Source organism: Triturus cristatus, chromosome 3_2 (assembly GCF_964204655.1).
Source record: "Triturus cristatus chromosome 3_2, aTriCri1.1, whole genome shotgun sequence".
Lineage (NCBI taxonomy): Eukaryota > Metazoa > Chordata > Amphibia > Caudata > Salamandridae > Triturus > Triturus cristatus.
Window position 1 is genome coordinate 159,870,945 of NC_140584.1, and position 72,089 is coordinate 159,943,033.

Consider the following 72,089-nt stretch of genomic DNA (forward strand, 5'->3'; position numbering starts at 1 on the left):
TCTCTATTACGACTCGCGGCCCCCGCTACGCGGGAGCCGCTCGAGGATTGTTACCTTGCTGCGGGACTCTGCGGGACTCTGGGGCTCGTTTCCCACACCGGACATCGTCACTGTGAAGGACGCCATGCTGCCTGCTCACATCTGCCATAGGGGAGTGTTTGCCATCTGCCACCAACGCACTCGGGACTGCGAGGACCAGGGAGCTGTGCGCGCTGCACATTGGCTGCACCTGGTCCTCTTACCGACACCTCCCCTATCTCCGCCCCCTTTCTCTCCCTTATTACCATACCATCGCTCACACGCGCTAGCGGGACGCGTGTGGGATGAAAGCCGGGGCTAAGACCGGGCAAAGAGCGGGCCGTTTGAGGCCGTTCGAGGACAGGAGAGGCAGGGGCAGGGCTTACCCTCTTACGCCCTTATCGCGACTGTATCAATGGCGACTGTGAGTGAAACTCGGAGTAAAACAACTCAGGCTGCTGCTAAGCCCACAGGTACTTTGGACTTATATTTCGCAAAGGCTGGTTCCCTATTGATCGACGACATAACTACCCTAGAGAAGCGCATTTCCCTAGAAATTGATTGGATCAGAAGATCATCTCTAGGCCCCCTCAAACATGCTACCTCCCCGCCACAATTGACAGAACATCTTGACCATGCTACGGGGGGACCGCCTGGACTGCTTGGTTCCTCGACATCACTGAACCCAAGCCATACAATTTCATCTATCACAGACTGTGATATTTCTACCCCAGTTGATTTTATCACACTATTCCTCCCGCCCCCAAGGCTTTCCACTGCCCTCAATACACGCAAACCAGATATAGCCCCTGAGACACCTACGAACATTAGTACTATCCCTATTTTAGATTCCAACCAGGGGAATTGTGAGGGAGCAATATCCAAGAGGAAGGGAAGGGCTCAAACTGTAGGAGGGCGCAGGCCGAAGAATCTAAAGCATGCTCCTAAGGGAAAAACAAACTCTCCGACAGCGGGACGAAGGGGAGTGGCTGCACCCCTAACTCAGACCAATAGACCTGTGAGTCCAAAAATTGCTATACGGGAGGAGGGCTCCTCATTTGCTGATATAAAATCTCTCATGAGCGAATTGCTCACCCCCCTAATAGATCGCCTTGCAAAATTGGAATCATCTATAAAAAATCTTCACCATGGAATGGCTCAGTTAGGGGACATACTCAAATCAACCAAAACATCCACAAAGACCATAGACATACCACTACCTAGGGATAGTCCCGGTCCACAACAGCTCCCCAATTCACATCTGCCCAGACTGATTCCTTCTCCAAAACCTGGGCCTATGATCCCTCCATGGAATATTATTCCCAGCCCCCGTGACACTCCACTTCCTTCTCCATCACGGGTGCAGGAACATGATAGCAGACATAGACCAGTTAATTTACCGCCTGAGTCAGCCCCATATACAGTCATCTTAAGGGGTATCCCGGAATTAAAACCATCTATCAGCGAACCAGTGGTGGCCTTAAAAAATAAAGTCATACACTGGCTCTCCAAAAACAGGCCTCTACCCGAGGGTACCAACAGCGAGGTTCTCATGGTTAGGAGACTCCCGTGGCTGGGTAACACCAAAAAAACTATTACGGGAGACTGTGTATTGATTAATTTTATGGATCCCCGAACAGTTTCTCACATATGTAGCTGGCCATATCCAACTTCGGGATCTCTTATCCAATCGCTTCCACTCTCCTTCTTCTATCCTCCCACAATAACTGCACAAGTTGAGGATGGATGGGACCTAGTACCTAGGAGAAATAGGACAAGGGCTCCATTAGCGGACAGGGAATGCTGGTCGACAGGGTGCCCTAGACATGACCAAGTCCCCACCCTTAATCGTTTCTCTATTTTAGATATGGTGGATTGACCGTTTATGTCTATGGGCGGTGGCGCTTTGAATATAATCAAGAATAGACAACCAGTACCTCCCAAGGAGAAGGAACATCCTCCCCGCACTAAAGTTACTGAAGAGGGTAGTTCAGAGGTGGCCCTTCCACTTAGGAGTACCCCACCACTGAGGGCTACTCAGGAAATTGACTACGGCTCAACCTCCCTCCGGAGGTCGGAGTCGGAAGTGGTTTTATCCCCAAGTATACCCTCTACGGCACCAACTTCCTCCCCCCTTAAAATTCTATCTTGGAATATTGCGGGCCTTTCTAATAAACTTAACAACCCGTCTTGGTGTTCTTTTATTGAGCAGAAAGACATTTGTCTCTTACAAGAGACGTGGGCTAGAGAAAACATCGCTTACAAGGGCTTTGCAACCTTTTCCAAGCACGCAACATGGGGGGGTAGAGGGCGCCCTTCAGGCAGCCTCACAATATGGGTGGCCACCGACTTAGGCTGCAGGGCGGATATATTTCCCACTAATTCAGCAGATATTCTTGCTGTGCTGTTGGAGTGGTCAAATGCCACTAGCCTGTTGCTGATCAACATCTACTCACGGCCTACTAATATCAGCCAGGAGTCATCTACTATAACGGAGCTCGCTCTGGTTCTAAATGACATACCAGAGGGTACCGCCTATCTCATAGGAGGGGATTTCAACTGCCACTACGAGCCCCTCCCTGGCTTTATGGAAGGGCTGGCCACGGAGGAGGATCTCCTTTGGCATATACCTCCCACTCAGGCTCCGGCTCCAAGGACATGGTCCCCCCTGGTTCTGCAAATTAATTCCCTTTCGCTGAAATACGGCCTTCGTGCCTGCAATGGCAGGTCCAAGTCTGATATTATGGCAAGATGTACCTTTAATAGAACGGGCAGCGAGTCCAGACTGGACTATGTCTTGGTTCCTGTGTTTTCTTGGCCCCTCGTCATAGACTTTTGCGTCACATTTAGGAATGATAGCGATCATAACGCCCTCGAACTAAATTATAGTCACCCTGGCTCCCCAGCCAGGGGAATTCAAAGGGGTGAAACTGAGGAATGCCGGGTACTTGAGACTAATAGACGCAGAATAAAGTGGGAGCACATATCTTCCCATCCGGATAAGATACATAATTTATATGCTCAAGCACTGCCCCTATTCGAGAAACTTCAGGTGCTAGCAGAGAAAGATACTAGCGAGGTTATTCATTCCGATTTGGGACAGCTACATGCCGACCTCCTTAAAATAGTTTCTGAATGTTTAACGAAACCAATAACTAGGACCAATAGAAAAACTTCTGGTCCATCCTGGTATAACGGCGCTTGCCGTAAGGCGAAAGCCGACCTTCTGGGTGCAATAAAGGAAGGTAGCTGTGCCGTGGACATCAGGGCCAGACGAAGTGTTTACAAGTCCTTGACCTCAAATGCCAAAAGTGAATGGGAACATGACAAATGGATTAAACTCACTAATTTCCTGGCCCGTGCAGACTCGCGCAAATTTTGGCGCTGTGTCAACACTGGTTCCGAGGAATTGACACCTGCCTCAGAACCTAATATTTCAGCTAAGGTATGGCAGGACCATTTCCAGTCTCTTTATAAACTACCTGAGGATGTTGGGGAAAATTCTAACTATCCCCATTGCCCCCTTGAGACCGGTGAACCATTCACTTTTAAGGAGGTACGAGTCGCTCTGACCGGTCTTGCTACAGGAAAGGCACCTGGCTTGGATGGTCTCCCGGGCGACTTGTTTAAGCAGGAGCCAGACGTTTGGACGCCCTACCTCGCGACCCTCTATAATGCCATCTTAGCGGGCATGGCTATTCCGGATACTTGGCTGGGGGCGGAGATTGTCCCAATTTTTAAAAAGGGTTCGCCTCTGCTCCCAGCCAATTATAGACCCATTAGCCTAATAGATGTACCGCAGAAGATTTTTGGCAGACTCATTTTAAATCGCCTCCAGGATTGGATCGAAGAAATGGCGATTATGAGTCCCTACCAAGCAGGATTCCAACGAGGTATCTCCACCACCGACCAAATCTTCCGTTTAAACCTTTTATACTGGAAGACGGTGCTGATTGAGGGCGGCAGTCTTTATACAGTCTTTGTGGACCTCCGTGCCGCCTTCGATCTGGTACCCAGAGATAAGTTATGGTCGGTGCTAACAAAGATGGGGGTCCCCGTGGATATTCTCTCAATTCTGAGAAGGTTGCACCAGGGGAATTATGCCAAAGTAAGATGTGGATGGGAGGGTACACTGTCCGATGCTTTCCCTGTCGATAGGGGGGTCAGGCAGGGATGTGTCCTCGCCCCGACTCTTTTTTGTCTTTTCGTCAACGGGGTCGTAGATCATCTTTGTACCCTGAATGATATAGATGCCCCTAAGTTGGACGGCAGCAGGGTTCCTGCAATTATGTTTGCGGATGACACCCTGCTGCTTTCCAAATCCCCTATGGGACTCCAACGGGTTTTGGATGGCTTTGTAGGATTCTGTGAGGAACGTGGGTTGGAGATCAATGCCGCTAAAAACAAATTTATGATCTTCAACCCCCCCCCCGACCACACGAGCGTCGCCCAGTATAGGGTCCTCCAGGTTGGAGAGGGTCTTTACCTTTGAATATCTGGGTATAGTTATTAACGAGCGCATGACCTGGGAGTCACACAAATTAAGGGCAAATATGAAATTGACCCAGTTGGTGGGAGGCATCGCCAGGATGACAAAAGGCCTCACATACAGGCCCCTAGGCCCACGCATACAAATATATAAGGTCCAGGCCCGGGGGGCCATTATCTATGGTGCAGAAATCTGGGGACATACGTCTGCACAGAAGCTCCAGGTAACGGAGAATACTTTTCTCAGGCAGCTGACAGCGTTACCTGCCAGTACACCTCTTTTGCCACTTAGATTAGATCTGGGCTTAAGACCGCTCTCAGAGGAGTTGGGCTTAAGACCCCTAACCCTTTGGTGTAAAATATGGTCTTCCCCACAACTTTCCAAATACAGAGCAGAGCTGCAAGAGATTTTGCGCCTTCGTAACAACATACAAATACCATGGCCAACTTACATAAAGCATACTTGTGAGATACTGGGTAGACTTGACTTGTGGCATGATCCTGAGGTTGCTTGTTCCAGGGATTCACGCAAACTCATCACGAAGGCTTTTCGTGAGCATCATTAACAAGATGCCATAAGGAATGCGAGGGAGGGCTCCCACACTGCCCACTTCCTGGCTCTTAAAGACTTCTACCACCTAGAGTCAACTTACAATGATATGGGTCCCACACTCACAAGAAAGCTTTATATGCAATGGCGCTATAACACTCTCCCGCTGAGGGCATATACTGCACTTTGGTCACACTCAGCACACACGGCTCTATGCCCCTTTTGCAAGCAGACACAAGAGACAGACTTGTATGTTTTATTCTTTTGCCCGGTGTACAGCAGAGCAAGGAAGTACTGGCTCTCTCCACTACTCAGAAACATGGGTTTTAAACAATACTCCCCCGCTTTTAGAATACTTAAGTCTGATATCTCGCCCCCAATTGCCTTTGCGGTTGCCAAATTTTTAACGTCTATGTGGTTCACACGTTTACGTCTTCTTAAAACCATATCAAGTAATGATGTTGTATTGAGTTAAAGCTTTTATCACAATTGTGCAATGTTTTTATACTGTAATGTCTTTATTGTATTATGACGCACTCTTTTATGGTCTCAATGACCGAAATAAAGATATTTGATGATGATGAATATGTATATCCAGGCTCAATCTGAAAACATTAAAATATGTTTCTTTCCATTAAGTGTTCATATTTCCATAACAACAGATACGAGGCAAAACCTTGACTTATGGCACTCAAGTTTATTGTCCACCCTTACCAGAGAATAAGAGCCGAAACATACTCACAGTTTTCTACCATTAGATGGTTTGTGAGCCCTGCTTCACATTATTAGAGAACATATGCGAGCTTATTATTGCTTTTTCATACGTTTACAGGCCCAATCAAAACATTTCCCTAACCTCTCCGTACGCTGGTCTACCCCACCTTTCAGTTTATAGACGTTTTTGCACTCATACCATCAGTCGAAAAAACCCATTTTTAATCGATCCTGAAAAAATTAGAAGCAGTACAAAAATTCTAATCGTTCTGAAATGTACAACTGAAATTAACATTTTGGTTTCTGAAGATCACAGCAGTATAAAGTCAGCAGTAAAGGAATTAGTGATATGGAACTCTGCCAATGTCTAGAGCAATGCAGTCTCATAAAAGGAGATTGTGCCGCTTTCACTGAAGTGTTTTTTTCCAATAAAACAAAATTATTGTTCTATTTCGTCCTTCTACTTGCTTTTTCGTGCTTCAAATTTTTTAAGCCACTGTTCCAAGCTACATTTCAATCTCAGTTTGACTCTTCTCGATACACGTCTGTAGAAAATAAACGGTGATTCAGTTGAGAAAACAAAGAAACCAAAATTAACAATTAAATAGCAGAAAATTGTTTGAAAACTGCATTTGTTAAATCAGACAATTTTCAAAAACATTGGTGCAGATTTACAAGCCCCTTGCACCACTTTTGCGGCAGCTGCGACGGAATTACAACGTGACGCATCTGGGGAGATGCGTCACATTGTAAAGCCCTGCACCACATGAAACCTGCGTCAGGTTTCATGTGGGCGTTCCAGCGCAGGGTGGGCGTTCCGTCGCAGGAACACTTCAGAAAACTGCCTGAGTGAAATCTACAAGATTTCACTCAGTCACTTTTCCGACGCCGCTGCGTCAAAACCTTATGCCTGCTTGAAGCAGGCGTAAAGCTTGACGCACCATGTTGCAGATTGGCTTGGTTGCAACTGTGCTGGAGTTGCGTCGCGCCCGTGGCATGATTCCAGCACTGCGCCAACCTTACGCCGGCAGATGCAACGCACATCTGCATTTCCTTGCACCATGGCATGCCGTATTGTAAATGCGGCGTATCTGTGGTGGCGCAAGGATTGTAATGCATGTCGCAAGTTTCCTGGCGCATCCCTGCTGATTTGCAGGGAACGCCAGGAATTGTAAATTTGCCCCATTATTCATAAGCATTTGAAAATAAGTCTATTTAACCCAGAGAACTCGCAAATGGGCTTTGCCTTATGGATGACCATGAAATCCCACCTGTCATCTACGCTCTCCCTTAAATACACATCCCTAACCACTGGGAATTTCTTGGCACATTATTGGAATTACACCATATGTTGTGTGAGCCAAGCTCTTACATTGACGAAATACAGAGAAGCGTTCTTCCTGGCAATAAATATCCTAGAATTTAAAGTATTCTTAAAATAATATATCAGTCTTTACCTAAAAAAAACGCTTAAGAAAAGTTCTGAATAAATAGGCCTTACGGGAGAAACATCCTCCTTCAGACTCAGTTTTTCCACAAAATAAGTGAAATACTTGAAGAAGTTCTTACTTTTATTCACTTACTACGCTAAAAGTAAATCTTGCAAATTAACGTTTTGGAGGATATGTTTAGCAATAGAGCTCTTACAGTAAAAAGGGCACCAGTAGCGTACCTGAATTTTTTTTTCCAAAGGTTTAATAAATCAGGTAATTCACCTGACTACACCAGTGAAAGAAAATCTTTACCCACCTTCAGTTTAATGTAATTTTCCTTTAACCGTGTCAGGGTTAATCCAGAAAAATGGGACGTGATTACTTAGATTGTTCCAATGAGTTAAAACATTGTAGGACCATTTAAATACTGACGTTATCAAACATGTAAAAAGGACATGCCTGGGATCAATTAATGATAATAATTATTTGTTTTCCTGTTTCACAAAAACGGTGTCATTCAAAATGGAAATCGGAGGAAAACAATGAAAATAAATAACCTTGTGGGCTTTCCTAAATGAACTATTAACAATATATGTATATCAAGGACAACTGCGCCCGAGGAGTGAGGAACGACAAGGGCACTGATGGATCCGATGGTGGCTCACTGCATGGGGAACTGGCGGTGACGTCTGGAGGGTCTTAATGACTGGTCTGTATGTTACATTTTTAGGGTGCTGGGGACTCTTTACTGACCTCAGGACTGGGTTGTGGTCAGGCCCCTCTCAGTGACTGAGCTGCTCCTGATCCAAGATTCCTAATGCTTATGGGGATGGTCATAACATGTTTAGGTATTGATTGGTGCTTCCGAACGAGTAGTGTTTGACTGTGTGATTACCAGTTGCTTATTTCTCAGTGACGAGTGCCAGGTTGGTTACACGCACACACAAGTTTGAGGGGTGGGCGATAGGCACTCTGCAAGTTTGGGTGGGCGGGAGGTTCTGACATCGCCATGCAGGGAGGCAGGGACGGGGGTTCCGGCTAGCGAGTTCCGGGTGCTTGCTGGGGTGGGGGGGATTGTTTTAATTTGTGTTGTTATTTTTTTCCTGTTTGGACATGACATCTCTGATAGGCTTCAGTTATTGACAATTGTGGGCTCCATGCTCTTAGTATCTCCATCCTTGAAGGTCCACGGAGCTCCGGGCACGTCTCCCTCTGGGGGCCTCCCTGGTTGGTTTCCTCCGTTACTGGACATACTCTTACGAGGGGGAGATGGGTACAACAATTAGACAGGAGATTAAGTTGCTGTTGTGGAATGTCAATGGGCTGGGAGACAAGATCAAGCGAGGTGTGGTTCTCCAATTTTTAAAACGTTGCTCCCCAGATGTCGTTCTCCTACAGGAGACCCACCTACTTGGGAATGCCTGCAAGGTCCTGTCGCAATGGGGTTTCCAGCTGGTGGCCCACTCGGCTTTTGGCTCTGGTTTCCGGGGGCTGGGTATACTGGTCCGGAAGTCGTTCACTATGATGGTCCGCACTGATGTCCTGGGTAGATTTGTGGCTGTCTCTGGGACCTGGGAGGGGCGTAACCTCAATCTCCTCTCCGTTTACATAGCACCAGGATTACACTCTTAGGTCTTCATAGATCTTGGGGACCTCCTTCTGAACTTACCCGATGGCAGGCTGTTGATTGGGGGCGACTAAATAGTTTCGAGAACAGCACATTTATGTTTTATTTAATTGTGTTTGTAAATTGTTTTGAGAACAAGGATGTATTGATATGACACGACACATGTCTTTTTTCAGATTGAAAGAAATAACTAAGAATAAAAAATAGTGATAATAAAAAGGTGAAAATAAATACACCGGTTCAAACTAAAATCAATGGGTTTGGCTATTTAGCAAAGACATTTAGCTTTCAAAATAATGCGAGTCACAAGCACATTCTTTTGTAACAAGTTATAATAAGGCCCTGCTTGTGCCTCGCCCCCTTGGGCCTAACTCCTCTCTTTTTCCTGATCACTGGCTTCAAAGCCACAGCAGAAAGAAATGAGAAAATAAGTCAGAAAATTAGTCCCTGCATTATGCCTCAAAGACAATCTGGACATTGTTTTCCAAAATAAGGAGTGCCCCACATACATCAATTTTTAGGAATATGTGGAACAAAATAGCATTTCTCACAACCGTCAGTTAGATCTCAGATCCCTGAGATGAATTCAGACAACTGCCCCAAGCATATGTGGGCATCTCCATTGGACCTTGGGTGAAGAATATCAAGCAATCCTAATCTTTCCTGACCTCTGAGGCCTATACGATGCCACAGGACACAGAGTGAAGATAGAAGGGATGTGCATGAGGCACTCGATGTCTAAAGTAGAGGAAACCTTCATTTAGATCCAGGTGCACAACGCACATTGGGCTGAAAGGGTCCCCCCACCTCGTCGTGTTCCATAGCCTGGGTTGAAGCTGTGTGGGTGTCTGACCCAGCGAAAGCCTTATCGCAAAGTAGGCGATTGGGATGGGGGTCACAGATGATTCACAACATCGAGAACAAAACATTTTTCAGTATTTAGCGTGAGACCTGTATCCACGAGTAGTCGGCATACTCCATAAGCAGCAGCATTATGTTCTGGTTTTGATGTTCCAAATTCTAGGATGTCATCACATTAATTGACTACGTTGATTACCAATTGTCTGATTTGATAAATTACCTCTTAGAAGATTTCTGCTGCTGACAGCATCCCAAAGTTCAAGAGTTTGTATCAGAAGAATCTGAGATGTATGAAGAATGTTGTGATGTATTGGCACTCTTCTCCCAGCCGCAGTTGATCCCATACTCTGTTTAGATCGAGTTTTGACAAGATCCTGTCACAATTCATCTGTGGGATCAGGTCTTAGGTGTGGGACCTGCATGTCATTCATGCTTGATAACTTTGTTCAGCTTTTGCATGTTGGCGCATATTCTTACATCTCAATTCATGTCTTTCTTTGGGGCGAGTGCTATTGGGGAGACCCATGGAGATGAGCTCCTGGAGGCTACAATGATGTCTAGTTTTAGGAGGTTTCTGAGTTCTCTTTCTATGACTCCTGCAGGTGGAATGCTACTTGTTGCTGCGCTTGCACTACTGGATGAATTCCTTCATTCATGTTTAGTTTGACTCAGATGTTCTTCATTTTTCCCTGTCCACAAAACAGCACTGGGAAGTTCTGTGTCACCAGAAGACCAGTTTGTACAGTATAGTTGGTGGCTTTTAGTCGCATGCCCCTTCTATGGCGAATTTTAGGAGACACTGCCCACGAGTAGTCTTGGAGATCAGTTGGCAGTATCCTTCGGAATTCCTCTATGCACATCACGCTGATTAATGTTCCGCTGTCGAGGATGAATAGTACTGAGTGCGAGTACACTTTTATGTCAGCAACAGGGCATTTCTTTTTTGCCACTTTGGTTTCAGGTAGACAAATGTGCACATCGAGGTTGTTTATGGCTAGTTTTCTTAAGCTTATTGTTAGACCTGGCATCATTGGCATGAGTCTCTCCTCCATTTTGTTCTGTTTGCCTCCTCTGTTTACGATGTTTTTGCTGGATTATTGCTTTGGGCACTGTGCCACTGCTGATCAGTGCCACAGTGCAAGTGCTCCCTATGTTAAATTGTTACATTGATTGGTGTTACCATGATTGGCTTGGTTGACTTACTGTTCAGACCCTAGTCTAGTGCACTGCGTGTGCCAAGGGCGTGTAAGTTAACTGCTGCTGGTGGGCTTGCAGCACTGGTTGTGCCACCCCCAGAAGCAGCGTGTAAAATGTGTCTCAGGCCTGCCACCGCGGCGCCTGCGTGCAGCCCCTGACTGCCATGTCGACTTGGTAAGGAAACCTACTTACCAGTCTCTAAACCTTCACTTTGCCACATTTCAGACACCTCTATGGTAGGCCCTAGGGCAGGGTGCATTGTTGGTAAAAGGTAGGTCATGCCCTGATGTGTGTGGCATGACCTAATAGTGAATTACAGCCATTTTCGTTTTTCACTATTGAAGGGCTACCTGCCTCCAATAGGCCAGACTGGGCAGACTGATTATTAACTCCATTATAATCTATCTGACTCCGGGAGCATGGTAGCATGTCGAGTTTAGTATCCCTGAACTCAGAATTTAATAACACACCCTTTAGGATGGATGGTTTTTAAATTCTATGTTTGAAAATAGCACTTTTAGAAAGTGGCTATTTTCTTGTCCAACTATCTACCGGTCTCTGCTGGTTTGGTGTGTGTGTCAGGGGCTGGGTGGCTCCAGAGGTCTGAGTGAGTCAGTGTGGGGTGAATGGGGCGTTTACACGTCGAGTGAGCGAAGAGTAGCCTGCCCTGCCTGACACAATACTGGCTCCGCCTCCTGCTGGGCGACTGATAGCCCTGCTCCTGCCAGTGACAATACTGGCTCCGCCTCCTGCTGGGCGGCTGAGGACTCTGCCCTGCTCAGTGAATAGGCCAGGTGCCTCTGCCTGGCAACACCCACAACAAACCTGAGATGGTGGGAATCTCCCTGCTTGGACAAAGGGAACAAAGGGAAAAAGGGGTATAAGAGAAGGACCCCTGAACCAAGAACTCAGATCACTTCTGACAAGGAAACCTGTACCAAGGACAAGAAGCCTGCTGATCTAAGGACTTGCCTCCCCTTTCTGCCAGAGTGCTGTTTTGTTGTGGAGGAACCTGAAAGCTGCTTCTTTATTTTTGCCAAGGAACAAGGAGAGAGGAACTTGGTGTGTACTCTCTGAACACTTGCTAGGAAATCTCCAAGGGCTGGAAGAGTGCCAGTCTCCTGCTGAAGTCACAGGGCCAAAGGACTTCACCAATTGCTGAATTGCTGGAAAGTGTTGTTTCCAGTACACAAGGGAAAATCTGCAGTCTCGACGCCAGCAGCAACGCCAGTGAGCAGTGGGTATCGGCCCCGGCTCCAAGTGACCCCGTCTCGTCACCGGTATCGACGCCAGTGAGGAGTGAGTATCGGCTCCACCTCCAAGCGACCCCGTCCCGACGCCGCTGCTGACCGCATCGACTCGACGCTCTTCTCGATGCCGTGAGCGCTGCTCCGGCCCGACATCCCTCGACGCCGCTGCGGATTGACCCGACTCCGAGGCACGATCGACGCCGACCTCGACGCCGACATCTCGACGCCGTGGATCATCCTTTTCTTCGTTTCTCAAGGTACTGTACTTGTGGGGTCTGTTGCGGCTCCAGGCTCGACGTAGCGCTCCTCGCGGTCGACGCCGAACCTTGGGAATCTTGTAGACTCGACGTCGTGTGACTCCTGTGGGGGTTACATTGTTGCCAAAGAACTGTGCTCAGAAGAATACTTTGCTAAAGAACTATTTGCCAAGAAGAAACCTTACTTGAACTATTATTTTTCCTTCCAAAGAGTATTTATTAAGACTGTGGTATATTTTTGTCGTTATTTGGTCTTGTGCTAAGTCTTATATAAAAATACTATTTTTATAATAACTTCTGTGTCGTGTCCATCTGTAGTGTATTCACTCTATTACTGTATGTGGTCATAAATGCTTAACACACTGCCTCTGAGATAAGCCTGTCTGCTCTGCCAAGCTACCAAGGGGGTAGCAGGGGTTATCTGAGTGTGTAATCCCCTTTCCCTGACTAGAGTTGGTAGGTCCCTATTTGTCAGAAGTGTATACCTCTGCCAACTAGAGACCGCCGGTTCTAACATTGGTGGTCAGCGGTGAGGATTTGAACTTTGCATTTATGACTCATGTGCAGTGATTAGTGTACGCTACATAGTGAAAGCAGACCATAACGCAGCCACAGTCTGTTTGGTAGGATATTCTATTTTTGTTCTCCGCTTTCCTGGAGCTTATTTTCTTAAACACTGCCAGTTTTGACCATGGAGAATGCCAGAGCTGCTACACCTGTGGAGATTGTTGTGGGGGAATTTGATAAGGAGAAGATAGATTCCTACGTGCTAAAGGATCTAAAAGGATTTTGCAAGCAGTTTAAAGTTCCTACCACAGGTCTCACAAGGAAAGACGACTTCCTCAAAGCGCTGAAGGCCTGGTTAGAGGCCAGAAATCCCTCTGATCCGGTGGTGGTACCGGAAGAGGAAGAAGAAGAGGAAGAGGAAGAGCCCACAGGTGGGCCAGTGTCATCTCCAGGCAGTAGTGCGTCCTCTAGGAGCCTTTCCCCCGAAGAATTAGAAGACAGGGAGAAGGAGAGGGGGTACAAGTTAGAAATGGCCAAACTTAAATTAGGAGGGCAGTTGGAATTAGAGAATGCGAGAAGCAAGAGAGAAGCTGAAATGGAGAGCAAAAGATTAGATTTTGAGAGAGAGAAATTAGCGTTTGAACGTGAGAAGATGGTGAGGGAGATGGAGCTTAAAACTAAGAGTTTAGAGTTGAATCCCTCTGGTGGCAGCACTCCATCTGTGCCTGCAGAAAGTAGGTTTTATTTTCCTAAAGATGTGATCAAAGATTACAGTAAGAATGAAGATATTAGCCAATGGTTTAAAGCATATGAGTTAGCATTATTGGCCCACCGGGTCCCTAAGAAGGATTGGGGAACGGGGTTGTGGAGCCGCTTTACAAACGAGGGGAGAGATACCTTGTTGAGCCTTCCTGCTGAGGATAGGATGTCTTATACTCATATGAAAGATGCTTTAATACTGAGATATGGCTTAACTCCAGAAAAGTACAGACAAACCTTTAGAGAATGTAAGAAGTTGCCTGGTACTACGTGGGTTGAATATGTGTCTTTTTTCTGCAGAACCATGGATGGTTGGATAAAGGGTAGCAAGGTTGATAGTTATGATGCTCTTTATGATATGTTTGCTTGGGAGCACTTGTCTAATAACTGTTTTCCAGAGCTACGCCAGCACCTTGTTGATAGCAAGCTATCTAACCCTAGAAAACTTGCTGAGGAGGCGGACCGCTGGGTCAGTACCAGGGTCCACAAGGGTCCAGTGGGAGACTCAGCCAAAGGTGGGCAGGGTCCCCAGCAGAAGAGTGGGGGGGACAGGGGTAAACAGAGGGAGTTTCAGAAAGGGCCCCAAAGTAGTCCCCAAGGGAACCAAGGGAAGGGTTCCCAGCCTCCCCCTGTAAAGAAGCCAGAGGCCCCGACAGGTAAACCTGTTCACAGGGGCCCCATGACCTGCTATGCCTGTAAGCAGGTGGGACACCGTTATTATGATCCCCAGTGTCCCATGAAGGATTCGAATGCACCGCCGCGTGCACCCCCTCGTCAGGTAGCGAGTGTAGCCCTGGGAGGGGAGGAGATGGGTGCCCCCGGTGGGTGGGGTCCCGCAGAAATGTCCCTGGTCTCTTTAGGAGACGTGGAAATGGTCCCTCCAACCCCTCTGCCTAGTAACACTAAGAAATATAGGCAGTGGGTGACCATTAATGGCCATAGGGTGGAAGCTCTCAGAGACACCGGAGCGAGTGTGACAGCTGTCAAGTGTCACTTGGTGTCCAGAGAGCAGGTGGTCCCTCATGCATTCTACCCCGTTGTAGCTGCTGACAACTCACAGAGTCAGTGTGAGGTAGCTCAAGTTCCCTTTGAGTGGGGGGGAGTCTCAGGTACTCTTCAGGTTGCTGTGAGGCCCGCCATGCCTGTTGATTGTCTCTTGGGCAATGATTTGGAGGACTCCCCTTGGGCTAAGGTGGAGAGAAAAGCGCATCTGGAAATGTTGGGTCTGCCTGAGTGGGTGTGTGCGACCACCCGGTCCATGTCAGTCAGTAAGGGTGTTGATGGGGGCCCGGAGCCTGAAAGTATGGCCCTGGTCCCAACCGTGAAGAGAAGAGGCAGGGGGCGCGGGAAACCGTCCCCCATCGTTCCCGCGGTCCAGGAGGGAGCAGACCCTGGGGGGGATGCCCTGGAACCGACAGGAGAACAAGTGGCCGAACTGGGAGACCTGCCCGAGCTGACCCATTGGCAGCAGGATGGTGGTCCCTCCAGGGAGGAATTTTGTGCTGAACAGAAAGTGTGCCCTTCTCTTGTGGGTATGAGGCAGCAGGCCTCAGCCCAAACGACAGGTGATCAGTCAGGATCACATTGGGTCTACTGGGAGAACGACCTCCTGTATAGCGAGCCTAAGGCTGCTGAACCTGGGTCAGCCCGTGTGCTGGTGGTACCCCAGCGCTTCAGAGCCTTCCTACTGGGGTTGGCTCATGACGTTCCGTTAGCTAGACATCTGGGGCAGGACAAGACCTATGACAGGCTTGTCACCCATTTTTATTGGCCTCAGATGAGAAGGGATTCAGATATCCATTGTAGGACCTGTCAGACTTGCCAGGCAAGTGGGAAAAGTGGGCGGAAGCAGAAGGCTCCCCTCCAACCTTTTCCCGTCGTCAGTACCCCCTTTGAGCGAGTGGGAATTGACATTGTGGGGCCACTGGACCCCAAGACAGCCATGGGCAACAGGTTTATCCTGGTCTTGGTGGACCATGCCACCCGGTACCCGGAAGCCATCCCTCTCCGCACAGTGACGGCCCCCGTGGTGGGACGGGCACTGATGGGTGTTTTCTCCCGCATGGGGTTCCCCAGAGAGGTGGTGTCAGACCGGGGCACCAACTTCATTTCGAATTATATGAAGTCTCTGTGGAAGGAGTGTGGGGTAACCTACAAGTTTACCACTCCTTACCACCCTCAAGGTAATGGGCTGGTTGAGAGATTCAACCGGACCCTAAAAGGCATGATCATGGGTCTTGAAGAACCAATGAGGCGTAAATGGGACGTCCTCTTGCCATGCCTGCTGTTTGCTTACCGTGAGGTGCCACAGAAGTCTCTAGGGTTCAGCCCCTTTGAGCTTTTGTATGGTCACCCGGTAAGAGGACCTTTGAGTCTGGTCAAAGAAGGCTGGGAGCAATCTCCCAGGAAACCTCCCCAGGATGTATATAGTTACATGCTGGCCTTTAGGAACCAGACTCGGCGCTTCAGAGATCTTGCTCAGGCAAATCTGGAGGCCAGCCAGGAAGAGATGAAGCGGTGGTACGATCAGAATGCCACTCTGGTTGAGCTTCAACCTGGTCAGAAAGTTTGGGTCATGGCCCCTGTGGAACCTTGTGCGCTCAAGGACAGGTGGACTGGACCGTTTGAGGTTGTGGAGAAAAAGAGCGATGTCACCTACTTGGTGGACTTGAAGTCTCCCAGGAACCCCTTAAGGGTCCTGCATGTCAACCGGTTAAAGCCCCACTTAGAAAGGTCCGAAGTGGGCATGCTCCTTGCCACAGATGCTGGGATGGAGGAGGAGAGTGAGCCTCTTCCTGACCTCCTGTGTGCAAAAGAAAAAGATGGGTCAGTGGATGGTGTTGTCCTCTCTGACACACTGACCCCTGAGCAGCAGCAAGATTGTCGCCATCTGTTGGTACAATTCCCTGATCTGTTCTCCTTAATCCCTGGTGTCACTCAGTGGTGTGTCCATGATGTGGACACTGGGGACAGCACTCCTGTGAGGCACAAGGCCTACAGGGTGACTGAAAAGGTCAGAGCATATATCAAGGAGGAGGTCTCCAAGATGTTTGCCTTAGGGGTGGTTGAGTCCTCTAGCAGTCCTTGGGCCAGCCCAGTGGTCTTGGTCCCAAAGGCTGCAGCGCCTGGTGCTTCACCAGAACTTCGGTTCTGTGTGGATTACCGAGGACTCAATTCGGTCACCAAGACTGACGCGCACCCCATCCCCAGAGCTGATGAGCTCATCGATCGGTTGGGGGCTGCCCGGTACCTTAGTACGTTTGATCTAACGTCTGGGTACTGGCAGATCGCCTTGACTGATGGGGCAAAAGAGAGGTCTGCATTCTCCACACCAGATGGGCACTACCAGTTCCGTGTGATGCCCTTTGGGATGAAGAATGCCCCTGCCACATTCCAGAGGTTGGTTAACCAGGTATTGGCCGGGCTGGAAGATTTCAGCGCCGCCTACCTGGACGATATAGCAGTGTTCAGCGCCAGCTGGGAGGAACACTTGCGCCACCTCCAGGAAGTGTTGTTGGCCCTGCGCAGAGCAGGCCTCACAATCAAGGCTAGTAAGTGCCAGATTGGGCAGGGTTCAGTGGTGTACTTGGGGCACCAAGTAGGGAGTGGCAAGGTGGCCCCCCTGCAACCCAAGATAGAAACCATCCTGGCTTGGGAACCGCCCAAAACCCAGACTCAGGTGAGAGCCTTCTTGGGTCTCACGGGTTACTACAGGAGGTTTGTCAAGGGGTATGGCAACATTGTGCACCCCTTGACCTCGCTGACTTCCCGGAAGCAGCCGAGACTTGTGATCTGGACTGACGCCTGTCAGAAAGCCTTTGACACCCTGAAAACTGCAATGTGCACAGCACCGGTCCTCCAGGCACCCGACTTTTCAAAAGAATTCATTGTCCAGACGGACGCTTCAGAGCATGGTGTGGGGGCTGTTCTAGCACAGATGAATGAGGAGGGCCGAGACTTACCTGTAGCCTTCATCAGCTGGAGATTACTTCCCAGGGAACAAAGGTGGAGTGCGATAGAGCGTGAGGCATTTGCTGTGGTCTGGGCGCTGAAGAAGCTAAGACCCTACTTGTTTGGGTCTCACTTCCGGGTTCAGACAGACCACAGGCCCCTCAGATGGTTAATGCAGATGAGGGGTGAGAACCCAAAGCTGTTGAGGTGGTCCATTTCCCTACAGGGGATGGACTTTACGGTGGAACACCGCCCTGGTACAGATCACGCCAATGCTGATGGTCTGTCCAGATTTTTCCGCCTTAGTGATGAGGACTCCCTGGGTGAAGGGTAGTTCTCCCCACATTTCAGCTGGAGGGGACACGTGTTAGACCTGGCATCATTGGCATGAGTCTCTCCTCCATTTTGTTCTGTTTGCCTCCTCTGTTTACGATGTTTTTGCTGGATTATTGCTTTGGGCACTGTGCCACTGCTGATCAGTGCCACAGTGCAAGTGCTCCCTATGTTAAATTGTTACATTGATTGGTGTTACCATGATTGGCTTGGTTGACTTACTGTTCAGACCCTAGTCTAGTGCACTGCGTGTGCCAAGGGCGTGTAAGTTAACTGCTGCTGGTGGGCTTGCAGCACTGGTTGTGCCACCCCCAGAAGCAGCGTGTAAAATGTGTCTCAGGCCTGCCACCGCGGCGCCTGCGTGCAGCCCCTGACTGCCATGTCGACTTGGTAAGGAAACCTACTTACCAGTCTCTAAACCTTCACTTTGCCACATTTCAGACACCTCTATGGTAGGCCCTAGGGCAGGGTGCATTGTTGGTAAAAGGTAGGTCATGCCCTGATGTGTGTGGCATGACCTAATAGTGAATTACAGCCATTTTCGTTTTTCACTATTGAAGGGCTACCTGCCTCCAATAGGCCAGACTGGGCAGACTGATTATTAACTCCATTATAATCTATCTGACTCCGGGAGCATGGTAGCATGTCGAGTTTAGTATCCCTGAACTCAGAATTTAATAACACACCCTTTAGGATGGATGGTTTTTAAATTCTATGTTTGAAAATAGCACTTTTAGAAAGTGGCTATTTTCTTGTCCAACTATCTACCGGTCTCTGCTGGTTTGGTGTGTGTGTCAGGGGCTGGGTGGCTCCAGAGGTCTGAGTGAGTCAGTGTGGGGTGAATGGGGCGTTTACACGTCGAGTGAGGGAAGAGTAGCCTGCCCTGCCTGACACAATACTGGCTCCGCCTCCTGCTGGGCGACTGATAGCCCTGCTCCTGCCAGTGACAATACTGGCTCCGCCTCCTGCTGGGCGGCTGAGGACTCTGCCCTGCTCAGTGAATAGGCCAGGTGCCTCTGCCTGGCAACACCCACAACAAACCTGAGATGGTGGGAATCTCCCTGCTTGGACAAAGGGAACAAAGGGAAAAAGGGGTATAAGAGAAGGACCCCTGAACCAAGAACTCAGATCACTTCTGACAAGGAAACCTGTACCAAGGACAAGAAGCCTGCTGATCTAAGGACTTGCCTCCCCTTTCTGCCAGAGTGCTGTTTTGTTGTGGAGGAACCTGAAAGCTGCTTCTTTATTTTTGCCAAGGAACAAGGAGAGAGGAACTTGGTGTGTACTCTCTGAACACTTGCTAGGAAATCTCCAAGGGCTGGAAGAGTGCCAGTCTCCTGCTGAAGTCACAGGGCCAAAGGACTTCACCAATTGCTGAATTGCTGGAAAGTGTTGTTTCCAGTACACAAGGGAAAATCTGCAGTCTCGACGCCAGCAGCAACGCCAGTGAGCAGTGGGTATCGGCCCCGGCTCCAAGTGACCCCGTCTCGACACCGGTATCGACGCCAGTGAGGAGTGAGTATCGGCTCCACCTCCAAGCGACCCCGTCCCGACGCCGCTGCTGACCGCATCGACTCGACGCTCTTCTCGATGCCGTGAGCGCTGCTCCGGCCCGACATCCCTCGACGCCGCTGCGGATTGACCCGACTCCGAGGCACGATCGACGCCGACCTCGACGCCGACATCTCGACGCCGTGGATCATCCTTTTCTTCGTTTCTCAAGGTACTGTACTTGTGGGGTCTGTTGCGGCTCCAGGCTCGACGTAGTGCTCCTCGCGGTCGACGCCGAACCTTGGGAATCTTGTAGACTCGACGTCGTGTGACTCCTGTGGGGGTTACATTGTTGCCAAAGAACTGTGCTCAGAAGAATACTTTGCTAAAGAACTATTTGCCAAGAAGAAACCTTACTTGAACTATTATTTTTCCTTCCAAAGAGTATTTATTAAGACTGTGGTATATTTTTGTCGTTATTTGGTCTTGTGCTAAGTCTTATATAAAAATACTATTTTTATAATAACTTCTGTGTCGTGTCCATCTGTAGTGTATTCACTCTATTACTGTATGTGGTCATAAATGCTTAACACACTGCCTCTGAGATAAGCCTGTCTGCTCTTCCAAGCTACCAAGGGGGTAGCAGGGGTTATCTGAGTGTGTAATCCCCTTTCCCTGACTAGAGTTGGTAGGTCCCTATTTGTCAGAAGTGTATACCTCTGCCAACTAGAGACCGCCGGTTCTAACACTTATCATTGTCTTGAAGCAGAGTATGCAAGGAGTGGTTATTTGGTTATTTCGGACATATACTTCAGTGACTATTTTTTCCTCGGTGTTGAGGATGGACTGTGAATTTGCCTTGACATCTTAGAGGCTTTGCCTCCAATCACATGCGTATTTGCATGTATCTATTGGCAAGCCATGACTTGTGTTTCAAACGTGCCTGTTCCATTGTTGCTATGATGTTCAACAGTGCACCGCTGTCTACTATAAATTCTACTTGGGGATCTCCTATCATGAGACTGACTGTTGGAGCTTGGCTTCTTGGTTTGTTGACAGACAATGTGAGGATGTAGTCTTTATTCTCACTGGCCCCAGATGTTGAGGATATGGATTACCTGCTGGATGATCATCTTCAGGGCTGTCTTCTGAACTTGACTCAGTAATTGATACATGGTACCTTTCTTGGTCCCTTGAGCTACGTCTCTCGATTGCCCTTTTCACATACTTCTTGCGCGCAACAGATGGACCTGAAGAGAATTTCCGTCCCACATACTTTGTAGTTTGCACAATGACTGGACATTTCCCTTCATGCAGGCTTGTCAAAACACATCTGTAGCATGTCTGTGATGCCCAACCAGATGCTGTTCCATGTTTCTCTCTGCTTCTTGCTTTTCATTACTAATACGTTCTCACTAAAGGTCTAGCTGGATTCCATTACAGCAGTTTGTTTCTCTGCTCCATCCTCCGCGCTTGCAGTGGCCAGAATTTTTTCTTAGTGTGTGTGTTTCTTTGAGCTTTCTCTGTCTAAGTGAATATAACTGACTGCCATCTATAATTCATAGGTGCATGGCTTCCTCATTGTTAAATTTGCTGAACTGTAAGAGCTTGAGAAGTTTTCCCAGTCAATCTGCAAATTCTTCCATTATCAACCTTGGTCGTTGGGTTGCCTTGATAAACATGTATCGCTTGTAGTCATCATTGAAGGATCAAACCTTCTAAGAGTGTCTTTTAGATTCTGGTATGTGGTTATTCCTTCTTTTGGAAGTTTTTTTTTAAGACTTCCATCATCCCATCTCTGGCCAGGTTCTTTAGTCATCTGATTATTTTGTTATTTTCCATTTTCACCAGAGCTACAAAAACACATTGAATTTTTCAATCAATTCCGCCCACCTTGCACCAATATTCAGTTTTTTGCTATAACAAATGGTAGCAGTGGTTTTATGAAGGAAGCATCATCATATTTTATTCTCGTGTTCCTAACCATGATGCTTGTGTGGTTTGATCATGCCCAGGTTTTTTGATGTGGCTGTAATTATTGACTTAGTTATTTCTTTGCCACTGCAAGATGGCCTCCCTTTACACTAAGGCCTGAATTGTATTACTGTGGTCCTCTGCTCCTTTTCAGCACTGACCTTTAAGACCTTTTGCTCTGGGCCTTTGTGGTGCTCTGTCTCTTCAATACAGCCGCTCTTGTGGTGCCAAAAAAGGCTGCCCCCTTCAGCCTTTTCACCTAAATTTGCCCGTCAGAAAAGTCAAGCAATACAATACACAGTTGACACTGTTCTTTTTGGATCAAACACGAATGGGACTGCAAAGATCATTGGATGCACTTGGGCAGTTTTGCCAAGAAAATAGAATTGAAATAAACATTGCTAAAACCAAGCTGGTGATCTTTGCCCAAAAACTAATAATAAGGGTTCTGTGGCCTTGAACAATGTGAAGGTAGAGAGATTGCCATCAGACAAATAGTTGGAGACATGAGTGGACCAAAGTGGGCACGGGCTCAACCCCCTGAATGCCCTAAAACATCTCTTAATCATCAATTGGAATTTTCCAAAAGTTATATACGAATCTGACCTGCCCAGATACAAGTGCAGTACGAAGTGACACCAGAAAACGAATGCCCACACTATCATATGGCGCCATTCCACTGCCAAACAAACTCAAACTGTCTGGATAGGGAACAGTGCAACTGCTACCGACAAATGTTCCATCTGCCTTCAAGGACAGGGCTAGCTCAAATTGGATTACAACTCAATCTCCTAAGACACAAACGTATGCTTATGAATAGATTTCTATCTTACTGCGGCAAAGCGAAGATGACCCACGATGGATCTCCCAAGAGCCTTTTATGGCAAGAAATAACATGTGAAGGTTCATCTTGGAATACTCGCCTCAAGCAGGCATTACACAATCTGGATGCAACAGATCTCTGGGACGCCTCTCTTCTACCCAAATTATTAGTGAGGGCACTCACCAAGCAAGCAAAAATCATTTCTGCCCTGGCTGATATAGAGGAGCTGGCAAAATTCTCAAATGGTAGCTGGGCACTCAAACTTTACAGCCCTCTGCAATGGCCTACATACTTAACTTCCCTCTTTTGAAGCCGCAGAAACGGCAGCTGATGTGAAATTTGGCCTGATTTCATTAAAAGGCTGTAGATTTGGTAGACCGAAGGGATCTACCCACCCACATGTCGCTTATGTAACTATCCAACTAAATCACTAACCCACATTGTGTGTATCTGTGAAGAGCTCTCTCCACACAGAAAAGGTTAGTTAAGGCCAATCTTTAGAATCCTCAATGTTCGTTCTTGTAACGAGGCGCTGGAAGCCTGTCTACAGGGAGAATCCACAATTTCTGATGACCGTAACAAGCATCCTAGGCCTTTGTGATAGTTATTAATTTTATGAATGATTCCGTCAGGCTCTAAATTACTGTGGTATTGCTTTCAAAACCTTGATCTTCAGTACCTGAGTAGCACCTTTCTGTTAATTAATTTGTGGACTGGGCCTTAATTTAAATTTAACAAACGTTGCATTTATTGGCCTTGCAGAAGTGTAAATTCTAAATTTACAGTGTTTTATAGTTTACTTTTTAATAGTTTTAATGTTTATACTACTATTAGCCTTTTGAGAAGAATTCTTTCCCCATTTCCTGATGAGTGTGCCTACCACATCTTAGCCTTCGGCTATGTTGAAATGCAGAAAAGGTGGCCCTCATTACTAGAGGCTCAGAACTGCAGTTTGGGGCTTCTTGTGGTTGATTTTTCCCAGCAACTAGTGTTGACATTTTTTATATGTTATAATCTTTGTGTAGGTATATGTATGATGATGTTTTAATCCGATTATGTCAATGACTTTTATCAATTGTGATAAAAAAATCAATTTACCTATCTTAGTATGGTTGCAGCACTCTATCTTGTGTGGTGGAGTCATGTCAGGTGACATTCTCCTCTTCTGATGCCTGCGCGCTGGCTACTTGGGCCCTCTGTGTATGGTTGTGAATCTCATCACATGCCATTGGCTGGTTGGGGGCACAGCTAGCCACGTCTCACATGTCAGGATGCTTTTGAGTACGACAGCTAAGGAAGGTCTTCTTTATCTGTCTTCAGAAGTGCACCACCACTATATGTTTGCTAGTTCTGTGCTGCATCATGATATGAAGATGAATTGATAGCCATACATGAGATGAGTGAAGCTGATGCTGTCTATGGAGTAGACTGCTTCTTAGGTCGAGCTTTAGCGCAGCGCGCATGCGCTGCCCTAAGGATACGGCCTCTTGCAGCTGAACTCCACTTTTCATAAGCTCGTGCTTGTGTGGATTTTTCAGCATTATTTTAATTGGCATTTTCGTGCGTCTTTAAAAAAAAGACAGCACGCAATTGGGTAAAGGTGGGCGCAAGTACCGCCTTTCCCAGCCAATGTAACCACCCACGGCCTAAGACTTGCAGTTACGCGCACGGGCACCATCTGTTTTAAATGATCATGCCCAGACCCGGGCGCGATAATTGAAAACAGATTGCCTGGTGCTCGCTCTCGCGCTTACCACTCGGGGTTTATTCTTGCCTGCCTCCCCTCCCGTATTGTGCCTTTCACCTACTCCTTCCCATTCACCAGTTGTGCCTTTTTGCACCGCTCGCGGGCTTGTTGAACAGAGGAGGCGACGGTGCATTGTAGTTAAAGATGCACAAACTTGCGTAATGTTCTACTCAAGAAATAAGTAAAAGTTCTGTGAAAAATGTGCGTATCTCGCAAATTATGCTTGGGTGGTTGTCTACACGAAAACTATATGCGAGGTATGGCCTTGCGTACAATATCACATAAGACACCTGCTCACTGCAATGGACTGTCAGCTGCTTGAAAACTATTCTAGAGATAGACCCCTTAGTACAAAAGTGGCAGGAAAAACCTGAGCAGTATTTGGGCAGTCGTCCGAGTGATAGTTTCAACTCACACCTGCAAAAAATATGCAAAAAGCATGAGAAACAGCAAACATTAATGAGAAAATTGCAAAATAATAATTGGGACTTAAGGATGACTTTGCTTCATGTACCAAACTGAACCGAATGAAAAACTGAAAACCATTTTGGTGAACTGGGTCCTTAAATGTCACTTACACGTCACTTATGAATCTCAGTAAAGTGCACATGGACGTTTATTTACGGGTCGCTATTGCGATCCATGGCATGCTCATTGCTTCCCCTGGCACTGCTCTTGCTACCCCCTGGCCACTGGAGTTTCAAAGGCAGAACCAGAATAAGGAGCATTCCATATATATTTTTTTGCAACAAAAAAATTAAGCTCTTTATAACACAACTACTTCAGACTGATCTCATTTGAGCACTAACACATTCCAAACTGTTTTATTCTGACCAGCTCATCAGCCAGCCACTCTGTCTCAACAAAGCATTTAAGGCCGACCTTGCAGAAGCTAGCTATGCCAGGAAAAGCTACTTTCAGTTTCTTTCCTCTGCTGCTGCAATCATTGTATCATCAGCTACAGGATTTCAAGAGAAGAGACATGTAGGATGTAAGGTCTCTCTCCCTATTATTATGTTTAGTCTGTTATGGACTTGGGCACTGGAAGTAGGTCCTTGGGTGGCTTTCTCTTGCTGCCTGCTACTTATTTGCTTCAGTTAAAACAGTTGGGAATCTGGATAGGTAAGAGTCACTACAACAACTTTCTAATTCACAGCAGCTCCCACTGTGATATGCATTAAAAAGATTACTAAAATAAACTGACAGGGCATCACTGTTAAGCTTGGTTTCAAAGGGCTCCGAGCTTGATTGTGGGTCTAAAAAAGCATGCATTGAAAATACTATCATAGATCTGCACAGCACTTGATGTGACTTACACTCTCATTTATACCTTCTTGAATTGCGGGTATAAATGGGGAAATTTGAGGAAGAAAACGAGTTTGGGCTTCATATTTTTCCTCATATTCTCACGAGGTCGGCAGTGGTGGCCAAAGGGTGGCACAATGGGGCCAAAAAATGGGGGAAAGTGTAGAAAATGTGCAGAGAAAATGTGGTTCGTTGCCCTGCAGTTTCTCCACATATTTCCCCTTACCTCCTATTTAATGAAGCTGGAATGTCTCCCATGTAGGCTATAGACTTGGTTTATAAACTTCCTGCTTTTAGTTGGTGGTAAAGAAAAAAATACTTTAGTGCAACAGGTGCATTGGACCAAGGACTCTGATGTTAGATGCCTAGTACAGCCTGTTCCCAGCATGCCACACAGAGGCACATCTATCAGTAGCCAGGACCAGACTGGTTGTACCAAGCATCCGACGTTTCCCTGGAAGGCTGGAAAAGTGGGGGCCGCTTTTGTTACTGGGTGCCAGTTTTGCAGTGGTGATGCAATATCGTCCCCCAGTAACAAAAGTGCAACAAGCAGGCATTTCCAGCCTACCACGGATAGGCAGTGCGGCCCTAGGTACTTGTCTGAGAAAACTGCCAGGACTACCTTGGGTTCCCATTCCGGCCATGTCAGTAGCGCACACCACCAGGGCACAGGTGGTGTGAAAAACCAACATCAGCGTGCTCCCGGCACACAACACAATGGTGCTACTATAAGTGGTGCAGCAGGTGCAGTTGAACCCTGGTCCAACCGCAGTGAAGAGCCAGTCAGTCTGCTTCCCACACAAAGCACAGGGGTACTGCTATCAGTGCTGCAACAGCATGGATGTCATTTATACATTTTCAGGGTCTCAGCTGTGACCTCTGGCCTAGCCATTGCAACCCCTGGCAACGCCTTTGCAACCCCTTGCCTCAAAGATGACAAACAAAATCAGTGCCAGGAACACAGGGGTAGTGAAGCAGCACTACACGCACCTGGGGCCTGTAAATTAAGTGCTACTAGTGGGCCTGCAGCACTTATTGTGCCACCCACTTAAGTAGCTCCTTAAACATGCCTCAGGCCTGCCATTGCAACCTGTGTGTGTAGTTTTATAATGCTATTTCGGCCTTGCAAAATAAGCCTTAAATCTTCCTTTTAAATACATATACGTCACCTCTAGGGTAGGCTATAAGCATCCCACCGGGCAGGGTACTATGTATTTCAAAAGTAGGACATGTGATTTCAAGTTTTACATCCAATAGGTCTCGCCTTTGGGTCCTTATAAGTATTTAGTTATGCAGCACAATATCTTTATTGCAACAACATTAACTGTTGCATGGCTAAACACTTATAAGGTCCCAAAGGCGAGACCTAGTGGCTATGCCAATGCTTGATCAATGATCTTGCTGACAGGCTGGTAGTTGATGAGGACATTGGAGTCTAGTTTGTTTCCTCAAAGGAGGGAGGATCTAGCCTCTCCTAAGAGCTACTGGGAAGATATCTTGAATGAGAGAGTTGATGTTAGAAAGGGCTTTTATGATGGATGATAGTAGATATCTTCATAGGAGATGGCTTTGAAGAAGATGATGATGTTGGCACGATCGACAGGAAATAGCAGTTTGAAGGATGACCCTCGAGGGATGCTGTGCGGAAGCGATGGGTGTAAGGGTAGAAACAAATTTGGTTCCTGGTGACTTTAAGGGGATCGTTCACCACAGAATAAGTTCACATGTATTATTAACAGAGGATTCAGTAGACCACAGAACCACCAGGCAAGTTGACATTACATTTACATGTCACATGTAGCCTGATGACAGGATATAACACAGTAGGCAGCAATTTCTGTATTTCCGTTCTCTTGCAGTGGAGCACAGCTTCAATGCTGCAGGTTTTCTTGGGAAGTATTTTCCTTCTTGAATAGTTTCAGAAAGAAGGTTTCATTAATATTTATGTGCTTTGGGACTGCAGGATAAACAGGGGTTCCAGCTCCTTCCACTCTCAGGGTCTTCTAGAGAGCAATGTTGGGATCCTTGATGTATTCCAGGACACCCCCTAACTCCTCATCACTTGCCTGGTTCCTCTGAATGCATCATCTTTAGCACTCAGCAGCGCTTCAGAGAAGCAAAGTATGTCACTGCTTTCCTCTCCAATATATGGGCTGCCATATGTTCCACTTCTCTCAGGGCATCCAGTCTAGGGTGAAAGTAGAGTGGCTGAGGGCATATTATTGTGGTGACTGACTCTCTGTCACTCTTGCGTAGACTCCAGTTAATAATCCATTAGCAGCTTTACATTACCATGGTCTTCTTATGCCACTGACTGGGTTCCGTATACTCTACGGGTCCTAACTGAATCATATTGCCTCAGGTTTCTCCACTTGTTACTAACCACCCTAAGGTTGGTAGGTGTCTGCATGCATGGTGTCAGGTATTCGCACAATCTTCAGTACACCCCATGCTTGTACGCACCAACATTAAGAGCACCATTGTTCCCCCATGTCGTTCAAACCTCATTCACCTCACCCTACATGTCCCATGTAGTCCAAACTACAACCAACACCCTTTCAACCAAGCACTTCAAGGAATGCCCAGGAAGCGAACACAAACTGGAGCACTTCATGACCACAGTTCGCATATAAAGCACTTTTTCAATAATGCAATCTTACCATCCAGAAAGTGCCTTGGGAGATTCAAGGAGTATAAGTACTCTATGCAAATACCAATGCAATACCTAGCTGGACATTGTGATACTTGCACAGCACTATGTGTTCTCTGATGGCACACAGCATAGGAGCAGTTATCTTTGCTCAAAAGCTCATAACGGACTACAGCACTTAGAAACCGCGAAAGGGGAAATGAGTATGGCTAGCGGCTCACAGCCTATTTACTGCACGAAGCACTTTTTAACTCTTATGCTCACTCTAAAAAAGCACACACAAACCCCAAAAAGGGGGCCCGGAGTGGCTAGAGTCCCTTTGTTTATGAACTGTACAAACTGTTTTTTGTAGGTCTGTTGTCCTTGGTTGTTGCCCCCCAGGAGTTAACCCAGGGTGCAGCCACCACTCTCACCAACTGACGCACTGTCCTTTTGCCCTGAGTCTAACTAAGTACTGTATTCATACTGTATTTCAGGGGCACCTTTCCGCATGCGCAAAGGGGCAGCACTGCCCTTACCCATGGGCACTCACACCCCATCTGGTATTCTTCTACTCACGCTAATGTAACATAACGCACTAAGCACTTTATTCAATTAGCATCTTGCTTTTATTCTCTTCTTTCACTTCGGTTTTAGTAACTCAGGAGATTTTATAAAAAAACTAATCTCACCCCTCGTTTGCCACAATTAGCCCTACCAATGCTTGTTTTACCAAACCCACTACTCCCGCCTTCAAAGGCCTGTCTGTGCCAGTGTGCCTTCGGACATCATGCGTTCATTTTCACAGATGGGAGATTAATTTTTTTTTCAGCAGGAGAACTTTTTTCTCATGAACAGGCTCCATTTTGCAGCTAAATACCTCTCTGGTTTTAGCCAGTGGAAATGCAATGCACACTTGGTATTTTTTATTACAGCTGTGTATAGTAACATTCCACAATAATGCACAGTAGCGGTTCTGTCTTATATCGGGGTCATTGCTGGCTACTGGTTTGATATTTCATGCCACCATTCTCCATTTAGCACAGCTGGCATTAAATATACATCCACTGAGTAATGTAAACAGAGTGTCCAGGGCTGGGAGACTGGTGAAGTCAGATGCCATTACTCAGCTAGCCTGCCCTTGTTACAGGTAGGTTTCCATGACATGATCTGAAAAAGTAACTTGAGGAAGGAAAGGTGGGAGCGGGTGTCACTGATACAACCACCTTCTTGCAATGGTAGGAAGAGGCCAATCAAAACATGCTTTCCTGGACTCTCTGTAAGCATTGATGTCCATGGGCATAGAGCCACTGAAGGGAAGATCAACTTCACTGATTACAAAGAAAATGCAAAAACATTACAAAGAGATACAGCACAGATAACACACAGGAATAACATACCTTCAAGCATGGCTCCCGAGACTGATGATGACACCTTCCAGAACGTTCTGCTGAGCACATATCCGCAGGCTCTTAGCCATTAAAAAGGAACTCAACTTAATGGATTACAAAGCAATCACAATCTGCTTCCAAGGGCTTTAAGTGTTGTTAAAGGACCTGTACTCAAGTTATAGGCCCAAGCTATAGGCAAGGGACAGCAACGAGATTAAGGACGTTTAGCATCTGGTATAGCCTGAAGCAGAAGGGCTATAATGCTACCTGAACATTCCATCTACTGAGGGTAGAATGTTCTAAATTAAAACATGGAGAAACAAATATACATACATTGGAATGTCTGCGCAAAACATCTAGAGCAGCCCTTAGTGGCCCTGACCCACTCCATTGTCATTAATGGAGCTCTCAACATTTTAATGTTCTAAAGGGCAATTCAGTCTAGATGACAACAAGGTAAAACTACCTTTTACATATGGCTACAGAGGCTTATTGCTTTATAGCAGCCAGAAGCTCTGCAAGAATGAATGTCTTTGTACACAGAGATGTGAAGCACAACAGCTTAACTTGGCAGATTACAATGTACAAAGCAAAAAAATACAGATAGTACACAGATACGACCACCTTCCTACCATGGCTGTCAAAGTCCAATGAGTTCATGCTTCCCGAACTTTCTGCAAAGAACAATGTGAACAGGCAATTAGTGTTTGAAGAGCAGGCCCACTACACAGATTAGAAAAGAAAAACAAAGCAACTCGCACAGAATTAAACAATTCTGATTGGGAGTTTTAACCATTTCTGTCGAATTTTTCTCAGAGTGTGCTTTCTTGGTGCCCTGAAGAACTATCCACACAGGCAAAACAGTCATGCAGTCACGGAAGGGCAGTTCACGCTCACATTACAAAAGTAATACTAAGAAATACAACACAGACTACATTGAGATAAAGCTACTTCCCAAGTAGGACTACCAGAGGCCGTTGACTTCACGACTTCCAGTACTTTCTGTCCACAGCCATCTAGCCTTTGAAGATGCAGTGCTTAATTTGAGTTGGTGACTTCGGGTGCCGGGCACGGACACTGGCACTTAATTATCCACACCAGCACTGTTGACAGTCTGGCACATGGAGGCGCTGTTTGTCCAAATTAGAGATAAGCACAACAACAATTGTTTAATAGTGCAATGTACTTTAAAAATGAATAGTGCCTGTCACCCAAGCCATTCTTATAGCTTTGGGGGCCTGGAATAGACTGAATTCTCATACTTGTAGGAGTGTGATGGTTAGTAGTTGTGTTGGTACTATCAGTGGCAGTGCTAGCAGGGCCAATGGGTGGTGCAAGCTGCAGAGGCCCCCTGATGACTGCTCTGGTGCTTTTTATGTGGTGCAAATTAAGCACTGTGAAAATGCTATACTCAACCTTATTGCATAGAAGATTGTCTTCAGAAACTCTAGTCTCCTCAAGGCTAACTCCTTTTTAATTGCCAGCCAAGAGCTTTAGCTAGTGTAGGAAGGTGGAATCTAACTGCATGGTTGCCTCCACTTTTTTCCTGGTGTTTTGCTGGTTTTCGACTTAGTTTGGCTGGGATCCTGCTATTAAGGACCCTAGCCTATCTGCTTTCCCCTTTAAATTGATTCTATGTACTTTAGGTACACTTCAGTTTGGATTCTGGGGTACCCTTATAAGTCCCTAGTATATGGTATACTTTGTACCCAGGGCATAGGTATCCCAGAGGCTACCAGGGGCTGCAGCATGTATTATGCCACCCCTGGGAAGCCTTCCAAAATGACACCACATGTCTGCTACTGCAGCCTGGGTAAGGTGGTGCGTGAACCCCTTACTAAGATATAGGATCACTACATCTCTCCATATCACTGCACATGTAAACCTATCAGTGACCCTATGGCAGGCCTTACCAATCCTGAAGGCAGGGTGCTGGGTTTCATGTGAGAGGGTGCCCATGCATGAGCAGAGCCCCTCTGCAGCTTTCGGGGTTGTTTCTGATGCAGCCAGACCATATACTATTAAGTGCATTATAACCAAACGGTAAATGCTAACCTTGGAATGGCTGCATGGAAACATGTTGTGTTTGGTGTCAAACACCTTGGAATCATACCCCCACACCAGTAACTGGTGTGGGAGTATGATCCCACCCTTCTAGAGGGCGAGACATGACAGCACCGGTATACCCGGTACCAGATAACAGAGCCCTGGCATCAGAAAATGTATGCTGCCAGCCACAGACACTAGTCTGCCCTCCTGCTGCTGGACGAAACTCTGGCAGGGGAGGCTTGGACAATAGGTTTCCTGTCACAGGGAGGTGTCCTCACCTCCCAGACAGGCTCTAGTGTGTTGAGGCTGGGTGGGTGCACTCCAAAAGTGCTTTGAAGTCTGCACTGGGGGCGCATTTGGTGTCCCTGTGCATAGTCCAGCTCAAACCAGTTGCCGGGGCTATCAGCCCCTGCTCTGGCACGAAACTGGACAAAGGAAATGGGTGTAGCCACCTCTTTCCTGACCCTCCCATAGGTGGGTCCCTAGAGTAGGTCCCATCCCTTCCTTGGTTATAAGATAGGAACCCCTGGCTACAGGACTTTACATTACACCTGGACGAAACTCTGATACAGAATCCTGGAACTTCGACGATCTACATTGAACTAGATGACTGAAGGATCTCCCTTGGAGTAAAGGAGTTACTCCCCTGCAAGGCAGCCACCAAAGACGCATCTGACCGGTTTGCATCTCCGAAGCTCCTGAGGACTCCGAAGAACTTTGCAACACAGGAGGTGGGTTTCTGTGGTCTTAGGCGTTGATCAGTGCCTACAGCAAGTGTGAGGCCCATATCCCTCGTGGCGACTGTGCAACCTGAACCCCTGGACACCGCGTCACTTTGCAGACGTATCAGCTTTCCAACTACTCCTGAAGCTGAGCTTTGGGTTACTTGTAGCCCTGACACCGAGCAGCACTTCCGTCGAAGACTTCCCTTCTACACTCCGCGAGTGTTCCGTGAGCTGGCCCTTTGTGTTTTCTCTCGAGGTCCTTTCGCCATCCCTGGTCCGTCGACTGGTGGGTCCCCGTGAAGGCAACTTTAATTCTAATTAGGCTTACCTGGTTGCTCAAAACGTGCCCTGACTCTCCATTGCATGGGGTGTCCCCAGGACCTTGCTGGTCCACACCGAAGCATCATTCTTCTTCCTGCATGGGTTGCTGTTGCCGAGGCTTGTTGGGTTTAATCCGAGCACTGACACCGCAGCACTCAACATCCTTCGTGGGACAGCTTGAATCCAGCTCCTGGTCATTGTTGACGCCTCCTGGTCCTCGTATCTGCAGAGTCAAGCTTCACCTCTTCGCACCTGAATCACCCGACATCGGTGGGAATTAGTCTATCGCGCCCCTGGTCACTGGCAAGTGACCCAGACTCTGTCCCCTCTGCTTTCAGGTTCTTCTGATCTTCGAACCAGGCTTGGATCACACCGGACACTTCTCTTCTTCCCGGCAGCAGCACTTTGCAGCAGATCACCATTGAAATCAACGACGATTCCAGACACCATTTGACACTTATGCACTCGGCTTCCCTGGAAGTAACTCGAGTACTCCGGAGCTCCTGTGGGTGTTGGCCCTAGAACCCCCTAAGTCTAAAGGGGTTTGCTCAAAGTCCTCTCCTAAGTATCCTTAACTTCTAAAATTCCAACCGCAACTTTTCCTTAGAATACTACGGGGCTCGCGCCTGTGTTCTCACACTGCACGCGTCCTCCATGGGTCTCCTGTGTCACTACCTTGGGTGGTTCCTTGGGGTCCCAGCGATTCTACGTGCTCTAGACACTGTGTCTAGTCAAGTCATGGTTCTTATACCACTTTCTTAATATAAGGTTTGGTCCGCCCCTAGTGCCCATTGTATATTGTGCTATTTACTGTCATTTTAGAACTGTATTATTGTGTATCTTGGACTCTAATCTCATAAAGAGATTAGTAGTGAGTGTATAAAAATAAATACATATATTTTATATATACCTTGTGTGGTTCTCCTTTCATTTAGTGATTCGAGGGGTTATAATCTGGTAAACCAAACTGCTTTACACTCCTTCAAGACTTAGACTGAAGGCTGCTCTCCACAGCTACCACTAGGATAGCTTTCAATAAAGGTTGTCTTTAAACCTATTCATAAATAAGGGTTGTTTGGACTGGTACAAGGTGCCCACTATAAATAGTGGACAGCATATACCAGGCCAACTTCTCACAGCTAGTACTAAAAGTATATAAGTAATACACTTATAGGAGCATTAACCCAGCCCTCTTCATCCATTGGTCTATTAATGTGTTATTCACATTTGTCTTCCACACACTACAACAAGCAGCGTGGGGGTAATTGATCAGCTCACTTCAGCCATTGGCTAACTTCACTGCAAGTGACAACATTCTGACCTTTCGCAAGAAGTAAATACATACCCACACAAAGTAGTTCCCAGCAATGCAAGGAACTACTATGACAATGTTTGCTGTTTGAGACAAAAAACGTTTACCTTCAGCCAATTGTTTTTTTAAATTCACGAGGGCCTGCAGCTTCTCAGTAAGGTTTTGCAAAAAATATGCCAAGACATGCATTGACCAAGCTAAAAAGCTAGCAACCAACATCAGAACTTTGGCTTTTCCAATCCTTGTTCTAATATTTAATATATCAGGCAGTAAATTTGTTGGACATGATAACTCGCTCCCCTTAACACGCTCCAGTTCCAAATGTTACTGGTAATACCAACTAAAATGCTTAGGAATGTTAGAATCAATTTGCCCGAACCAGCTTGTCAGCAAGGGCCACAACTCAGGTTCAGTGTCAATAATGCTCAGTGACCTTGACTTTGCTGAAGCAAACATACCATTTATCAACCTGTCCCTTCAAGCCAAGGGGTTTGAATGTCCTCTTTCATGACCATTTCTTTTGTAGTTCACCTACTGCCATCTGTTTATGTAGGTGAGCCAGGTGGCACTGATTGTTCCTGGTTGTTGTGGAGTCAAAGCTTCAATGCTGCCATGGGTGCTCTGTTACAGAATGTGGACACCACCTTCTCTAGTGCCATCTAACGTTTAGTCCACCTAGGTCCAAATTTACCTATCTGATGCACAGACTTTTCTGAACTTCCATGCACTCATAAGGGGCTTACCAGGCGCATTAGGGACATATGCATGACTAACGAAAAGTATAGGAATTCTTTGCACCGGCATCCCAAAAATGTGAGTGCATGCACAAATGAAGGGGCTGAAGACAAAAGCTTCTCATTGGTTACGTTATGCATATGCAGGCACCCTAAACTTTGAGGGGAACCGAGAAAGTCCCACAACAAAGGTTTACTCTTGTACTATGCCCTTCCGTGCTCAGACCATGAGCCCCTCTCTCTCAGGGATGGACAGCTGTCTGTGTCCTCTTGGGAAATACTGGTTGCCTTTTGGAAAATGGCCAAGGAATCTCCCATAGGCAAGTTCCTCTAGGTCCTTTTGTGTATGGTCCCTTCCAAAGCAGTTTAACCTACAACAGAGATAAAATGGATTACAATAGAGCTGGGCATGCAATGGTAAACTCGAGTGGCTGTAGAGAGATGGTGACTCGCCTAGCAACCAACTGTCTCTGAGCGGTGGCAGAAGTTGCATATTTGTGTGTCTGCAGTGAGATACTGTGCATTATATTCCAGTAGGGTGTCCAAGGAGCACTGTAGATATACTTGAGGGCCTATTTATGAGCTGTTTAGTTCGTGTTTGCACCATTCAATATGGTACATGCGCAACGCAAACCTTTAAGCAAAGCCTCTTTGCATGGCCCTAAGTGGCTCCATGAATCTGGAGTAAAGCAAAGCAGCGCAGATTGCTACATTGCCTTACTCTAGTCTGCACAAGGGAGTAGTTCCATGGGTGTTGCGTTGGTGTTCCCACACAACTCCAATGGTTTTTGATGCATTCCAAGATTTACCTGGACCGGTAAACCTGGGAATGCTCCAAAAAGATACACCTTCCCAGGAGAGGCATGACAAGGAAAAACATTTTTTTCTCATTGCTTCTTTTTATGTGTGCTGCACTTTGTAGCACACTTAGATAGAGGAATATGTCTCTTAGGATTGTTTTTGTACATGAAGATGTCCCTTGAAGCACAAAACCAATCCTGCATGCAACGCAGGTAGTCTTGCACCATGGTGCAAGTGTGCCTTCTCCTGACACTAGGCTGCTAAAAGGGCACCAGCACAGGGAGTAGGGCAATAATGCGGCATATTGCCTGAAATACAGCACATTCCTGCCCATTCCCTGTCACACAGTGCAGCGCTGAAAGGTGACTTCCTACACTACGTGACATTCTCATAAATAGGCCCCTTGGTCTTTGGGAGTTGGATAAATCAAAAGGTGTTTACCATCCATGCAGGAAAAATGATAAAGGGTAAACTTGCAACCTTGCAAAATTGCAGCTTTGCATCCTGTGATTCATCTGGTGTGCCGGGAATAGTTAAATATGAATTGTTAAAATCCAAAAATCTTCACAATCTTCTAGTAAGGGCACTTTGGAAAATGCTTTGAGCCAAAGCAGTTGTGGATTAGAAGTTTCTAGAAATGTGTATGTGCGTGCACACAAGAGCTGAACATCTGAGGGATTTGACTGGCTGTGCAGGGTGTGGACCAGTTCTCTCTTATGAGGTCTAAGATGATCTGCCCACTGTGTGGCCAAAGAGTGTAAGTCTCTACCTGAAATTTCTCTCTATCTAACTTCTTACCTTCAGATCTGCTACCGAAATGTTCATGATTCTTGACACTGCATATTGGGCTGCCTTTTTTTGCAATCTGGTGTTGCATTTTGGATGTTCTGTTATACTTTGCACTTGTTGAAGATCGCTAAGCGCAGTTTTGTGGTCACAATTCAGTTTCTGACATCAGGCCCCGCGTACTTTGCACAACCTACAGAGGCTTGATTACTATTCCCTGTGTTTGTCCTTACTCATTGATGATTTCATTGACAGTGTGTGAATATTGCTGTTAGATAGGGACGTCTTTATTACAGGTCCTCATGAAGGAGTAGCTTTCGTCTCTAATTATCTGAATCCCTATTAGCTCATACAAAGATCTATCGGAGGACCCTATGGTTTGTGATTGTTAGTAGAGTTTCTATGGGCCAAACTCTGTGTTATTGGGAATTGTGTTGCTGAGTATTGAGTTTCCGGTATGGTGGGAAACCCATGTCTGAGCCCACAATTTTACACCGCTTCCGCTGGACCAGTGAACGCCTAGAATACTTGTGAGAATGGTATCCCCACTTCAGCATCAGACAAACCTTTAACTCTAGGCTACTCATTGAAGCCTCATTTCCTCACAAGAAGCAGGTACTGCTGTGCACACCACTCCGACATATCCTGGATCTGGCTGCGCCTTAGAGAGCTACCAGCCTATGCTCCTTCAAGAGAGCCGCAAGGCAAAGCTCTTCAAGAACGGCTTTGAAATTTAATTATGTACCTCTAGGACCAATCTCACCTTCAAGAAGAAACCAGAACTCACCAACCGCTCTGAAGGCCAACATAATCCATATACTCATGCCTCTGTCCGTTATGACAATTACCAACATCCTAAAAGATCCACAATCTGAGGCTAACGAACAGGCTCAAAAGCTCTGCAAAATGGCCTGCACGTGGTGTGTCTGAACTCTACAGAACAATTAAATAAACGTACAAGACAGAAATCAACAAAGTACTAGAATGACAGTCTCAAGCCAAACTTCAGAAATAAATTGTTTTGCATGTGTGAGTCCGGCAATATAGATATCAATTATGTGTAGCCAGTGGTAACAGGTACAACGCTTGTCTTAGCTGTGGTTTACTCTGGTTTATGATCCTTTCTATTGGACTCATTGTTAAGTGACAATAGGCAGGTATGAGAGCCTTATTCCCCAATTTTGCATGCTTCACACTCACAAGTTAGGTAGGGAGTTCTGCAGCCTTGAAGAAGACCGTTGACCATTGCTTGGCACTTAAATCGGTCGAACCATGTCAGCTACTATTTGTGGTTAGGTGAAACATTAATTTTACCCACTAACCACGTATTGTGTGCTTTTTAACATATAATAAGGGTACTCCTAAATAAAGAAATATTCTTTGGATAAACCCTGAGGTATTTTTAATTGAATATCTGTACCTTTGTCTACTGTCCTGAAAATAATATCAAATAACTCTCATATCTGGTTGCGTCTCCTGGAGTAGTTCCATCTTACTCCTGTGTGGGAGGGTTGACCAGGATGAAGCATACCATGATAAGTTGTGGGTAAGACAACCCTTCAAAAATCTATTTTCTAGCCAATAGGTAAAGAGGTCCTTTGAACCAAGAAAAGCAATTTTTTTCTCTAAGTACCATAAATACCCAAGCACCTTGTGTGTATGCAGGTTAGTGGTAGGAGGACATGCCTGGTTGTGTTTCCTCTGACTCTCCCTTTGTGATTTCACATACTCCTGGCACTGCCATTGCTACTCTTGGTCTCAAGGGTCAAGAATGGAAGGAAGAGAAATTAAACAGAAGTTCTAACAACCCTGTTTACTATCAGCAGATTGTAATCCTTGCCAGTATCTCAGCTGTTCAGAAGCAGTAGGAGGCTTTTGAGAGCGAGAGGCTAAGACAAGTGGACAGTCATGCTAAGTCATATGAGGTCAAAGGGTACATCTCAAGGAATTTTGGTGAATCATCATCCATGCCACACTTTAGATAAAGGACTTCCATATCAGTTTCATATAGCTGAATTATAGAAGGTAGGTTTACAGTGCCGGTCGCCATGGTCCTGAGTCAACAAAACAGAAGGTGTATGATATTTTGCGTGTAGAGTATGTCAGCACTAGGACATCATTATACATTCCACTTGTTATACAAAATTCCCAAATTTACACCATTATGCCACGTTGCATAATTTCAAGTGTGTTTGGGTAAACATTCTATCACAGGAGCACAGGTACAATGCGACAGAACAGAGCGCAAACGTGTTTTTGGGCTAGTTTATTTTTGTCCTCCATGCAAAATGGATTGCTAGGATACATTTCACACTACATTATAGCATTAAATGCCATATGGGTTTATTATAATTTCATGTAATTTTTCAGAAATTTCGCGTAATGACTCCGAAATTACACAAGTTCAGCACCCACATTCAAGGGCAGGGAAATAAGACGAAAAATCAAGCCTCAGCAGCCGTGGGCCAACGAAACTAGAGAATATAATTAAACAAAATAAAGTGTAACTTTCTTTTCGAATACTTGTTTTTAAAATGTGTTTTCCATTGTGTGCTAGAAAAGTAATCAAAATATCGGTCAAGGAAACACTGTACAGCTGTCATGAAAACATGCGTATTGCACCGTGATGGCACGATGTAATGACATTTTCTGGAACAGGATTCTACCCTGTTTTTTTGGTTTTATTTGTGCAGCAAAACAAACTGAAAAATTAATGAGAGCTTCTTTATATAATTACAATTAGCTACTTAAAGGATGACTTTAATAACACGTTTTGTTCATGCCCTCAGGTAAAGTACAGCTTGGAGGGCAGGTGTGCCAAATCTTGCAGAACACAGTACCTACTGTATAATTGCTTATTTAACAAACTCAACAAACCTCGTTGCCTAATTATTTCTGAAATTGACGAATAGATCCTTTTTAACTCATGTTCCTGAGCAGGACAACTTCGCTTTCCGTACATACTGTGCTAATCTCTTTGCTGGCAAGGAAACCCCTGTTTGAGGGTAAATATTTCAGTTTGGCAAAATGAGCAACTCCAAACAAGGTTCTTGTATGTTAGTTTTTCGTAACCGTCTCCAAGCCTCCCCGGCCCCACCCGTCTGGAAAATATGTACAGGCCTGGCTCGCTGGAGTCGTGGGCACTGCCCTCCCTGGTGCCTGTACTCTAAACATGCCACATGGGAGAGATGTTGGCACAGGGAGGTAGATGCTCGTTTTTTTTGTGAGCTGGCAGCTGCCAAGACACCGACTCCATCGCAAGCAGCCACAGGCTGGTATGGTGTTTACCTCTCACAGGCTGGCTCGCGGGTGCTATTTACGTGAATTTAGACATGGCGTTTACGAATCCTGGGCTGAGGGATTAGCAACACTGTTCAATAAAAGTGAGTTATAGCTGCACAGGTTTGTAGAAATTGTTGGGCGGACACAAACAAATAGGGTATTGCTTGGTTGGCACATATCCAGATGCAGCAGTTTATATTATGAATTTTACTTCTGTTCCTGGCCAATCAAGTGTTTCAAACTTTTACATTTTCCAGCACCTCCGAAGACCCATAAAGGTGAGGTGAAGTTGGCTTGGGCTGCTGGCTGGGCCTTTCGAAAGGAGATGTAAAGCAGGTGAGCTCTGGTTGCTAGTGAAGTGAGGACATTTGTTGGTGTTACTGTACGGCCGGAGGTGAACTCTTAAATGTAGCTTCAAGGAAAGTGCATGGATACACACGGGTTTCTCCATAGGAGAATTAGACTGGGGGCCAAAGTGCGTAGTTACATGTATAGTAAGAATCCCAGCTTTGACTCCTGAGCAGCAATGTGTGATCCTAGAGAAAACGGAAAGATTCACAAGAATTCACACCAATAACGAAGAGGGTGGGGTGTGTGTGAGTGTTTTTCCTACACACCACCTATATTTCCTACACAAATAAGGCAGTGGTATCAACCAATCCTCCTTTGCACATCGTTGCTTTGTCAAACAAGCCTAGAGCACTTTCAGGTAGCAGCAAAATTAATTTGCATTTCCATATTGAAAAATGTGCATAATGCCTCAAGAAAGTTGCTTCACATGCAAAGTGCAAAAAAATATGATGAGCTCTGACCAGTTTTCAACTAGGAGCCATCATATGGCGACTAATAATATTCAAATGCAATTGACTTAGAACTTGGTTGACCAGATAGTCAGCACGAAAAAACCGGGACGGGCACAGACATAGACATAGGACTAAATGTCCTCTTAGGTCACATGGCATCATGAATAAATATATCTATTTTTTCACATTCCCTCCCCTTTCTTTGGAGAGCTCCTGGGTCTGGCTGGTGGGCCCAGTCTTGACGTACGGGCTCTGCAGCCCTGATTCACACCTCATTGAATCCTGCTGTGCTGCTTGGATGAGGAGAGGAAGCACAGCAGGAGAGTCTAAACAAACTGTACTTCTGTCCCCAGTTCCTGAGAGGGCACATTGAAATGTGAGCCCGCACACCACTATGATGAATGTGCAGGTTCAACTAACTTTCCCTTGAAAACCAGGACATTTTTTAATTTTAGGAGAAAGTGTCGGGACGCTGGGACAGTCTTTCAAAAACCGGGGCTGTCCGGGCTAATTAGTCACCCTACTTAGAACATAATGCATTGTTATAAATTATCATATTTTCCTTTTTCAGAAACATAAATATTATCCTTTAAACATGCTTTCATAGATAATTCTACATTCGCAACATTTAATTCCCAACAGCCTCTGAAATAAAAAATCCTTTGGTAGCTATAAGTATATTAAAAGTCTGCAGCCGCGCAACACCCAGTGAAGGGTAGTCATTGTTCAAAGGCGCACTACGGATACCAGAATCCTTTGCGCAATCACTCACCTGCAACCTACTAAAGAATAATACATTGTTTCTAAGAGAATGAGCGCACCTTGGATGTTTGTTTGCAGGAAGCTGCGGTTAGCCTTTGAGAAAGGAGCTGGGGGCTCTAAAACGCGTGAGGCGGTGAAATAAATTCAGAAATAAATTGCAGGTTCCCCTTGATGTAAATAATTTGTTGAATCTGCCTGTGATGGAGGGGTCCTCGAGCTCAGGGCACATTTGGAATCAATGTTTTACATGGTAGTCCGGGCGTGGTGGACAGCACCACCCAACAAGGAAAATTGGGGTGCAAGGTAAACAATCATTTTCAACCAGTAGCGGTCTGTGGGGGAGTTCCGTGGGGCAGTGAGCCGGTTAGAACACCGGGGCAGGGGAAGGGGCAGGGTGGGGAAATGTCAACACCGGAATATGGATGAACGGAGGTAAGTACATATTTAAATAAATAAAACAAATTCCTTTGCGCGCGCTGCAATGCGATGCAGCGCGCACAACAAAATTTGTTTTATTTATTTAAATGTGTACTTACCTCCGTTCATCAATAGTCCGGTGTTTACATTTCCCCACCCTGCCCCTCCCCCGCCCCGCCTCACGGAACTCCCTCCATGGACCGCTACTGTCTTCAACCTTATGCGGCATCTCAGTGCTTTGACAAATGGACTGTGCAATTTATGATCTGAGACCCTCTGGAGGGTTTGAACATGTTAATAAAAGTCTGCAGCAGCGCAACACCCAGTGAAGGGTAGTAATTGTTCAAAGGCGCACTACGGATACCAGAATCCCTTGCGTAATCACTCACCTGCAACCTACTAAAGGTTAATAAATTGTTTCTAAAAGAATGAGTGCACCTTAGAAGTTCGTTTGCGGGAAGCTGCAGTTAGCCTTTGAGAAAGGAGCTGGGTGCTCTGAAACGCGTTAGGCGGTGAGACAAAGTCAGAAATAAATTGCCAGTTCTCCTTTATGTAAAGATTTTCCTGAATCTGCCTGTGATCTTGTGATGGAGTGTGTCCTCGAGCTCAGGGCACATTTAGAGTCGATATATATATATATATATATATTCACTGAAAAAACCATAGGTTTCACACACGTTATAGTTAGGAATTAGCATTTAAAAAACCTTGCAAATTCACTGAAAAAACCATAGGTTTCACACACGTTATAGTTAGGAATTAGCATTTAAAAAACCTTGCAAATTCACTGAAAAAACCATAGGTTTCACACATGTTATAGTTAGCGGAAATTTTACTGATAAAAAACCAATGAAACTCCCCCGTTATAGTTAGTGCAGGCAACTATAACTCACGCGACCGCAATCCTCTGCTGATGCTAATACTGTATTTAGACACTTATTTGCCCATGTCTTCTTCCATACATTTTTAGCTATACATATATTACAAATATTTTTTTTTCATAAAGACACATATGTCATCAGCAGAAGATTGCGGTCGCGTGAGTTATAGTTGCCTGCACTAACTATAACGGGGGAATTTCATTGGTTTTTTATCAGTAAAATTTCCGCTAACTATAACATGTGTGAAACCTATGGTTTTTTCAGTGAATTTGCAAGGTTTTTTAAATGCTAATTCCTAACTATAACGTGTGTGAAACCTATGGTTTTTTCAGTGAATTTGTACGGTTTTTTAAATGCTAAGTTACTTTACGCCATTCGTGGCGTGCGCGCCCACTTAACGCAGTTCGTTCCGTGCGCGCACGGTGCGCTTCGCGCACCGTGCGCGCACAGTGAGCACGCGGTGCGCTTCGCGCACCGCGCGCCCACTTTACGCAGTTAGTGCCGTGCACGCACGGTGGGCACGCGGTGCGATGACAAAGCAAGAAAGCACGTCAACAAATCTGTTTCTGCTTTCCTCCGTGACTATGGTATGGGTGCCATTTACCACAACAACTTGCGTTATGACATGCAAGACATTTATAGAGGAGATGGTGTGCACTTCAATGATGAAGGGAACAGAGTCTTCCTCTTGAACCTTAGACTCTGCATCGGTACTTACTTGTAGGTACCACTAAAAAATCATTTCATAAACACAACGGCTCTTTTTAGAGCCCCCTAATATCTAAACACTTAAATCTGATTTTCATTTTTTTTTTTTTTTTTTCCTACCGTACGCTTACCGTAAGCTTACCGTACGCGTACCCCGTGATTTTTTTTAAAATCAATAAATGTTTTCTTTGTACTTTTCTGTCCTTCTTTGACCCCCTTACAAATGTTAGGGGGTCTGTAACTCTCCTCATTGCCCCCTTTCCTTGTTTTCACTCTTTTTTTTCAGAGTGAAATACACAAAATGGCGGCCGCCGCTTCCTGGTTTCGGCCGATTCGAATGTTTACTAAGATCTAAGAGCCAATCAGAATCGCGCTCGCGCACGCCACCGTACGCTTACCGTAAGCGTACGGTAAGCGTACCGTAAGCGTGCTCAGATATATATATTGATTTAAAGGCTATTTTCTCAGAATCTACTGAACAGATTTACACCAAACCTACAAAAGGCACTTCCTTGACCTAGGGACTACCTCTCTGCCAAATTTTGAGTAATTCTGTTCAGCCGTTCGGGCTGTAGCTCGTTCTAAAGGTCCTATGGAAAAATGCATGGGAAAAACGCGTTTTGGGACCCCCCTTTTATCTCAGCCCCCGCTTGACGGATCCCCCCGAGACTTTCAGGGTAGGAGCGGAGCGTAGCGCCCCACCTATTTTGAGAAATTCGCGAGGATTCGTCGACCGGCGCCAAAGTTATTCAAAATAGAATGTTGAGGTTTTCCTATGGAAACGTGGTCCTAACTATAACTACCTACTGGCGACCGCCAGTAGGTAATATATATATATATATATATATATATATATTATCTACTGGCGGTCGCCAGTAGATAGTTATAGTTACAACCTAGTTTCCATAGGAAATCTCAAAATTCTATTTTGAATAACTTTGGCGCCGGTTGACGAATCCTCACGAAATTTCCAAAACTAATGGGGCGCTCCGTTCAGCTCCTACCCTGAAAGTCTCGGGGTGATTCGTCAAGCGGGGGCCGAGAAAAAGGGGGGGTCCCAAAACGCGTTTTCCCCATGCATTTTTCCATAGGACCTTTAGTCGCAGCTACAGCCCGAACGGCTGAACAGAATTACGTGAAATTTGGCAGAGAGGTAGCCATAAGGTCAAGGAAGTGCCTTTTGCAGGTCTGGTGTAAATCTGTTCAGTATTTAGAGAGAAAATAGCATTTAAAAGCATATCAATATCTATACGCACGCACCGTGCGCGCACTGTGCGCGCACCCTGCCGTGCGCAAGCGCAATTCTGATTGGTTGTTAGATGTCGGTAAACATTCAAATCGGTCGAAACCAGGAAGTGTCGGCCGCCATTTTGTCTCTCGCAGTCTGAGGGGGTGAAAAAAAAAGGTGGAGAACGTGAAAAGGGGGCAGAGTGGACAGTTCCTGACCCCCAAGGGAGAAAATAAAAAAATTTAAAAATCGCGAGGTGCGCGCACGGCACGCACTGCGAACCCGTGGGTGCTCGGCAAAGCGAAGCGCACCATGCGCGCACGGTGAAAAACCTGAAAAAAATAAAATAATAAATACATAACTTAGCATTTAAAAAACCGTACAAATTCACTGAAAACAACATAGGTTTCACACACGTTATAGTTACAAATTAGCATTTAAAAAACCTTGCAAATTCACTTAAAAAACCATAGGTTTCACACATGTTATAGTTAGCTGGACATTTCACTCGTAAAAAACCAATGAAATTCCCCCGTTATAGTTAGTGCAGGCAACTATAACTCACGCAACCGCAATCCTCTGCTGATGACGTCAGATATTACATCACTGATGACATATGTGTCTTTATGAAAAATAAATATTTGTAATATATGTATAGCTAAAGATTAATGGAAGAAGACATGGGTAAATAAGTGTCTAAATACAGTGATGTAATATCTGACGTCATCAGCAGAGGATTGCGGTCGCGTGAGTTATAGTTGCCTGCACTAACTATAACGGGGGAATTTCATTGGTTTTTTACGAGTGAAATGTCCAGCTAACTATAACATGTGTGAAACCTATGGTTTTTTAAGTGAATATATATATACATATATATCTCTCTATATATATATAGTTAGTTCAGCTAACTATAACTAGCGCGCCCGCAATGCACTGCTGATGACGTCACATATTACATCACTCATGACATGGTCAGTGACATCACTCATGACATCACTGAGTAGTAATATGACCCATACCACTAACATCATAGGTAATGAAGACCTCATTAAATTAACATCCTTAAAGAAAAAAGCAAAACGTATTGAAATGCATGGACATTTTATGCTTGAATATTTAAAAGCGGGGGTTATCCCACAGGGACTAAGAGTCAGGAATATTCCTGGACTCTTTGTTAAAATACGGAAATTCCTAGAACATTGGTCGCATATTGCTAATAGATGTTCCCGGGATCTAATGATACTTATTGTGGAAACAGCTAAGGAGATGGTTCAATCATTGGCAGAGGAAATACAGGACTTAAAAAACAAGATCAAGAGTAGCCAGGCAATAGAGGAAGCGAAAAAGAAGTTGGAAGAGGTGGAAATGGAGATGTCCTCTTATCATGAGTATTTGATGAAACGTAAAACAGACAAACTCAAAAAAGATGTGAGGTACAGTAGTCAAGATAAAACGTATCCATATTTGGCTGCTAATTTTTATCAACAACAACCTATTCAGGAGGACCAATTTCAACCCCCATCGGATAGATTCTCAAAAAAAGTTGTTACCTTTTCTGACACGTCAGATTCTGAAGGGGACAGTTATAACCAATATCAGACTCATGCTCCTGGACGTCAAATGTCAGGCAACAACAGAAGTGAACGTCCTGGTTTTTTAGCCAGGCGAGGGTCACAGAGAACCAGGTGGCGTCCCAGATACCAACAACGTCAACGGGGCGATTACCAACCGTCTCACAATTACCAACAGGGACAGAACTTTTATCAAGACGACCCTCAAGTTCTGGTAACGAGACATGCCCAATACTGGCGCGAGTAAATCAACTACCCATTTTTAATCTTAGTTCTCATGAGATTGACGGTCAGACAGAATTTTTATTAACCAAGGGCATTTCTTTCGTCCCACATACTGAAGCAAATAGGTTTGAGCTTTTTCAAGATTTGGTATCCTTTTTTCGCAAAATTAGACTGCGTGCCCTCTTTGAAGGACAGACTAATCAAGAATTAAGAATGCCGAACAGATCAGGCTTATCGCCTCCCTCCACGTTTCTTCCTACTCTTGAACAAGTAGGACCAGAAATTGCTATCTTTGAGCATGTGGTGTTCAACAAATTAACAACGGCCTTAAAATTCATTCCAGTACCTAATTATAATCTTACGCGAGATGAACATAGGGCACTACATAATTTGATGAAGAATAAAGACATCACTGTCAAGGGATGCGATAAGGGTGGCGGTATTGTGCTCATGGAAACTGATCAATATGTTGCTAACATGCAACTAATGCTCTCCAATACAGAACACTACACCCCTATACAATTAGATCCTACAAAGAGAGTGTCTATATTGATCGCTGAAATAACCAATAAAGCCTTAGAGGAGAACCATATATGTGAAAAAGAGGTGCAATACTTGAATGTTAATAAACCCAGAATGGCATCGATATACAGGATTCCTAAGATTCACAAGAATACCACCAATCCCCCCTATAGACCAATTGTAACTACTATTGGGTCAGTAACAGAAACACTGTCAAAATACGTAGATGCCATTTTACGACCATATGTCCCTAAAATAAAATCAAACATAAGGGATACTACAGATATTATTAACAAAATAGAGCAGCTACCTTTTCATGACGCAACACAAATTTTGGTCACTATGGACATAGAGGCCTTGTACAGTAATATCCCGCAAGCAGCTGCATTAGAAGCCGTCGGTTGGTTTATTGAAACATTCAATATAGACTGCCCCAGACAGTTCATCCTGGCTTGCTTGTCGATGGTACTTCGGGAAAATACTTTTGAATTCAATGGTTCACTCTTCCAACAGACTAAAGGAGTCAGTATGGGAGCATCTTGTGCCCCGACGGTGGCCAACATTTTCATGGCACACTATGAGCACAAGTTTGTCCATAATGATGTTGCACCATTCAGCGAAACCATTACAAGTTGGTCCAGATTTATAGACAACGTCTTTTTTATCTGGAATGGAACTGAGGAAGACCTTACAGAGTTTGTCTCATGGCTTAAATTATGCGATCTGAATATTCGTTTCATATCAACTAGCAACAAACTAAGTGTTGAATTCCTGGATATCACTATCAAAACCAATGAACAAAAATTGATAGTTGACCTTTTCACCAAACCAACGGCCCGCAACAACCTGCTACACTTTACGAGTTACCACCCAAGGGCACAAAAAAACACCATCCCGTTTGGACAGTTCCTACGCCTCCGTAGGAACTGTACCAATCTGACGGATTATGATACGCAGGCCGTTGTGATGAAAGCAAAATTCATTGCCAGGGGTTACCCTAGAAGGCTTATACGTGACTCAAACAAGAGAGCGCGGTATTATGACCGCCAACATCTACTTACATTGAAAAATCCTAAACATCAAGACTGTTTAGTATTTATTACTCGTCACTCCACTATGAATGACACCATACGTTATATTGTCAATTCCAACTGGCACATTTTGAATGCCACAAGAGACAGATCTGAACATATAGCAAAACCAATGTTCGCGTACCGTAAAAATAAGAACCTAAAAGATCTGATTACACGGTCTCGTATGACACAGACCCCTGATTTGATGTTACAGACCACCTTGAGTGGACTGCCTATTTTGAAAGGCAACTTCAAATGCATGTCATGCACTGCTTGCAAATTTGCCATAGAAACTAAACAATATACCATCAATGGCATGAAGGGAGATCTGCAAAGCCTAACTAATTGTAAAACAACCAATATAGTCTATGCCATAATGTGCCCATGTAATAAAACCTACGTAGGAGAAACGTCGCGATCTATGGTGACGCGCCTTACTGAACATAGGTCCGCTATCAGGACCAAAAAATTGCAAGCCCCACTGACACAACATTTTGTTGATATGAATCACAACGCGGATGACATACGATGGTTGATTTTGGAAAAAATACACACCACTGGTACAAAAGGAACAGAGATTCGTAAACGGAGGGAGGTGTTTTGGATATTTTCCTTGGACACCTATAAAAGAGGCTTGAATAATGAAATTCCTTGGAGTCAAGCAATACGATACAACCAATGATTTCTTCTTAGAGTTAGAAATATCTGTCATCAATAGTTGGTAAATCACTGATACTAACTTAGGAACATCATCTCTGCACTATTTTATTAATGGAAATTTTAGTTCCATCCAATTTAGAACTTCATACTAGCTATAATTTTGCTTTTATGTGGTGACTAATTGGGAATATACGAAGATTTGTAATGATTTCCGAAAGGAATTTCCCTCTAACAACAATAGATCGATCAAATGGAATTATATAGAGTATTATGAGGATCGCTTTATATAGTTTTGAAACCGAACGCATATACCCATTACAAGATGGCGCCTATGCTTTCGTTAGAGCTCTAATTCGCTGTTTAACCGTTTAGCTCACGTTATTCCGCAACCTGATCAGGGGCGGGGATTCTGATAGTAGCTGCGTCTAGTGCTTGTACCGGTTAGCCAATCATGGTCATTCATCTATATATATCTACTTTGGCGCGAAACTCCCGTTCGAATTTGACTCTCAGGGGCGGGACAAGGCAACAGTAGCGTTCTGGACGACTGGTGAAGACACGTCGGGAAAGACAGATGGTGGCATAGCGTTCCTCAATACCGACCCGTGCGAGTTAATCCAACCGACGAATACCCTATCTTATCTACTAAGCCTTATATATCGGGTAGGTTCAACGAATAAACAAAAAAACAATAAGGAACCTTTAGCAAGTAGCATACTTAAAAAATGGATTTAAGCAAACATAACTGAATCGGTAAAAATACGCCGTCAGATTAGATTAATTTTCATAACTACTCTGTAGACGGTTATGTTTTTAAACTTATGCGACTATAGTAGCACATAGATAGATATGGAATATTATAATGAAGGGTAATGAGAGTGCTGAGATGTCGATATCCCTTATGTCTTGACAGACTTTTCCCGCGACATCCAACATATATTTGCAGCGCTACATTCCACTAGACCTCATTAACCTGTCGAGTTTTCCCTATCGGGCTGTGGGCGATTAAGTGAGTATTTCAACAAAAATCTTTGCCCAATAATGGTGCTAATTTATAACATAAATACCATAGGCAAACTACTCACCCTGATACATACTTGTTTCCTACATATAGATTGGCCTCGACATGGTTTGGAGAATTAATCCAGCGTCTATCCATCGCGCTTTGTGTTTGTGAAAAAATTGGGGAAAATTTCGCCCTTTAAGTCAGCCTGAAATAAGGTTGTTCTTGATAAAGGTATATGGCCGTTTTACAGTTTTTTGGACTATTTTTAGCTAACACAGTGTCTTTTCAGTCAGACAACCCAATTAATAATGTTTTCATAACAGCTTATTTGAGTTAGATACGACATTCTAAGATAAGCGCTCACAACCTTAAGCTTTATTAATTTAGCATGTTGGTGCGTAGTAGCGACGCAGAAGTACTTACAACATTCTGTGCATTCTGTGGTCTGACAGCTTACTTTGGAGGTGAAATATGTAAATTTGTAAATATTGTATATAATAGTAGACTGTTCTATGGTTAATTTTGCTTTGTGCATTTCAGTAAATTGATATACTTTCAATGTACATGAACATTATAGGTCATGTGTTCTCTTTCTATTATGTTCTAGGAACCTAAACATCATGGCTACCTGATGAAGGCAGAATGCCGAAACTCGCGTAGTTCGATTAAGTCTTGCCATGTTTGAACAATTAACATTGAATTTATGGTGACCTGTTGACCAATTTGAATTAATTATTGGTCATTTCTTTTTGGGTTCTTTTGTCCTTTTCTTCATTTACTGAGTATCAATTACAAATGTATGGATACATGATTTGTAAAGAATCAAAAGAAATGTAAATATACACACAATAGAGAACATATGAATAACTATATGAAAGAGAAATGTATCAAAATAGAATGATAAGTAAAAACTCGGAGAACATTATGGACAAACTGTATATATATGTATAAAAATATAGATTTGTTTTAATAAATGAATATTAAGAACTGTATGTTTTTGGTCACTATTGATTATTTCAATCACTGAATGCACTTTTATTTACTAATTAGTCTACTTTATTCATTATAGTTTCCTATATGTTTCCTATATGTCTATTTGCAAACACATCACTGATGACATCATCCAGTGAATGTGTGTTTTTCTGAAAATTACATATGTTTGATATATGTATATCTCAAGGTCGATGGAAGAATAAATGGGTATATAAGTGTCTAAATGGATGATTTGTTTTTGAAAAATTGATTGTATAACTGACTGATTAAGTGTATCTTAGTGAATACATGGCTTAGTGAGTAATGTTTAAATATGTAAATATCAGTATCAGTCTCTCACTTTGTGTATAAGTGGCTGCATGGGTTGGCGAGTAGCTACATGAGTGTCTATATAGGTTATTAGTTGGTTTTTTGAGTATCAGTATGAGTGTCTGAGTGTCTGTATGGTTCGGTGGCGGGTATTACGTAGTGCATAGGTGCATGAATGAGTGACTCACTGTTTGTATGTGTTGAAGACAGCATGTGTGCAGGACTGTATGGGTGGATGAGTGTGTGCATGGGTGTGTTAGTGAGTGAATGACTGTCTCAATAGTGTCTTTATGAGTAACTACATTTGTTTTAAACTAGTATATGTGACTATTGGTGTATATAAGTGAGTACATGTGAGAGTGACAGATTGAAAGAGTTCCTGTATGAATAAGTATGCGTTTCTATAAGTGATTGTTTAAAAGACTAAGTATGTGTAAGTTTCTGTAGAAGTAGGTGTGGTGGTGTGTGTATAACTGTATATGCAAGTAAATGGATGTTTGATTCTTTATTAGCATGAGTGACTATGTGTGTGGGTAACTGTATGGATGAGTGGTGTTGTGTAACAGGATGTATAGGTGTATGAGTACATATGATGAGTGAGTACATGTATGAGTGACTGTATAGGACTGTTGGTGAATGAATGGATGTGTATGTGGATCTTAGAATTACTGAATAGGTTGTTGTAACTGATATTGGTATGTCCATTGTTTTGAAAATTTTAGTTTCTATTTTTGAATGTGTGTATCAGAGGTTATATTAGGGGGAGAGGAGGTCTGCCACTCTATCACAAGGATGATGTCATCAGTGATGTAATTTGAGATGTCATCAGTGATGTCATGAGTGATGTCACTGACCATGTCATGAGTGATGTAATATGTGACGTCATCAGCAGTTCATTGCGGGCGCGCGAGTTATAGTTAGCTGAACTAACTATAACGGGGGAATTTCAATGGTTTTGTATGAGTGAAAAGTCTAGCTAACTATAACGCCCCTGAAACCTATGGTTTTTTCAGTGAATTTCTAATGTTTTTTAAATGCTAATTCCTAATTATAACGTGCCTGAAACCTATGGTTTTTTCAGTGAATTTCAAAGGTTTTTTAAATGCTAATTTCTAACTATGCCTTCAGAGATAGGACATGTGAAGAAAGAAGAAAAAACGCACAGAAAGAAAAAAAAGAAATGCAGAAAGAAGCAACAGAAGTCCTCAAAGACGAATAAAAGTGCAGGAAGAAGGATAACGTGCAAAAAGAACAAACAGAAGAGCAGAAAGAAGCCTTCTTGCAAAATCATCCTGTACCCTCAACTTTTTCAGACGGATACTGGTGGTAACTGAGTCTGACTAACCAGTCCTAGAGCCAGTGCTATGTTAAAAGACACTCAGAATACAGTGAAAACACCTACATACACTAGGGAACACTATGCGTTGGGGTCCCCCTGTGATCAGCATGACCTCCTCTGTAAGCCCCTAGTATATAATGGGGCAGGGGATTAAAACTACCTCTTAAAACGCGCCACAGGGCGTGTTTGCACACGTCACCTCAGGCCCCGTCCCCTCACTTCCCCACTGTGTAAACACGCCCTGTGGCCGTTTTAAGTTGGGAGATTAAGTCCCCTTGAATCCTGAGGATCCCTAGGGTCCAACTAGACCACTAGGTACCTCCAGTAAGCGCCACAGAGCTGTTTTGCAGAGAGGTGTAAAAAGTGGCACGGCCTGGACCACCTCTCTGCAACGCAGCTCAGTGGCACTAACTGGAAGCACCTGGTGGGCTAGTTAGCCCCCAGGGGCCCTCAGGATTGAAGGGGAATTATTTCCCCAATTTAAAACACGCCATAGGGCGTGTTTGCACACGTCAGCTCAGGCCCCGTCCCATCCCTTCCCCACTGTGTAAACACGCCCTGTGGCCGTTTTTTAAGTTGGGAGATTAAGTCCCCTTGAATCCTGAGGATCCCTAGGGTCAAAATAGCCCACTAGGTACGTCCAGTAAGCACCATTGCAGAGAGGTGTAAAAAGGGGCACGGCCTGCACCACCTCTCTGCAACGCAGAGCAGTGGCGCTTACTGGAAGCACCTGGTGGGCTAGTTGGCCCCCAGGGTCCCTCAGGATTGAAAGGGAATTATTTCCCCAACTTAAAACGTGCCACAGGGCGTGTTTGCACACGTCACCTCAGGCCCCGTCCCCTCCCTTCACCACTGTGTAAACGCACCCTGTGGCCGTTCTAAGTTCAGAGATTAAGTCCCCTTGAATCCTAAGGGTCCCTAGGGTCAAACTAGCCCACTAGGTACCTCCAGTAAGCACCACAGAGCTGCGTTGCATAGAGGTGTGAAAAGGGGCGTGGCCTCAGAACACCTGTCTGCAACGCAGCTCCCTGGCGCATACTGGAGATGCCTGTTGGGCTAGTTGGCCCTCAGGGACCCTCAGTATTGAAGGGCAATTAATTCCCCAACTTACAACTGGCCAGGGAGCGCGTTTGCAGAGTGCTGCAAGGAGGGGGCGTGGCCTCCGGCGCGATGCCGGTCTTTTATTTATTTTAGTTTTTTAAGAAGGAGGGCTGTGTGGGCCCCCTTCTTTTTCTAATTTACTGGCCCTGGGGACCCCATCCCCCAGGGCCTGCACCCTAATTTATTTTGTTGAAAAAAATAAATCTGGCCCTCCCAAGGCCTTAATCGGCCCCGGGGACCCCAACCCCCGGGTCATGGCCTTTTTTTTTTTTATTCTTTAGGAGGGGGCTGCATTGCCCCTCTCCTCAGGCCACTTATGGCCCCGGGGACCCCATCCCCCGGGGCCGGCCTTTGTTTTTTAATATTTAAAAAAAAAAAATATTTATAGAAACACCTAGGACATGCTGGACAAACCGTATGTACCTATCACCATGACAATTTGCGTGATATTCATTAAAAGGCGACTATGCATAGGATGAATCCACATGGAAAGTATTTACACCGCTAGTGAAGCTCTGACATGTCTGACGCCCTACCGTGCCTAATCCCGGCGCCCCCGCCGGTGGGTATTCTCCAAGTAGACACCCGTGTTGTTTATTTATACAAACATGGGTAGCTATTGACGGACACATTTAATATACACGCACACGATGCCATTCAAAGGGGATTCGACAAAAATTCGACCAAACTATACAAGAAACCCACCTCATGGTTAATAAAACACACATCCATCACCGGATGTGGAATACTTTTTATTTTACTCTCTGGAAAGGAGACGAACCTCACTTGAGAGTCACATTGTGCTCCTGGCTGAGCTCAATGCTGTGTTACACCCACCAGTGCCCGCCGAGTGCCTCACACCTCTGTGTTGTATTCCACCAGCTAGTGCATATGCTATGACACTCTCTAGCCCATGTGCACTGTAACACCACCCTGTGAAGATGTCATGCCACACTTGACTTCGCACAGGTTATATTACCCCATCTAACATGCCTTCCTCGATGCCTATGTTATAACGCACAGCACTATGCCATACATATTACAATCTGTAATCCATATCTTTGTCACAGTGCATATGCAACGTTACACTCCCCAGCACATATTTTATATTACAACTTTAGAGACTAGTTAGGTTACACAACACTGCCCTGTGCATATTACACTCCAAGGCGCATATCGCATAGCACGCGCTAGTGCCTGTGCTATCTCGCGCTCTCCAATGAATCTGTCATTGCGCACAATGTATTGCATATTATATTTCACACCCCGGTTCATCTTATATCACACTTTTTGGTGCATAGTTTATACCATATACTATATCTAGTTTTCGTTTTCAATCGTGCTCTCAGGACTATGTTCTATATAACACTGCGTCCACCTACCCTTTTCATGGGCATTACATTTTGCGATGGGGGGTGGAGGGTCCGGGAGTGTTTCTGCCAAGTGAGCCCGGAGTCACAGTCACAAACGTCCTCTTCTTCCTGCATAAAAGTGAGATTATGCTGCATACTTGTTCATATTTTAAGTAGTTCGCACAGACACACATTTTAAAAACAATAAAGTTCCTAATATCCACCTTCTCTGCACAGTTAGCTTGCTGCCCCATCCACCTCCTCCCTATCCTCTGTTGTCTGAATCCATGGACTAGCCTCCTCCCTCCTGCCATGCATGGTCTGATGTGCTGCCACTGCCCTCCATTTAGCATGATATACCAGTCCACTCCTCCTGCCCTCAATTGCCCAATTCTATGGCCCATCATTGACCTCCTGCTTAGCTTGCTGCCCCTATTCTCATTCCCCCTGCCCTCCGATGTCTTTGTACATGCCCCTGCTCCATCCTTTTTGCCCACCATGTTCCATGGACCTGCCACTCCTACCTACTCTGAGTGTTCTGTTAAGCTGCCACTCCCCTCCCACCTGCCTAGCATTGTCAGATGACTGTAACCTGTCCCTGCCACCCCCACCCTGCCTGTCCACATGCCATGCCCCTATCCCCTTCCTCCTGTCCTCCATGGTCCATTTTACTGCCACACCCTTCTGCCCTCCCTGGTCTGTTGTGCTGCAATTGCTCCTCCTGCCTGCCCCGCGCGGTCTGTTGTGAGGCCCCTTCCCCTGAACTCTCTTGTCTGTGCCCAGGTCCTGACCCTCCCTTCTATCCTCCATGGTCCTTTCTGCATGCCCCTGCACCCTCCTTCTTGCCCATCATAGCCATTGTGCTGCCACTAACCCTCCGGCTTGCCATGCATGGTCTTCTGTGCTGCCATGGCCCCTCCCACCTTCCCCGTGTGGTCAGTTAGCTGCCCCTGACCCCTCCCACCTTCCCTCCATGGTCTGTGTGTATGCCATCACAGTCTCAGTGTTGCTCTTCATGGTGTGTCTTGCTTCTAGTGCCCATCCTGCCTGACCTCCATGGTCATCTTTCTGCTCCTGCCCTGCCCCCTTGCCACCAACCCTCTGTTTCCATGTGCAGACCCCTATTCCCTCCCTCCTGGCTTTTCTGTTCCATTGTAATGCCCCTGATCCGTCCCTCCTGCCCTTTATGGTCTGTTATGCTGCAGCTTTCTCTCCTGTATGTCCATTATGGTCAGCTAGCTACCATTGCCTCTTTCCCCTCTGTTCTCTGTTGTTCATGTGCATGGTCCTGTCCCCTCCCTATTGCTTTCTATGGATTGTTGTGCTGCACTCCCATCCCACATGCGCTGTGTGGTGTATTGTGCTGCTGCAAACCCTGATGCCTGCCCTGTAGGGTCAGTTTGGTGTGATCCAGCGCAAAGTGCAAAATCCCTCCCTACTGTCACAGGCTTAATAGATCTCAAACACACATACACTATCTATACATTCGCTGGTGGGGCCCATAACACCAACGCACACTTACCATTAGTCCGTGCGAGAGGCGATTTATCCTTCCAAGCGCTGGATAAAATGATGGAGGAAGATACCACTTTACCCTAATGATCAACACATGACAATGCTACCGAATCGAACCCAGACAATGCGCCGTGCAACTTCAATTGTTACACGTTTCCCCTGTGTACCTACAGGGCAACAACCATTCCGTCTTCCCGAGAGCAGCGCTTACCTCTGCTCTACTACGGAGCCGTTATAAACTTCTGACTTCCTACATCCCAGAAGCCGTGCATACAACGTATAACTCAACGTAACTCAACATAGAGTGTTAGTACATAAATCAATACCAATCAATAACCAAAATCAATAAGCAATGTACAAGCAATTATCACTAAACCAAACAATAACAAACCATCATACTGCTACCAGACAAACTGATCCAGCGCAAAGTGCAAAATCCCTCCCTACTGTCACGGGCTTAATAGATCTCACACACACATACACTGTCTATACATTCGCTGGTGGGGCCCATAACACCAACGCACTCTTACCATTAGTCCATGCGAGAGGCGATTTATCCTTCCAAGCGCTGGATAAAATGATGGAGGAAGATACCACTTTACCCTAATGAGCAACACACCTACAAACCCTTCTAAGGCCCTAGACTTCCACATTTGGTATTATCCTCCCAAGACCGGGCTGGATCTGTTAGTTGTAGATTTTAGTGAAACCCTAATTCTCTAATTAACCTTTACATTAACACATTTCAATGAATAAGCAACCCGACTCATTTCTGTTCAAATCCAAATTTATATTAAAATTGCAAAGTAATTCATTCATTTGATCAAGTTGCCATTCATATTCACATATTCTGGCTAAAGTCGTCCTCTATGTCAAATCTGGCAGTCTTGCAAATCTATGCCCATCAATTTAGCAGGTAAAGTTCATCAGGAATTTGGGCATTAATTCAGTCTGTCAGAGAATTGGGCTAACAGCTGTCCTGCAGTGTCACCGTCCTCTCCGTCAGCATATCATCAGGAAATCGAAGGAGCGACCGTCGAATCTAATCACCTCTCTATTCTACCATAATTTATAGTAAAATTGATGATAAAAAGTAACACATTTTGGGCATCCGAGTTCGCTGATTGGACAATCAGGGATCATCCTCTCTGTTCCCATAAGGTTTAGTCCATGATGTCAGTATACTTGCTGGTTCTGGTTCTTTTGTAAAGTCTTTTGTCTGTAGTGTTGGCACCACTCCCAGTGGCCTTGATAAGTACATCTTGCCTGGCGTCAGGACGGGGCCATTGTTGCTCATCTTAGCGCAGGCGCACTTCACCCAAGCCTTGTTCAGCGTTGGCAGTCGGGTTAGGCACCAAAGTCAGCCATCTTTAGGCAGGCCATAATGGACAACTTAAGCAAAGAGACACAAAACGTAATTAATACATAAAAATGACTATTATAATGTCATTCCCTCACTAATACCCATATGTGTATGTATTTATCTAGCAAAAGCAACACTCATTGCGGGTTATACTTACAAAATAAAGCACGAATCACAATTACATCACTAAAGCAACATATAACATGCAACATTCTATTTATCTATCATTAATATGCGTACGAAATTTAGTTCACGTCATTAATTAAACCATGCAGATGCAAATCCCACATGTATTTCGATCATTAATAAGGTTGGTTAGTTATCTCCACATCATTCCAAACCATTAGTACGATTATAGTTAATTAATTAATCTAATTGATAAATTGACATGCAAAATGGGGTGGGTATAAAAAAAATTGCATAACCCGCTCCAGCAGGTGCACCTCTCCATGCCCCTCCTGTCCTCTGTTATTCGAGTCAATGTCCCTACCCCAATTCCTCCTGCCTACCATGATCCAATGTACCATACTTGCGAACATTTTGAACTTGGTAAGAGGGAGATTGTGAAAAAAACTGGGGTATTGATTTTCCCCTTTGAGTTACATTGAAAAAGAGGAGATTGTAGACAGGAGACAGATCAAATAAAGCTCATTTGAGCTTAAAAACATTGGACGATTCCTGGCTGAAACGGGTCTGTTGGCATGTATGGTTGTACTACCACTGCCTCTTCCTTCTACCCTCAATGGTCTATTATATTGCCACAGCCTCTCTTGCCAGTCCTGTATTGTTGGTTTGTTGCCCCTGCCCCCCTTTCCACTGCCCTCCATAGTCTGTTGTGCTGCCACTGCCCTTCCTGCTGGCCCAGTGTGGTCAAATTGTTGCCTCTGCACTCTCCTACCTGCTTTCAATTTTCAGAGTCCGTGCCCCTGGCCTCTGCCTCTCAAGAGTATCCCAATGAACAACTAGATTGCTAACATTCTATATTTATTACAAAAGTGTGGAACGCCTGACGTCATCTTCATGTAATCCAAACTGTCATACCTAGAGTATTTCCTTTAGAAATTACATATATGAGAGGGTCTTATTTCCATCAAAATTATGGTTAGTGCTCTGAAAAACTAAAATGAGGACATATTTTCTGAGTTTTCAAATAGCGACAAAGAACTTTTAAACTATTTGTAATCTTTATGATTTTTTATCCAGTTGACCACTTGATTAAATGTTGCACCTAGGGGAGAGGATGTGGTGTTACTTCCAGAGCTGCAGACTTTGCAACTGGGGAACCAGGTTGGAGTTTCTGCTTCAGCTCAACATTCTGTGATTCTGGTCAAATCACTTAATCTCTCCATGTCTACAACCAAAATGAATTTGATCTTGTGTGATGTAACCAATGCTCATGTAAAGCACTCCAATACCTGACAAGTCTGCACTATATAAAACGGCAAATACACAAAAAATAAGTGTTTTGCACACTTCTGTCATTGGGCTACATGTGAGCTACATCTGGGTGATATTTGTGCTGCATTTGGGCTCTTTTGTCTCTGGTGGCCATCTTGGGAGATTTATTTGTTATGAAGTTTCCTAATTTCCTCATTTACTGCAGTCTCCTCAGTGGGAATACTTTCAGTTTTTTATTTTGGTTCCATCAAGAAGGCATTCAGATGTGTCCCACATTTGCCATCAATTCTGAATGTTAGTACTCTAGTTGCTCATTAGATCACTGTAGTAAAACTACTGATCACCAGGGAAGTCTGCTGCTGGTATTCAAAGTGCATGTTTCAGTCTGCATGTCAGAATTTGTTTATGAAATAGAAGAGGATTTGAGAAGTCAAAATGTGCCCTAATTTTTCTTTCTGCAGAACTAATCATAATTTCTATGGCAAAATAAACCCCCTCATTTTGTTCCTTTGTAAATTAAATGTTTTAAGTGTTACCACTTTATTCCAATCAAGATGGCTTCAGGTGTGCCATACTTTTGTCATAAGTAGGACTGTTAGCGCTCTAGATTTTCTTTAGAACACTCTGGGAAGCTGCAGTAGAACACAAAGGAATCAACTGACCGTCTCTGCCCTTGTTGGATGTACATGTTTTACTGAGAATGTCAGACTTCATTCTCACATGACTGAGAAAGATAATGTGAATTTACAGAAAATATGCTCTCAGTTTAGCTTATAGATCACCTTCCAAACCTCTGTGGGAAAAGCATGAGAAAATAGTTTTCTCTCAAACATGATTCATGATATCACAGCAGAAGGCTTTTTCACATGGTAAAATCACCTTAGAACACACCACAATTCCTAAAATGAGTATGGTACCATCAACAAATGAATTATAATGTAACTAAAGTCTTAAAACCTTCTATTAACTGCAATGCTTTTTAATGAGGTGCTATCATGTATATTGGTCCCAAGATGGCTGCCAACACTTCTTGGATGAAGTGCTGACAGCCAATCAGATCTCACGATGAGATGTGTGGTTAGGCACGCCCAGATATATATGTGATTTTACTTTTGATTTTCTCAGGAACTACTGAACGGATTTACACCATTTAAGCAAAAGGCACATGCCTGACCTGAGGACTACCCCTTTGCCAAATTTCAAGTAATTCTGTTCAGCCGTTCGGGCTGTACCTTCGACTAAAGGTCCTATGGGAAAATGCATGGGGAAAATGCGTTTTGGGACCCCCCTTTTTTCTCAGCCCCCGCTTGATGAATCTCCCCGAGACTTTCAGGGTAGGAGCTGAACGGAGCGCCCCATTAGTTTAGAACATTTCGCGAAGATTCGTCAACCGGCGCCAAAGTTATTCAAAATAGAATTTTCAGATTTCCTATGGAAACACGGTCCTAACTTTTTTGTGGTTGGCAAATGTCTGGACTTCTCCTTTGCTTTCTGTTAGAGCCGGAGCCTGAGCACCCTCAACAAAGAGTCAGATAAGTGCTTGGTGCTTGGAGCATGGTCCTGATTCTCATTTAATTCTAATCTAATTTAAACAACTTTTTTACTTTTACACATATATACTTTTATACTTTGAATTGACTCATGACTCTTGACTCTGATACAGAAAACTTGCTTGCTTAACCCTTGCTTAACCCAACCAACCCAGCTAACTTTCAGCCAGCCAGGAATTGTGATGTGACTCCATTATTCACAATCTCAAATAGTGAATTTTGGAAGGGACTAACAGGCCTTTGTGTTGCAGTATTTTTGTCATGGCGTTATCTGCGCTCGTATTTTCTCAGTATCACCTCTTGGTACTTTTCTGAGAATTGACTTACCATTGTGATTTACCCTTTGCTAATATAGCAAGACAGCAAGTCAGTAATACTGCAGCCACGATCTATTTTTTAGGTCACTATTCAGGTACCTACTAGAGTCTACAAGAGTCTACTAATCAAGACTTCTCAAATCAAGGATGAGAGCTGGCAAGGTGCGGTGTAAGGCTCAAGCTCCTATGAAAAGAAAGCGCGAAAGAGAGACTGTTCTGGGAAATGTTTCTACAAAAAAGAAGCCACAAATCCAACCGGGTAGGTCCATTGTTAACGTAGATCCCCTCCCTCAGAGGAATCAAAGTGCCTCTTATGACCCGGACCTAGACACAGACGCGAGCATGGAACTTCAGCCAGAAAGTAGCCCAAATCTTCAAACTACTCCAGTTCGCACCATGAGCTTACAATCCGGCCAGGTTGGGGACCAAGATAGTTGCAAAGAGGATAAAAAGTTGATGGATCATCACAATTCATTAAAAATTACAGATTATTTTCGACCAGCATACAAGCATGATAAATCACAAAAATATCAATTGTCAACAAGAAGGGATAGTCGCTATTTCCTTGTCTAGACCTCTCCACCACCCAACTTAATGTCTCTATCAAATGAGGAGCCAAATGAGTATCCATCAAGTAGATCACCTATGTATGCCCCAGAAGAAGTGGTTGATATAGGCCCAGCTTCGAATGGTACCGATGGATGGGTACCTAAATTCTTTGTTTTCCCGGAGTTCAAATTACACTGCGAAGAGGATTCTTTACCTCCTTTAGTATCCGATGAGGTGCCTAATACAATCTCACAGGAAGTAACTATAGAAGATGAGAGAAAGAAAAGGGCACGGATAGTGACTCCTGGAGAAAATCCTTCGCATCTGTGGGCCGCTATACTGAACTCTAAGCAAGCAACAGTAGCCGCTCTAACTCACCACTCTAACACAATGGATATTCAGGTGGATTTGCTGAATATGATGGCTGTATTTGTGTCTGGAATTAACGAGAAACTCGCAAAACTAAACGCACTAGTCACAAGGGCCCAATCAAATCATTTAAATGATTTTCAAGTCTGTTCCTGTAAGGAGGTAGTTGAGAAACTCGTGCAACTCCCAGTTATAATGCAAGCCATACTGGGCAAAGTTAAAAACAACCTCAACCCCAAGTTTCAGCACAGCACTCTATTGAAAGAGGTAATACCAGTCCTAAGAACGTAACTGCTTGGAGCGGATTGGTTTCTAGTGAACGGCAACCAGAGGAAGAAGCTGTGGATATAGTGGAGATTAACCCTGAAACTCCTTCCGGGGTTCTACATGAAACACCTGGGGATGGCAGCACAAAAACTATTGCTTCAAACCCACCAGGACAAACCAAAAGGGAAAGGAAACGTGCGAGAAAAAGAAGAAATAAAATCTGTTCAGGCAATTTAGAGAGCTTCTTTCCACCCGAAACTCCGGAACAGGATGATTAGGATTGTCTAGGGACGACCCAAATTACCCCAAAGTCTCAGGGTGCCATCGTGGCCTCATCTCAAGATGTTGTTCACAATAAGGCAGCATCCCTTAAAAACGTAAGGGCATCTCATTCCTCATCTAACGGACCCTCGTTGTTATACAGCCTCCAACCAGAGGGAACATTTAGAGCCCACCATGTCAGCCAAGAGGACACGATAATACCCATGGGGAAGCTGCAAGCGAAAGACACTTGGTAGAAGAATTTAATATGCCTCCCCAAAGTGAACAGCCTCTCCTGGAACCCCAGTGGCAGGTAGCAACTGTTGGTGGTCAACAAACCGTAAAAAGCGGTGTCAGTCCTGATGATCTTCTTGGTTTAAATAACTCGGGTCAGATGTTGCTGTGGATCCCAGAATTTAAATCGAGGGGTTCTCAAGATATATTAAACCGTTCAAACATCCTAAAATTGCTAAAAGCCGCGCCGGGCCTGGCCCATTTAATGTCTGATGACATCTTTACTATTAAGTTACTGCGTGCAAGAAAAAGTCAACTTGCGGATCCCACTTTAGTCACCTTCTCATCCTCTGTGCTTCCGGCTGTGATTCTGGAAAAGAAAAAGCACCTAAAGGCCTGGGGCATCGAAGTAACAGCCTATCATGGAGATAGATATCCCCACATATTGCTTGCAGGGCCATCATCAAGTGAGCAACCGGGTCACACTGTGTCTGTATTAAAAGGAGCTGGCGGAAGGACCTCCCCTGCGGTCTATCACAAATCAGACTCAGATTTCACCGAAATGTCTGTTAGAGTAACTAATGGCATAACTGCTGAGCGGCCACAAAGATTGGTTACAACTAACAAGCAACAATCTTCTTGGAGTTGGTTACCGCAGGCGTTGTCTCGAGCTGGGAGTGGCCAAGACTGATGTGAGGGAAGTCCACCAAAAATAATTTCGAGCAGCCTGGAAGTGTGCTCTTGGAACATTAACGGCTGACAGACAAAACTTTCAGACCCAGGTTTCACAGGTTTCCTGCGAACCTTTCATATCCTAATGTTCCAGGAAACTTGGGCGCAGACGTCGATCCCTCTCATTGGCTACAAGGAATACACAAAATTAGCTGTAAGAAAGAGTGCCTAGGGGAGGGCAAAAGGGGGTCTGGAAATTTATATAAATACAAATATAATTTTGGAAATGGTGGAAGTGTATGTGGACGATCCAGATATGCTGGTAATAAATCTGGAAGGTCGGGATAGTAAAAATAAAGATTCAATTATCATCGTAAATCTGTACATCAATCCAAAGCAGAAAGTCACATCTTCCAAGAGAATAGCAGCTCATCTATCCCAGTTAAAAGATAGGCACAATGGCTTGTTTCCGGCGACTTTAACCTCAACCTTTTTCATTTTCCTTCGGAAGAACATAGCGACTCAGTGGGTTTCCTCCCAGAGCAAGCAATGCCATCAATCTTACGGAGGGACAATTCAGGTGAGGAACTCATTAAAGCCTGTGAACTATTGGGTCTGTTGGTATTAAATGGCCAAAAACCATCTGATATTCCACCTGGCTGGTCAAGGGTTTGTGGCAACAGGGTCTCAATCGTAGACTATACTCTTGTTTCAATGCCCCTTTACCATCAGGTCTGTGACTATAGGATATGCCATGGTGTGGAAAGCGACCACAACCCTCAGGTAATCAAGGTGAACACATCCCTGGGCAAACCTGAGGCTTTTCGTACATTGTTGGGAGAAACACACTCAGAAAATCTGAAACACCTGAAGTGGATCCCAGTCTCCATCAAGTCATTAGCGCAGGATCGGTTCACAAGTCTACAGGACCTAGCCCAATGTGAGATCAATCAAATAGCGACTTGGGAGACCTTCGCTAATAATATGACTAAAACCCAAAGTGAGAGGAGTCACAAGAAGGGAACTCGACTTGATCATGGCAAATTGATAATTCTGCCTGTTCAAATTCAGAACATGAGAAAGGAAACAGGCAGACTCTTTCGGCAAGTACGCCAACATCCAGGAGATCCTTACCTACTACAACAGCTCCGTAATGAAAGACGGCAGCTAAAAAAAGAGATCTGGAAGTGCAAACAAGCAAATCAGGAAACACTATGGGCCCAGTTACAACACGCCTCTAAAACGCATGACTCGAAAAGCTTTTGGTAGGCTCTGCAGCTGCAAATAATGCCAATATCAGTGAGACAGACTGGGTAAATTATTTAGAGTCACATTTCAAGAGCGATTTGATTCATTTGGCTAGTGCATTCTGGCCAAATAAAACCACTGTGGTACAGCGGAAAATGACAGCAGCTGAAGTAGAGATGGTCATCAAAAAGTCCTGTGCCGACTGTGCCCCTGGTCCAAATGGGTTACCACAGGCTTTATTATGGAAGAGGTGTGGCGTCGCGGCCAGGGCGACTGACTCTGGAATCTGGGGATCACGGTTCGATCCCCGGCGCCGGCGGCAGATTAGGCCAGCACCATGTGACTCTGGGCAATAGCTTTCTTAATCTTTCCGACGGCCCCCAGCGCCTAGAGACCCTTACAGGTGATTGTTCGCGCTTTACAAATGAGGATTATTATTATTATTATTCAAACATTTTTCCAAAAAATGGGCTGTCTTCCAAGCATCAATGTTCAATTTCATTTTGGAAAACAATGTTATTCCCGATAGCTGGAGGGGCTCCATCCTTCATCCCATTTTCAAAAAAGTCCTGGCTTGTTCACCTAACAACTATAGGCTAATAGCACTGATGGATGTTGAGTTAAAATATTTTTCAATGTTATTACTCCACGATCTGGAGTTTTGGGCGCATGGCAATGGAAGAATTCCCCTGAATCAAACTGGCTTCCAAAGCGGCCAAGGTACTTTAACCAACCTTATGGCCCTGAGTCTAATCAGAAACAGAGCGAAAGCAACCAGGACATCCCTTTACCTATGCTTTGTTGACTTTAAAGCAGCTTTTGATGGTGTCCCTCGGGACAAATTATGGGCTAAGCTTCAGCAATGGGGCACCCCATCGAGCATCCTGCAAGCAATTAGGCTAGTAAATTCCAACACCTGGGTCAAAATCAAAATCGGAGACGGTTCTTGTGTATCAAGAAAGGTCCAAACAACTCTATGCGTAAAACTGGGCTGTGTCCTAGCCCCCTTCCTTTTTAACTTATTTTTGGCAGACCTTTCCACTGAGCTTGACGAACAGATTGCCCATGCTCTGTCTGTAGGAGGCAAACAATTGTCACATATCCTCTATGTAGATGACCTGGTGTTGTCCAGCAACACGCAAATAGGATTCCAAAGGCTGCTCAACACTCTGGGAGCTTACACTGAAAAGAACGGCCTGGAAATCAATTTTTCATAAACAAGTGTGATGGTGTGCAATCGTCCCGTCAAGACAAATCGAAAATGGGTTATTAACGGAAATAAAATTGAGGAGGTCAAACTCTACGTATACCTAGCAGTGAAAATAGACGCAAATTCCTCCTTTGTTTCCCAGAAGGAGGCGATTAGGGCGAAAGCACAGGCCCTTAATTAAGGCTTCTCATCACTGGCCAGATCTTAAAGGTCACGGTTTAAAGCCCATGGGATCATTTCTGAAAGCCAAACTGTTGCCAACCCTTGCATATGGAATGGAGATTATGATGGGCGATGATGCTCTTTTGTTGGAAAAACTGATGATAAGAGCCTATAAACACATTTTTAGGCTCCCCAAGTCAGCTTCACCGGCGCAAATCTGGCTAGAATTTCTGCTTACAAAACAGACACTCGCTAGGCCAGCGGCATTTGTAAAGCCATGTTAAAACTTGCGAGCAGCAGCAGAAAATACTCTGGCAAATCTGGTCTGGACTGAAATTAACTTGCAAAGGGGCAACTGTGCTTAGAAGACTTTTTTAGAAAACAGCATTACGACGCTTGATCTGGGTGACTTTTGGAACTCTAATATCTCTGGGCAAATCTTTAAGAAGCTTGTAAATAAATCTACAAAACTGCAAAGTTGGATGGCAGACAAAGATACCCTGTCAAAACGTCGCCACAGGTGGCTGGTGTTGAAATCGTATTCCACTCTGAGAGAGTCAGCCTTGCTAGCTGCACCTTACCACCGGAAGATCAAACAGTCGTTTTTGGCCCTAAGATTTGGAGAAATACACACGCTAGACCTCATGCCAAAATGGAGGATGTCCGGTCAAAGTGAAAACCAGTCCTGCCGTCTATGCCACCAGGGACCTGAATCTCTCCTTCACATTGTCATTGTTTGTCCTGCTTTGATAGTTCAACGAAGAGCTCTATTAAGGCGGGAGTACCTTGAACAGGGAATTAGGTCCTGCAGGCATGCACTGGTGGAGTCCATGGACCCAATCAACACCACGCTGAACATTAGACTGACTCAGTTATTGACCTGTTTCTTCAGAAAATGATCAGCTAATAGGATATGCGATGTGTAATCTGGAGGTGGTCCCTGAATGTAATTCTAAGTTGTAATAACTCAGAAACTTTTAATGTTAACCGAGCACTCTCAGTAAATGTGAAGGGCGGGCTGCTAGGGACTGAAACTAGTAGGTCCCTATCCCGTTAAACTCAGATAACTATTTTATCTATTTCTGTATTCTTAATGATGTGGATATTTGTTTAATTGTTTTTAATAGTGGGTAGAAAAGTTGAAGAAAGCAAAGGGTATGTAGCGTGAAGAGTCAAGGTTGTACTAGCTGTATGACATACCCGTTTTTCATTCATTTTACTTTTTATTCATCATGTACTTTTTAACCGTGTGATGCTGTTTATGGTTTTAATTGACTAATAAACTAAACAAACTGATCTTACATTTGATTTCACATTTAATTTTAAGTTTTGTGGTTGGTGACTTTGTCATTTTTTAACTAATAAATATACATATTAATTGTATCCATTGGTCTTATTTGTAATTTTAGTTGTAAATTTATTTACCTGATGATTACAAATAATTTGTTTAATATTTAGTTACAAAATTATTTAGTTATATGAAATGTTTCATTTGGTTTATTGGGTGCAGTGTAGGAAATGTGTTTTGTATATTAGACTTTCGGCTAATAATTCAAAGCAGTGTACTCCCTTGTTGTTCATAAAAAGTTTTACTTTGCATTGTATTATGTTGTTCATTCTATTGGTTAGTTTGCTCACTTAAATTGTTATTTGGGTTGCTGACTGTTCCATTTGTAGCTGCTGGTAGCTTTGTTCTTTTTGCAGGGCTTCCAAGAATTTGTAGGGTGTATGTTGGGTTACGTCTAGTGTGGATTGGAAGGCAAGGTGCCATCCTTCTACTGCTTGTAGATTTTGGCTTCCTAAGCCATTGTGCTGTCGAAGACATTCCACCATTGTTTTTGTAATTTGTGTTGGTGTCTGTGTCAAGAGTTGTGCAGTCTGCTAACCCAAGTATCTTCAAAATAATCTATATGGGTCTTAATTTGTTTTCATTTTGTTGGTAGAAAGGTTTCAATAAGTATATTGTAGTGGTTAGCTACCTCTGTGACAGGGACATAGGCTAGTGAAATCAAGTTTTTTGCATATTCTACACTTAGGTGGCCATTATGATGTCGGGCAGATCGCCACCGCCCGATCGATGGTGGTGAAACGCCCAACATCTTTCCCCACCCACCCGCCATTTACCCCCCACCATATTACAATGGCGGGGGGTTAAGCGGCAGATGTAAAGACCGTCCGCCGCTTTTCCGCAGGCAGGCAATTGTTACGATTGCCTGCCATGCGGTCCTGGGCCATAGTATGGTGGCGGTGCATTGCAGGCACTGCCTGCCATATTATGATGTGTGCGGATTTGTGCCTTTCCATGGCAGCGATGCCGCCATGGAAAGACATGCGGTCTTTGGCTTTGGGGACCCGTTGCGGGCCCCTGGGGTTTTGGGGGTGTGAGGGGTGATCTTTGGGGGTACCCATGGTACCCCCTTCATTGGCATGCACAAAGTAACAGGCACCCCGCGGTGCCTGTCACGTTGTGCATGTCAATGCACAACATGCAACTTTTACATTTCAGCGGGTGCTGCTAACAGCACCGCCTGCCGCAATGTAATAGATGGGGGATGCAACCGCCATGGTGGCGGTCGCATCCTAATTGGCCCTGTGGGATCGCTGCACCTCTGGCGGTCGGTCCTGTTTTCAGTTCCCGTGGCGGCTGAACAAAGTCCACCCGCCATCATAATGGGGCCCAAAGTGCCTAATTGCGAGTTTGGCTGTTCATCGGACTGCCAAACCGATGGTGGCATTCGGGGACTGCCGCACCAGAGGTCGGACCGCAGTATTACAGGTACCGCAGTCGGATTGCCATCGGACTGGCGTGGTGATCTGAAACCGTAATATGCTGGTGGTGCCGCTATGGCTGCCAAGCATATTACAAGTTTCCTCATCGCCCGCGGTCTTATGGCTGTGATCATGCCTTGAAAATGCTGACGGTGAGGGAATTAAGGGGCCCCTTTTGCCTCAGGGTCTGGGGTGCATGCAGGGGCCACATGGTGTGCCACTCGCGTGTGCATGCACCCCAGTTCCTACATTGTATGGACAGCAACAGTCCATGCCGTGCAGGAACGGGCTTTGGCATTCCCATTATGGTGCCTTACTAAGGCTCACCACCTGGAACCACCAAAGCACCGCCGGCCAGACCACAAATGTACTCTTAATCTGACAGCTAGTGTACGGACAAGATTGGTGGTGTGGGAGCGGGGCGCTGACATGGTTGCCCGCTCCCAAACCGCCAAACTCGTAATCAGGCCCATAGTGTGGATTGTTGGGGGTGTCTTCAAATGCTTTGGTTAAAATGGTTGCAACAGCCTTGTATGGCTGTGTGTGGGTAAAGTTTAAGGACCGTTTGACTCCTGGTCTCTTCAAAATCTTTTATTATATGCTGTGGGGACTGTTTTAATATTACTGTGGTTTAGTATTTTGTAGTAAATGTTACTTTGTTTATTAGGTAGTAGGGCGCATATGAATGGAAACTAAGGGCCTGATTACATAGGCTTCCCAACTTACATCGTTGGTTTAAAATCCTACAGCCTTATTACGATGAAGGCTGTCGGATTTGAAACCAGTCGGACCAACTGGCTTCCAACGGGCTCAAGGAGCTCTTTGCGAGTCAGAGGCCCCTCATAATCCCCTATGTACAGCATTTACACCGTGGGGATTATGATGTCGGTTTCCAACAGGCTTTTTATGCCGGACTTTCTGACATGAAAAGCCTGTCGGAAAATGACTTGGGGCACCTAGCAGATCCCCCTTGCCAAGCAGCCTCCGTTTGGCACCTGTGGTGCCCCCCTGTTAATTCCTGCACTGCGTGGCAGGCACCATCAGGTGCCTTCCAAGTGGTGCAGGGATTAACAAAAACACCCATTTCTCTAGGGTAGCTTGTGCTACTGCCGATTTACTGCCGCAGATCAAGCTCCCATAGAGAAATGGGAGTGTGTGACTGCACCATGTGCGGTTGCATCCTGATAACAGCGTGCCACTCCGGCACGCTGACATCAGTACTTTTCACAACTTTCCACGCCAGAAGCGCAGAGCCATAAAATGAATGACCATGGTGTGTTAAGAAAGACAGCTAGGGTACTGAAGGAGAACAGTCCTGACACTAAAACAATTCCGCTGTGTGGGCAGGATGGGTTGGTTGGTAAGGAATCTGCGGCTAAATCATGCCTCTATAAGATAAGGCGTTGCCAAAGGTAAGAAACGTCCTTCTGATTGAGAAATCTAGCCACAAATTTGAACAGATACCCAAACAATACCATTCTCAGAGGTGGGACTGTGGAAAAGCTTTAAACCAGGAAATCCTGCAGAACAGAGTGACCAAACAGGCCCTTCCTGCAAACCTCAGAGTCCAGGCTATAGTGTCTGGCAAATGTGTGCAGAGTCAACCATGTGACCACTTGGCAGATATCAGTCATTGGAACACCACGCTGGAGCGCTGTGGTGGCTGCCTTCACCCTGGTGGAATGGGCCCTAAGTCCTTCAGAAGGCTGCTTCTTCGCCAAGGTGTAACATATATTTCAATACAGAGATAACCCAACGTGAGATGGTCCTATTTTGAACAGCACGTCCCTTCTTTGCTCTGACATACCCTACAAAGAGTTGGTCATCCATCCGGAACTCTCTGGTGTGATCAAGGTAAGACAATAATGCTCTTTTTGGGTCCAGACAGTGGAGACACTCCTCTTCTTTAGATGGGTGCAGAAGCGCATAAAAAGAGGGCAGAGTAACAGACTGCCCAGATGAAAGAGTGTTACAACCTTGGGCACAAAAGGTGCCCTAGTTCGGATTACCACTTTCTCCAGAAAGGCGGTCAGGTAAGGAGGCTGTGATGGTAGTGCCTGCAGTTTGCTCAACCTCCTGGCAGAGGCGATTGCGACCAAAAAAGCTGTTTTGATAGTGAGCAACTGTAGAGGGCAGTTGTGCAGTGGCTCAAACAGTGCATGCACCAAAAAAGTAAGGACCAAATTAAGGTCCCACTGTGGCAAAATTAAAGGAGAAGGGGGAAACAAATGGGTTAACATTTTCAAAATCTCTGCACCAGAGGGGATTTATAAAGCTAAGGCTGATTTGGCAGCCACGGAAAAGCTGATTGGGCGGAAAGGTAGCCCTTCAGTGTGCCCAGAGCAGAGCCCTACTGGACTAAGGAAAGAATAAACAGGAGAACATGTGATGGAGAGGCAGATAAGGGGTCAATAGACCGTTCTGTACAATATTTACTATATTTTTTCCATCAGCAGGCGTATACTGATTTCATGGGCGGACGCCTGCCTGCCAGAATAACTTTGCAGAGTTCAGGAAGAAGGTCAAATGTCAACTGTCGCAGCTCAATCTCCACGCAAGGAGGTCGGGAGTGGACAGGTTCGGGTGGAGGACCCTCCCCTGATGCTGCAACAGAAGATCCTCCTGAAGGGGCAGCTTGATCGGAGGATCGATGCTCATTTCCAGAAGCTTGGGATACCAGACTCAAGAACGACTTGTGCCTGCTTGCTCCTGATCTTCGTGAGCACTCTGAGCAGGAGTGGTATGGGTGAAAAGGTGAACATGGGGAGCCCTGAGCTCAACCCCCAAAGAAAAGCCTCGCCTTGCAAGAGTCGCCATGGAATCTCCAACGCGCAAAACTGCTGACATTGCGCAATATCTTCGGAGGCAAACAGTTTTAACCAAGGCTTTCACAATGGCTGAAAGAGACCTTGTACCACCTCCGTATGGAGACGCTACTCATGGTCCGCAAGGCACCATCGGCTGAGTTTGTCTGCACTGGTGTTCAGAGGACCGGCCAGATGATGTCCCACCAGCGAAATACCCTTCGGTTCCAGCCAAGTCTAGATACGCAGGGCCTCTTGACAGAGAATCCACGACCCACCCCGCCCTGTTTGTTGCAGTACCACATGGCGGTAGTGTTGTCCGTGAACACCTGAACCAGCCTTCCCTTGATTGACGGTAAAAAGGCTTTTCATGCCAATCGGATAGCTGGAAGCTCTAATAGGTTGAGATGGAGCCTGGTTTCTGCCGGAGACCAGAGTCCTCTGATCTCCACCTCCCCCAGATGGTCGCCCTATCCCAGAAGAGACACATCCATCACTACTGTGAGATCTGGCTGGGGGAAGGGAGAGGGGTCTGCCTCTGACACAATCGTGGTTTGTCAGCCAACACTGCAGGTCTTTTGCAGTGCCCTCCAATTTATGAACCAGGTCAGTGAGATTTCTTAATGCTGTGCCCATTGGAACTTCAGGTCCCACTGCAGAGCCTGCATGTGCCATCTGGCATAGTCCACCAGCAGGATGCAGGAGGCTGTGAGGCCCAACAGCCTCAGATTCAGTCTCATCGAAATCCAGAATAGAGACTGAAACAATGGTATCATAGCCTGAATATCTGAACTCGCCGTTCGGGAGGAGAGGCCAGACACTGCACTGTGTCCAGAACCGCTCTGATGAAAGGTGCATCTGAGAGGGAATCAGGTGTGACTTCTGCATGTTGATAGTGAACCCCTGATAGCGACGATGGGCATTCAGGACGGGGATAGGAAAATAGGCGTCCTGCAAGTCCATCGCTACCATCCAGTCTCCCGGGTCCAGGGCAGACAGGATTTGAGCAAGGTTGATCATTTTGAACTTTTCCTTTTTGAGGAAATAGTTGAGGGCTTAGAGGTCGAGGATAGGATGAAGGCCTCTGTCCTTCTTTGGAACCAGAAAATAGCAAGTGTAACAACCACAGCCTATTT